At 38.4% G+C, this 62,082-nt stretch overlaps 4 protein-coding genes and 1 pseudogene across 7 annotated transcripts; 2 read left to right on the top strand and 3 right to left on the bottom strand.

Moving 5' to 3' along the window:
* Positions 1–3,916: 3,916 nt before the first annotated feature.
* LOC115963654 (vacuolar sorting protein 3-like) lies at positions 3,917–4,718 on the top strand. The gene is made up of 2 exons (XM_031082746.1): positions 3,917–4,297; positions 4,482–4,718. Exons 1-2 carry the CDS (start codon positions 4,163–4,165, stop codon positions 4,716–4,718), a joined length of 372 nt encoding a protein of 123 aa, XP_030938606.1. The 5' UTR covers positions 3,917–4,162.
* A 2,378-nt stretch (positions 4,719–7,096) lies between these two features.
* Positions 7,097–10,967, top strand: LOC115963652 (proteasome activator subunit 4-like). Of its 4 annotated transcripts, none has more exons than XM_031082743.1 (10): positions 7,104–7,572; positions 7,767–7,991; positions 8,088–8,215; positions 8,299–8,416; positions 8,513–8,731; positions 8,818–8,974; positions 9,103–9,176; positions 9,273–9,387; positions 9,604–9,864; positions 10,499–10,967. In XM_031082743.1, the coding sequence occupies exons 1-6, from the start codon at positions 7,435–7,437 to the stop codon at positions 8,956–8,958; spliced, it is 969 nt and encodes a 322-aa protein (XP_030938603.1). In that variant the 5' UTR covers positions 7,104–7,434; the 3' UTR covers positions 8,959–8,974; positions 9,103–9,176; positions 9,273–9,387; positions 9,604–9,864; positions 10,499–10,967. The 4 variants fall into 4 exon arrangements, with proteins under 4 accessions (XP_030938604.1, XP_030938603.1, XP_030938602.1 ...); XM_031082742.1 differs by having other exon boundaries at positions 9,273–9,397; XM_031082745.1 differs by having other exon boundaries at positions 7,481–7,572; positions 7,763–7,991; positions 9,273–9,397.
* Positions 10,968–22,236: 11,269 nt separating this feature from the next.
* On the bottom strand, positions 22,237–24,584 carry LOC115964825 (annotated as a pseudogene).
* Positions 24,585–33,921: 9,337 nt separating this feature from the next.
* LOC115964824 lies at positions 33,922–35,008 on the bottom strand. Its single transcript, XM_031084068.1, has 3 exons — positions 34,697–35,008; positions 34,443–34,620; positions 33,922–34,355 (listed from the first exon to the last, which is right to left on the bottom strand). Exons 1-3 carry the CDS (start codon positions 35,006–35,008, stop codon positions 33,922–33,924), a joined length of 924 nt encoding a protein of 307 aa, XP_030939928.1.
* A 19,717-nt stretch (positions 35,009–54,725) lies between these two features.
* On the bottom strand, positions 54,726–58,392 carry LOC115964823 (cysteine-rich receptor-like protein kinase 29). Its single transcript, XM_031084067.1, has 7 exons — positions 57,588–58,392; positions 57,263–57,382; positions 56,657–56,784; positions 56,107–56,317; positions 55,744–55,981; positions 55,495–55,645; positions 54,726–54,995 (listed from the first exon to the last, which is right to left on the bottom strand). Exons 1-7 carry the CDS (start codon positions 58,372–58,374, stop codon positions 54,726–54,728), a joined length of 1,905 nt encoding a protein of 634 aa, XP_030939927.1. The 5' UTR covers positions 58,375–58,392.
* Between the last annotated feature and the right edge of the window lie 3,690 nt (positions 58,393–62,082).

Genomic DNA, 62,082 nt, shown 5'->3' with positions numbered 1-62,082 from the left:
AAAGAAAAGAATTTCATTGACATAAGTTCCCACATATATGACACCATTGTGGATGAGACAAGAACAATCTCTAGGCCAAAATTGATCTTTCCCAGTTTGCTAATGAGGATTTTTAGAAGGAAGGGTGTTCCAATCCCTCAAGACATCAGTCCCATGTCCACACCCTCTGCAATTAACAAGCTTACCTGCAAAAGGATAAGTGTTAGGCTTCCAGGAGAAGAAGATGAAGGTGATGAAGGAGAGGGTGTCCCAATGGAGACTGAAGCAGAGGTAGCAGGGCATGTATCAACCTCAACACCCAGGAGGAGTGGCAAAAGGTCTAGAGCATCAACTTCTTTAGATACACCTCCAGATGCTTTCCAAATCATTCTGGAACGACTTGATGGGATCAGAGAAGTCCAGACTGAGCACTCTGAGAGGATGAAAGCCATGCAGGACCAGATTGATGTTTTGTCTGCAAAACTTGACAGCTTCACCACCCAGCATGAACAGTGACCCTTTGGCCATTCCGGTCAAAAAGGGGGAGATGTTTCTTTCTGTTGTTAATGACATTGATGATGAGAAGCAGAAAAGCAGCTCTTAAGGGGGAGTAATGTGTTGAGGGGGAGTTGCTCTTAAGGGGGAGTAATGTGTTGAGGGGAAGTTGTCAAAGTTGTCAAAATCAGAGACTTGGTTTATATATGCTTATGTTTTGGGTATTTATTGTTTTTATATGGGTTTGATACACTGTGTTTTTGGTGTATAGTTGTTTCTAACTCTTAACCTATACTCTTGGTTTAAACTTTAATATATTTTGATGATGTTATTCAGGATGTGTTGTGTTTTGTACCCAAGTGCTTTTGTAAGCTTTTAGGGTTAATGTTTTATGCATAGTTTGTAGGTTTTATGATATGTACCTTGCTTAATGCAGCCTTTATGCTATGTTGAAATCAGTACTTTAATCTAAATGTCTTGCATTTTGATTTATGTACTGTCACTCTTGTGCCCTTGTAGGATTGTTCCTAGATGCATATACCTTGTGTATTATGCATTGGTTGAGTGTTGAGCATACAAGTATCTTACCTTGTGCTTGTTAACTTGTATGTCCTTGTGTTCATTCCAAGTGTGAATGAGCACTGTGATCACTACCTTGTGGTGTTCACTTGGTTGATCAAGCCATGGTTTGTTTCTTAACCCCATCTTTGCTTGATCACATATTGCCTGTTTCATATGCATTTTATGATTTTCTGCTTACAATGATTATGGTGTATTGTTGTGTTTCAGGAGTATTATGTTCATATGATTCAAGTGCTTCACAGCTTCTAGAGTTAGGTGTGAGTGAGTTTTGTTCAACTGTTCCCAACTCACATGTTAAGTTTAGAGTATGTTTTAGGGTTTTGTCACAGAATAGCCAAAGGGGGAGATTGTAAGGTTGAATTTATTCAACCATCTAATTGGCTTTTTTCCGTGCCAAATTTGCTTGTAATTCAGCATTTAGTAACCCTGTATTTAGGTGGGTTTGATGTAAGGGTAGTGAGTGAGATAGAGTGAAGATTGATCAAGAGTGTGCAAGAAAACAGAGACTCGCGGCTGGGCCTCGCGGGTGACTCGCGGCTGCAAACCGCCAGACGTAGCACACGTGCCAAACATGCTGGAAGGTGAACAGTCATGCAAGCTGGAGCACTACAGGACAAAACAGGACAACTGGCCATACAGTTATCTCGCGACTGGATCTCGCGACTTAGTCAAGCCGCGAGCCACCCCTGTTTTGTAAAACCTGACATTTTACATTCCTCTCCCACTCCAGTATAAATACCCCTTTTACCCACGATTGTAAGAGAGCTTCCAGAGAGAATTTTGAGAGAGAAATCTTAAAGAAAAACAAGATTGATTCACCCACAATCTATACATTAGAGTCTCTTCAAATTCCTCAACTCTCTTCCTCTCCATTGTCAAATCCTTGAGAGGCATTATATCAAACCTTATTCTCACCATTATCATTACTGTGAGAGAGCTGTTTGGATTTCTGGGAAGCAGTTAGGAAGGAACCAATCTTCATTGGTTGATGCTACGGTCTAGTAGCGGAATTCGGGAAGTTAGAAAAGAAAAAGGTTCGGCATAACCTCGTTGGAGCAAGAAGTTTGGAGGGCTTTGGTGCACTGGATAGATTAGGCTTGGAGGGTCTATTGCTGTTCATGTATCCCAACTGTATTTTCTAGTGGATTGTTTACCGCTTGGAGGGCGGCGGAGAGGTTTTACGTCGAGGGTTTCGGTTTCCTCTTCGATAACACATCGCGTGTTGTGTTTGTGTTTGCATCTTCCTTCCTCTCTATCTTTGCCTTTTTATTATCTGCTGTGGATTGTGTTTTGTTTTGGCTTAGATAGTTGTTAACCAATTCCATATTATAACTTATATTAAGTTTTCGCACACTTGTTGTTTGACATATTACTTGAATTGGTTAAGTTGTAATTTGGGGGTCTAAACGTTCAAGGGTGTTTATACACGTTTTTGAACTTTCACTTATAGAGAACTTTGTTGATTTCAAAATCTAATTTCAAAATCGAAGGTCATATTTCTTATTTCAGCCTTTAGAGTTATGGTATACATTCTTCTTCCCATTCTTATCATTTTTTATTTTCTGCTCATTTGAATTTTTAATTAGCATTTTTGTCTACATCTTTAATAGAAAAGATAATTTAAATTTAGTTAAATGTAATACTTAGTCTCCCTATAATTTGCAATTCTTGCTAGTAGAACCAGTTACTGTTCAAACTATTATTTTATTATTCATTCGCATTGTTGATTTTGTATTGCATTACTAATATACTTGGTTTTTCTATGTGCAGATTGAAGGATACCTCCGTTTGTTGAGCCGTTACTCGGTGGGCACGGAGGACCACCAGGACATTACTGATGTGCTGACTGCAGTGCAGACGATTGGCCGTGTACGACCTTCGGACCCTGAGGTCTTGAATGAGGAGGCAGCTAGTCCTGCGGCAGCAGCTACTCAGAGGCCAAGCACTACTGAGAGCCCAAGCATGAGCATAGCTCCTACCAAACGTCTGCCTATTTGTACCCCTCGACTTGTCCCTACCCCTGATCCCCCTCCACCCACCCCACATCCATCCCTTAGCCCCACCATCCCTTCACCCACCCTACATCCATCTCGTAGTCCCACCATCCCTCCACCGACTCCATATCCTTGTCCTGGGTCTGACATTCGTCCACCCACCCCACGGTCATTTCCAGAGGTGTCACCCATTCCATCCTTTGACTTGGGTATTCATCTAACCCCACCTGACATGCAGCAGGACCCACCCTCCGACAGTACGTCTATTGGCCCTTCATCAGCCATTGACCCACCCCATGTTCAGGTTGAGCAGGCTAGTGGGTTACCTACTCAACCAGAAGGTCGGCTGAAACGCATATCAAAGGCACCTCCTTGTGGGACAAGGGGGCACAAACATGGACACAACGCTGGGCCCGAGGCATCTGACGAAGGACATGCAAGACCTCCTCCTTATTATACGAGACAGCATAAGGTCCAAAAAAGGTAATTGAAATGATACATTTTCAAAGTTTATTTTACAATATATGAGCAGCTAAAAAGCATTCTTTGTTCCGATGGAAATTACTTAATCAGTATGGTTTGTTCACTTGTTACTTTCATGAAGATGATGATGCTATGAAAAGGCTGGAAGCACTAAAATTCAAGTTCAGCACAATAAAAGTAGCAACAAATAACTTTTCTAATGCCAATAAGCTTGGAGAAGGCGGATTTTAGGTCGATTTTGAAGTGGCTGGTAATGATTCTAACTTATTAATTTGTGATGTATTTAATTGCGGCCAATTAGAGGGGCTAAGCCTCATGAAGTTGGGGAGTTTGTAAATGTGTTGTATGATTATGTTGTTTATCAGGGCCGTATCTATTTTTGAACTTTGCTCTGTATGTAGGGTCCAAGGAAACTGATGAAAAGGCTGATGAGGTTCTAAAGTAGGATATTTTGGATTGTTGGACGCCAGAAAATCACTATCGATGGACTGAATTTAAGTGTTAAACATTTCTAGATTTAGACCATCGATAGTGATTTTCTGGAGTCCAACAATCCAAGATATCCAACTTTAGAACCTCATCAGCCTTTTCATCAATTTCCTTGGACCCTACCTCTGAGGTCCACGAAAATGGAGGTGTATCATAAGAAGTCGGGTAGGTGTATTCAATCGATAAGTTTTGGTGGGGAAGGAGTTGGAGCTAGCGTTGTTGCTGATGAGGAAGTTGGGAGTGGGAAACTTGTTGCTGTTGCAACACCTAACAAGGTATGTAAAACGAGCTTGATGGGGCTTCACCCATTTTTACAATTAATGGTCTATTTTGTTATGTAAAGGGTACATGTTGTATTGTATTTAGATGTTCACATTATGCCTTAACCAATAGCTTTTTTTAGTTCTGTTCTCAAGGGGTCTTGATAAATTCTCCTGTTTTGTGTTAAATGGTTGCTAGGTTATTTGCTATCGTAAATTACCTTCTGAAGAACAAATCAAAGACGTTTTGAGAAAGAAGAACTTTAAAGAAGCCATTGCCTTGGTGGAGGAACTTGAGTGTGATGGTGAATTGTCAAAGGATATGCTCTCCTTTGTTCATGCTCAAGTGGGGTTTCTATTGCTGTTTGACCTGCATTTTGAGGAAGCAGTAAATCAGTTTTTGCTGTCAGAGACAATGCAGCCTTCTGAAAGATAAAGGTTGCATTTTCATCTCTTTATTTTCTTGGCTGTAGCAAGATGAGTGTCGACCCTCTGATTTGTGTCACTTCTTGGATTAATTTTATTTTTAAATTTTTTAGCAGTAGTTGAGTATATAGCCTGTATGCTTAAATTGTCATCCTAGATTGTTTTACACTTCAATTATTAATACAGATATCATCATGTTAAAAAGAAAAAAAAAAAGGAAAACGAGTTCGTTAAATTTTGCTAGCTGTAGGCCTATGTAAATTTTTTCCTTTCCTTTTTGTTTTTGTTGTAACTGGTCTAATATATTATTTCATTACTTATCACAGATGAAGTTATTCCAGCAATTGATCCAAGAAAGGTAGAAATTTTTCAAAGGTATGTTCATCACATACACTGCAGCCCAGCTTTGCTGCAGTATAATTGTATGAAGTTATTTATATCAAAGGGTGCTCAACCTCTCATCTTCCACCTGCTTGGGATCTCTCTCATTTTGATTCGTTCACTTTTTTAGCTTTGTAAAACAATGATAGATAGACCACAAAGCTCCCACTTGGAACTAAAGCTAATAGATCATATTTATACTTGTAAAATAAGAATTATGTTGGTAAAAAGTTAATTACTTTTGTTCCTCTTTTTTTGTGTGTTTATACTTGTGAATTTTTTTTCACCTCTTTTAATTTCGCTGGTACCTCCAGTGGTTGATTGAAGATCAGGACTGTGATGATACTCAATTCCATACATTATATGCTCTATGACTTGCCAAATCAGCAATTGAAGCCTTTGAAACTGAAAATACTTATCAAAACAGTGACATTGGAGGGGTAGATGAGACAGTAATTTCTGATAATAGAATAAACTCGATCTTTGAAAGTCCTCTTCGAGAAAGACTGCAGATATTTTTGTCGTCTTCAGACTTGTATGATCCAGAGGAAGTTCTTTACTTGATCGAAGGATCAGAGTTATGGTTGGAAAAGGTCCATTGGAACTCTTATAATTACTTTGTTGTTGGTTCTGCCTATTGACTTGGCTGAATCTTCTGATTATGTACTATTCAGATCGTTTACTGCCTAATGATTTGCATCATTTCTTTCAAACTGTTGTTACGTCAGGCATGAATGGCATTGATACTTTTTTAGTGCCAAATGGTAAATGGTCTTCGCTTATTGCTAAATATTATTCCTGACTTTGACAGGCAATTCTTTACAGAAAACTGGGTCAAGAGGCATTAGTGCTCCAAATTTTGGCATTGTAAGTTTCAAATTTTAACTATAGACTTTTTACTTTTCCATTTCAATTTTGTTTTAGATTTGTTTTAAAAGGCACTTCTTGTATATGAAAATTTGCGTGTAAGACACCTGAGGGCACAATACTTGTGTCCTGCTCTCAGAAGATTTCAATAAAAGAATTTATCCTGTTCTGTCTTATATGGAGCCAATGGCAGGAGATAAGTTTTAGGGTACTAAGCATTATGTAATTAAGCTGAAGCTATTACTTTTGAGATAACTCATTAATTGGATTATAGCAGTTAGTGGCTTCTCTTGTACTACATTCTTAGTCTTGTTGGATTTTTTTAATTGCAAATGTTTTTTAAATTGCATAATTCATCATTTGAAGGATCTGGGTTTGTGAGACTGTTTCTTCCTACAAATTTAGACAACCAGGACTTTTTTACAAAGTACGCTGCCATTTTTTAGTTGAGAATCCATAGCCAACCCCAAAAATTTGGGATTAAGGCTTGTGTTGTTGTTAGTAGCACATATTTTTGAGAACTCCTATTCTTTGTGGTTTTCTTTATGCTTGTTTGGGCAAATTAACTTCCTATTGTTGTCATGGCAGTGACTGGATTAAATCGTGTATAGACCTGTGGGACTCGATGCCAAATTGCCAATTTTGGAATAGTCAATGGGCTGCTCTAGTAGCTCGTGTTGTAAAGAACTGCAACTCCATAGAATGGGAGTGTTTCTTACCCACACTTTTTGCCAGATACTTGAATATGTTTGAGGTGAGTGTATGAATTGTTTAAATAGTGTTGAATATGTATTGATACTGGTTACATACAGTGGTCCCTAGCATGTGGATATGAGTCTTGTAGTTGAACATGATTTTCTTCTAACTAATGCTTATCATAAAGAAAGTAGAAGTACATTTTGACAGAAATTGTAGATCCTTGATTGACTATGCATCAATAATGTCAAGCAATTAAATGATGTTTTTATTTGCTCCTACAAGATGGCCTAAAATAATTATAAGGCTCCATTTGTTTTATTGTAAAATGTTTTTTGATGTAAAATTTTTTCAGCTAGTGAAAGCATTTTCTTTTTTAGCGTTTGGCTGCATTTTTGAAAATGCTTTAGAAATTATTTTTCGGTGTTTGTTGCTAGATAAAATGTGGAAAATTTCCTCCATCACAAAATCTGTATATCCACAACCAAAACCTGTTACAGGACAAAACACCCAAATAGATCAAAACTCTACATATCCACAATATCCATTACTGATTGGCAGTAGGAAAATCCCAAACACCCATTACAGATTGGTGGAAAAATCCCAAAATCACAACACCCATAACAGATCATCTGCAGTGGTAGATCAGCAGAGTGCTGATGGCCACCACTTGCCCGCCAGCATTGACTGCCAAGCCTTTGCGCCTCAACAAACCCCAACATTTGACCACCAAGTGGATCAGAAAAAAATGAACCCTCTGCACCGACGATCACTGTGCCACCATGCCACTTCACCACTGTGCCACCATGCTAACGATCCCATGCCCCACAGTTGCTGCAGCAACTTCTGTTTTGTCTTATGTGGAGCCCTCTTTGGTTCTTCCTTTTGTGGCATCTCGATTCCATATGGCCTTAGAGACGGTAAGTAAGTTTGTATCATTTATTTCATTACATCACAGAATTGTTGAAACTTATAATGATTGTCTACAGTTTTCCTGATGGAAAACACCTGTGCATTTGTGAAACAATGTCCTATTAATAGTATTGTTCACCCCTTTAAGTTTTGCTTGTTTCATCACATTAACTTCTCTTTCACCAATGTTGTGTCTAGTCAGATGACTGCCACCCACCAGCTGAAAATTGCTGTAATGTCAGTAGCATTTGTTGGGCGTTCGCTATTTCTCACCTCCCAATCAACTTCAGTAGAATCAGTTGAAAGTGGTGATGAGTTCACTGATCTTTTGATGGTTTCATTGTCCAATGTATTACTTGGAATGGATGCCAATGATCCTCCTAAAACCTTGGCAACCATGCAACTAATTGGCTCCATTTTTTCCAATGTAAGCACACAAGCCCGTAATATTCTTAGAATACTCAATTATTATTGCCCTTATAACCATGAATAAATGCTTTTACTAATCCATTTATACTTGCAGCTGGCTTATTTGGATGATAACATAGACGAGTCTTCATTCCTGCCTATGATTCGTTTTTCTGAATGGCTTGATGAATTCTTATGTCGCCTATTTTCCTTGCTTCTGCACTTGGAACCCAGCAGTGTTACGTTAGTATTAACATTCAGTTCTTCCATATCTTCTGTTCTACATTTCTATTATGTATTGGAATAATTGGTTACTGTTGCTGCAGGAATGAAGGCCTACATTCGTCTGCAACATCAGGAACTTTTCTCGTTGAGGATGGTCCTTACTACTATTGCATGCTTGAAATTTTGCTTGGGAGACTTTCAAAATCCCTGTATACTCAGGTTTAGTTCTGGTTAATGGTATTCAGTTCAGTTCTTTTTGAATTTTAGAATCTCAATCAAAGATGTTCTTATTACTTTCCCTCATGCTCCTAACAGGCTTTAAAAAAAGTTTGTAAGTTTGTGAAGACAAATATCCTTCCGGGGGCAATTGCTGAGGTTGGACTGCTTTGTTGTGCATGTGTGCATTCAAACCCAGAAGAGGCAGTTACTCACCTTATTGAGCCCATTTTGTCCTCTGTTATCTCCTCTTTAGAAGGAGTGCCAGTTACAGGATTTGGAGGAAGAGGAACTTCTAAGTCCTCTGTTTCAATAAAGATGCTTCTCCCATGTATGGTGTGTGTTATATGTTTTCACGTTGAACCTAAGTTCTTTTTTTGAAATTTGAATTGGTTTCTTTCCAGGCAAAACCCACTCTTTCTCCTGCTCTTGAAACATCAATTGATTATCAATTGAAAACACTATCAGTTGCCATCAGTTATGGGGGTCCTGCTCTTCTCCGTTACAAGGATCAGTGGAAAGGAAGCTATTGTTTCTGCTTTTGATTCTCCATCTTGGAAGGTCTTGTATTTATCCTGTTGTTGATTAAAGTACCTGCTCTTGAGGCTTGCATCTGTGATTCTTTCTTTTATTTATTTTTTTATTATTATAAAATCTCACCCTTCAAGAAATTTTCGGTCATTTGACAGGTCAATGGTGCTGGTGATCTTCTCCATTCCCTCCTTGGTAGCATGATTCTTTACTATCCTATTGATCAGTACAAGTATGTTTTCCTCTTTCCATTAGTGGTTGTATTTAAATGCTTATTAATTTAATTTCTTTATTTGAAAATGTAATCCTCAAAATTCTGGTTTCTTAGGTGCATCTTCCGTCACCCTGTGGCTTCTGAACTAGAGGAATGGATCAGCACAAAAGATTATTCCAATAATGAACTGCCAATAGGCCCTAAATGGCATATTCCTAGTGACGAAGAAGTTTGTTAATGTGATTTTTTTTTTTTTTTTTTTTATTATAAAAATAATATCACAAGAGAGCACACCCACGCACACACGCCAACTTATCTAATGAGTATCAATTAGTGAATTTCATAGTTGATTTTGTATCTGTGCATATGAATTTGCAGCACTAAAAAAGAATCATCTTATACTCTGTCCCAACTCATCAATTTTTTTTTTCTTTCTTTTATTAAGAAATGGGGACACATATGCGGGAGAATATTTTGCGGACAAGATGCATGGGTTTGGGCTCTATTCTTTTGCAAATGGACATTGATATGAAGGAGCCTGCATGAGGGTAGAAGGCAAGGGCTTGGAATGTACACATTCAGAAATGGTGAAACACAAGCTGGTCACTGGCAAAATGGAATTCTTCACATTCCAAGCACACAGAACACCACCCATCCTGTATCTCCTGTTGCTGTTTATCATTCAAAAGTACTCAATGCAGTGCAGGTATTCCTTACTTCCAACCTTAATAATGTAAACCTCCAGTGCAAGTGTTTGATGTAAATATCTTAGCTGCTGATGGTTATAATTTGATGTCTATTTATGTCATGGTTTTGCAATCATACCATGGATGATCCTATCTTCTTGTACCCCTGGCTGTTTTATCTTATGGCAGGAAAAATAACGTTGTGTTGGCTACGATCCTTGTGATTTATGGTTCATTTTCCATTTACTGTTGATATGAATCACCAGTCATACATGTCCTGTTTTCCATGCACATTATTAGCCCTTAGTTATTGGGTCCGACTCTTTTGTTCAAGATGATTTAAAGAAATATTCTCTGCCTGAATTTGTTCACTTCAACCATGATACTTTACAATTATTACAATTCTCTACTTATCCTCATGCTTTTTTAACATTTTATTCTTCAAAGATTGGTTTTATGTTATTTAGCATAGTAAAAACTAGTTACTGGTGTAATATTACTGTTTTATAACTAAAAATGAAACGTGAGAATGGCATTTTTGCAGCACTGCAGTTGCGGGAAACAAAATAACAAACTACAGAAAGTTAATTAGCAATTTAAATAACTAGTAATAGTCTTTTTTCTGATTAGTTCTGTGATTCTATTTACAATCAGGAAGCTCGGCGAGCAGCAGACAAAGCCTATGATGTAGCCAAGGTGGATGAAAGGGTCAACAGGGCAGTTGCAGCAGCCAATAGGGCAGCTAATGCAGCTAGAGTAGCGGGAGTTAAGGCTGTCCAAAAACAAATGCACCATAATAGTAACAACAATGTTCCAATTCCAATTGTGTGACACTCCCAACTGCCGCTCTGGCTCTTTTAATGTGCAAGACGGCAGCATCAGGACAGTGGCTTATGTTTGTTTTCTTCAACAAGTAGCTTTGTGTTTTTATGCGGTCTCCTTGGCCCCTTGCCTTGAGGGGATGATTTGATTTGTAGAGCCTCTTGAAAGCTGTGAGTAGTAGGGAAGATTACTGAAGAGTGTGCAACGGTCATCTATACAGCTTGAAGATTGTGTATACATAGAGAGGAGATGGGGAGGGTGGATGGTGATGGCATCCATATTTTTCATTTTTGCTTTTCCATCTTAAGTACATTTTTGTAAAGATCAGGTAGATGTAATATAAAGTGCTGGTGCCTAGGTAAAACCTCAAACCAGCCACTATTGATGTTAGTTTGCTGGTATTTAATGGAGGTAACAAATTGTCTAGTCACTGAAAAAAAAAAAAAAAAATTACCCCAAAAAAAAAATTTATAATAGAATATTTAATTTTTTTGTAGTTAAATTGTTGTTCATGTTGGTGGCTAGGTAACCTTATTCTAGCCAATGTGTTAATGATTTTTCGTATCCTTGATATATGATTCATGGTGGTACATTGATGTTGGTCATTAAAACTTTGAAATGATGCGTCATATAGGTGCCTCTGCCAAGTTCAAACTTCATGCTTCTCACACTTACTAAGAATGTGGCAAGACTAGCTTCTCGTGTCCATATGGAAACTGAACCTACCAAAGCAAAATAATGTTATCGAGATTCCAGAGCATTTGGTGGAAGCTACGTATTGATTTCATGCCATTGAAGAATAGGTGGTGCGTGAAAGACTCAAAAGCACATACTATAATTAGTAGTTGGGGACGTTTTTATTGCTATTTTAAAGAGCAAAATAATGTAAACCAAAGAACAATTATCGGTAGATGTTGTAAATGTGATGGGGCTGTGTGAATGCATGCAAAATTAGACACTGGCGTTTTTGTGGTATGAATGAAAGTAGACATAATGGAACATCTTCGACCATAGGTATTGAGATGTGTGAATCTTACTCAATGGGTAAATGCAATATTGTTATGACATTTGTGTAACAATATTTGTGTAAGAGGAATGTTGTATTAAATCATGTATTTTTAGATAGAAACATTTTTGTGGTATGCATAAAAATAGATGTAATACATTTTCGACCATAGGTGTAGAAAGATTTCACCAATTTACAACATCTACCAATAATTGTTCTTTGGTTTAAAATATTTTGCTCTATTCATAAATAAACGATTTCAGCAATTTACGAAAATGCTGCTCAAATGGAAATCAAGTCTCAAAGACTCGATTTCCATTGGGATTTTTCAAAACTATTTACGGCCAAAAAAAAATTTCCCAGTGGAAATTGAGTTTCTGAAACTCGATTTCCATTCAGGTGGCGTATTCGTAAATAAATTGCTAGCCCAATTTACGAAAATGCCACTCAAATGGAAATCGAGTCTCACAGACTTGATTTTTAATGGGATTTTTGGTGCCAAACCGAGAGTTCAAAACTATTTACGGCCAATGCCATTGCAAAAATTTCCCAGTGGAAATTGAGTTTCTGAAACTTGATTTCCATTTGAGTGGCATTTTTGTAAATTGGTGTTGTAGTTTAGGGTGCGTTTGAATCAGGTGAAATACAAATTCAGAAAACGTTTTCCGGAAAATGGGCGCGTTTGGCTGTCAAGGAAAACGGTATTTTCCGGAAATGCAATTACAGTTGACCAAAATTTTCCCCTTTGACCCGGAAATGAATTACTGCCTTCATTTTCACTTCAATTCATTTCCGGGTCTTGCAAACCGCAGAGAGAGGGAGAGAAAAAGCTCAAAACACAACACGAGAGAGGAAGAGAGAACGAACAAAAAAACCATACGAAGAACACAACAGCCACCCAGAGCGACGATCCACCGAACGATCCAGAGGAAGAACTTCGGCGAACGAGCGAGAAACCCCGATCGATCCAGCCACCCATCGATCTGATTCGGCGAACGATCCACAGAAAGAACTTCTTCGTCCAAGAGCGACAAACCCCGATCGATCCGACGAACGAGCGAAACGAAGGACTCTGGCGAACGAGCGAGAAACTTCGATCGTGAAAGCCACCCATCGCTCCGATCCGGCGAACGAGCGAAACAAAGGACCTGAGCGAACGATCCGCCACCCATCGCTCTGCCAGACGACCACCGCGCCAAACGCCGCAGACCCACGGTGAGTGACAGCTCAAACTCTCACCTCCGACCCACACGTCCGATCCACACACTCCCTCACCTCCGATCCAATCACCTCACCGGTTCAGCCCATCTTCCCGATCCGATGTCTGGAATATATATATATATATATATGTATATATTTATTTAATTGCTTATTTATATAAACATTTATATAATTATTTACATGTTTTTATTTATTAATTTTTGAATTATACATTGTTTATAACTGTGTATTTGTGGCAAATGTATATCAAAATGTTGGGACTTTTCTGATTGCAGGTCATTCATTAATTTTTTTCAATTATCCATTGTTGAATAAACTGTGTAATTCTGAATTATAATAAACAATTTCCGTAAAATATTTGGACGAATCAAACACCGGAATTGATTTTCCGTAAAACGATTTCCGAAACAGCCAAACACCCAAATACATTTTCCTTTTCCGGAAATTAGCATTTCCGGAAAATATGTATTTTCCAGAAAACGATTTCCAGCAACCAAACACAGCCTTATTTACGAATATGCCACCCAAATGGAAATCAAGTTTCAGAAACTCGATTTCCACTGGGAAAATCTTTTTTTTTTTTTTTTTTTTTTTTTTTTTTTTTTTTTTTTTTTTTTTTTTTTTTTTTTTTTTTTTTTTTTTTTTTTTTTTTTTTTTTTTCAGCTACTCCTGCAACAGTAAACCAGAATTAGTTTTCCCTTCCCCTGCAACAGTACAATAGATCCAGAACACATCACATGGTCAGCGGTAAACAAGTAGATACATGCATAATCACCAGTCAAGGAGAGAGTATATTAGATGCAAACAATCGGATTCAAACAGTTACTATTCATGGGCATTATAGTTACCCTCTTAGCACACAAAAACATTCAATACATTATCATCACTTCAATCAAGGCCGCTGTGGTTGAAGTTGCCAAAGTAGTAGCTACATTGCCAATGCCATATCATTGCATTACAGGCAAAAGCTGCACAACGCAACTAATGTAACGAGTACAATGGATAGCAAATGTTCAATTACAATAACATTTAGCAATAAACAAAATAACAACTAAGTCAATACAACATAGTCTACATAGTCGTCTAGCACTTGTCCATACTGATACAACATACTCTACATAGTCACCTACAACTTGTCCATACTGATACAACATAGTCTACATAGTCGCTTAGCACTTGTCCATACCGAAGATAACCACAAGTCCCACTTACAATGCCATTCCAAAATCCAGTCTCCGCTCACCTGACAAACATTAAAATACGGTTGTTAGTTTCCAAATGTGAAGAACAAAAACCAAATGACATTCTGAGCATATTATATAAAAATAGTGACAACACTTGCCTAGTTTGCAGCACTACCACTTGTCGAAGCCCTACGGGAATTGGGATAGCATCTGCGGTTATGCCCCTCTTGATGACACACTCTACATCGCTGCCTTGGTTGAATCTCCCTCAAGTCTGGATCTTCCCTCCGGCTTCCCCATTCTCGTCGTACCCCATCCATTTCATTCCTTAATCTTGACTTCACAGGACGACCTTTGCCCTGCAACAGCTGTGGGTCAGGCACCCACCGTGGTCCGCAAACGTCCCTCCACAATGACTTTGATTTTGGCACCACAAAATGATGTGAATATGTATGAATGGCGTTGTTCAAACTGTAACATGGGTCAATATAGCTGGTCGCATCGAGATGCAGACCTTTAAGAACTTTAATTGCATGTGAACAAGGGATCTTCAAGTTTGCCACTTTCCGCAACCATATGTTTGCTCAATTACGTGCACTTCATGACTGTGGTTTCCCCCTCCACCTCTATGGTCGTTGTACGGGGTAACCACTTGATATACATCAATTTCATGATTAAAATTCCTCAGAGTGTGTCCTGGGGTTTTCTACTCATTTTTGTTATAGATTTTCATTGCATAATCACTCCACACCTTACCTTGAGAGAGATCAAAAGTAATTTTTTTATGTCGATCGTAGAAATATGCAACAAGTTTGGACCAAGTGAACTCAACCATTGCAGCAATGGGCAAACCGCGGGCACCTTTAAGTACCCCATTAAAACACTCAGAGATATTGGTTGTCATTACCCCGTAACGTCTTCTACCATCCTGTGACTGGGTCCATTTCTCAACATCCTTACTCATTAGATATGTGTATGGCATATAGCGTAGGATGTGGCGATCAGTAGGGTCTACACCCCTCAGTAAATTAATCTCGGCCTCCTTAATGGTTTGCATTATGGACTCAAATTTTGCTTCATGAGTCGCATATCCAGCTTTCAAGGCCAATGCCTTTAGAGTTGGGTCCTCAAATTTTGTGTTGAAGTTGCTAGCAACATGTCGAAGGTAATATCGGTGATATACCTGTTCTCTTCCGTCCTCACCTCTAGGCCACTCTCGAATGACGCATTTGATACCTTTATGTCAGTCAGAAATAATGCAAATGCCATCGTTAGGTATGACATGCTCTATGGAAGTCCTGAGACACTCTAAAAACCAACCCCAACTAGGCCATGACTTCTTGTCTACAACAGCAAAGGCGAGAGGCAAAATCTTTTGGTTAGCATCAGTTGCCATTACAATCATCAACACCCCTTTGTATTTACCATACAAATGAGTCCCATCAATACTGATCACTGGCCTACAATATTTGAATGTAGCAATGCATGGAGCGAATGCCCAATATACATAGTGCAGTAATGCAGTACCTTCGTATGGCCTAGGTATGGTGTGATAGTTGTACTGGGTACCTAAGTCTTGATTGAAGTATGCCAACAACAACTTTTGCAACCTTTGGTAAGACTCCTCCCAATCCCCAAATATCTTAGCAATTGTCTTTTGTTTTGCGTCCTATACTTTATAGTAAGAAAGCTCATGATTATACTTAGTACGTATGATCTCCTAGAGCTCATCAATATGAGCAGTGTGATTTTGTCGCAAGTTTTCCACAATTTCTGATGCAACAAAATTAGAATCCATCATTTTACCGTTTCTTTGCAGGCCAAAGGGTATACAAGTGTGTGGACCCACATAAGACGTGACCACCCACAGACCATTTAGTTTAGCCTTCATGAATGCCCCAACGTACCACTTGCAATTGTCGTCAGCGCATGCGGCGCACAATTTATTTTTGCTCGACCTCCGGGTTATAAAATTTCTATTATCATTTGTTGCGTATATTATCAATGCACGCTTCACCGCCAATTTATTTGTAAAAGTCAACCCTTTAGAAAAATGCATCCCATTTTGCCAAGTACAAATAAATGGTACTAATAGAGGTGAAGGATCAACCATATTTTCCCAAGTATTTGCGTAGAATGAGTCGGCAGGAGGTCTGTAGCCAGTGGTCGTATTTGTATCACGCTGGATGCCAATATCATCGTTTGCATCACCTTCATCATGGTACTCCATATTTTCCTCTTCAAAATGGGGAATGACTTCATGGTCATCCACATTGTTCTCAAAGTCGCCTCGCTCAATCCTCTCTTCGTACTCATCCACACCATCAATATTTTCACCATCATTCGCAGCATGATCTTCATCTTCATCTTCCTCCTCTAAATGTGTCTCTTGACAATGGAGGGTTTCACCAGTATTGATAACATGATCTTGAGATGCGAGCATATAACCTCCCATTGCAGTGCATCCATCATCAAGGGCTGTCTTCATCATGGTACTCCATATTTTCCTCTTCAAAATGGGGAATGACTTCATGGTCATCCACATTGTTCTCAAAGTTACCTCACTCAATCCTCTCTTTGTACTCATCCACACCATCAATATTTTCACTATCATTCACAGCATGATCTTCGTCTTCGTCTTCGTCTTCCTCCTCTAAATGTGTCTCTTGACAATGGAGGGTTTCACCAGTATTGACAACATGATCTTGAGATGGAAGCATATAACCTCCCATTGTATACCCTCCCATTGCAGTGCATCCATCATCAAGGGCTGTCTTCATCATGGTACTCCATATTTTCCTCTTAAAAATGGGGAATGACTTCATGGTCATCCACATTGTTCTCAAAGTCGCCTCGCTCAATCCTCTCTTCGTACTCATCCACACCATCAATATTTTCACCATCATTCGCAGCATGATCTTCGTCTTCGTCTTCCTCCTCTAAATGTGTCTCTTGACAATGGAGGGTTCAGCAGTATTTACAACATGATCTTGAGATGGGAGCATATAACCTCCCATTGTATACCCTTCCATTGCAGTGCATCCATCATCAAGGGCTGTAAATTGTAAAGACGTAGTTGTTTGTTGCACCATCTCAGTATCAACTTCCGTAAGCGGCTCTGAACTTATGTACAACTCAGCAGCATTTACTTGGGGCATTTTCTGGATCCTATTAAACATCATCTTCACATGTTTGTCTTCTTTGATCGCCATATACCCGTAATTTATCTGTTCATGTAGGACTTCTTGTGGGTAACGATAAATAATCTTGATGTCATACCAAGCAGAGTTCAAATTCAATTCGTCCATTATTTTCAACTTCAAATCATTCAACGTCTTCAACTTATGACGTATTATCATGGGGTAGCATTGGATACTCGGCCCTGTAAATGGAAATCCCTCAATCCCCCCAGGATTGTCAAGGGGTCCACCGTAGTATACATTTATATCAATATTCTTTAGATGTTGTGAACCTATTAGAGAGTCAAGTATAATATGTTAGCGACATATTTTATCTCTTTCATTTAACATCAATTACAAAACCTTTTCTATTTACTCAAAGTACAAAAATTACAACTTCTCACCCCACAATTGCATATACTCACCCCACATCACATACAAACACACTCAATCATTATCATTTCGTACTCAAACAAATGAAAAAACTAAAGACAAAACTCACCCCCATTACAAAATTTCAACTCAACTCTAACTAATATAAATAAAAATATCAAGCCAAACAACAAGAAAAATAGTCATGATAAAAGCCTAACAATACAAATATATATCTACAATATTTTTTACTTATTATAAAATCCTAGCAAATATATACATTAACTTGCAAAAATAGTCATGATAAAAGCCTAACAATACAAATATATATCTACAATATTTTTTACTTTGTATAAAATCCTAGCAAATATATACACTAACTTGCAAAAATAGTCATGATAAAAGCCTAACAATACAAATATATACCTAAATATATTTTTTACTTTTTATAAAATCCTAGCAAATATATACACGGGCAAATATAAAATCCTAGCAAATATAACTTGTTACAAACCCCACATTTTCATATTCACATACAAACACACTCAATCATTATCATTTGTTTCCAAAATAAAAAAAAATAAAAAATCATTAATTATACTCAAACAAAAAAAAAAAACTAAACACACAACTCACCCCATTACAAACCTTCAAATCATTCTATCAAAAGTATTAAAAAAAAATATCAAACCAAACAAAAAAATTAGTCATGATATACATACCCATAAAAAAACCTAACAATATATATATATATATATATAAATATATTATATGTAACTAACAACTAGAGAGATTGAGAAACCTTACTTGACATGAGGATGTGAAAATATGGAGGGTGAGTTTTATTTGAAGTTTGTAATGGGGTGAGTTTTGTATGAGAGTGAAAGAGAGAGATAGATAGTGAGAGTTGCTGCTGAATGTGTAATGAAAATGACTAAGAGAGGAAGGCCACAGCTAGCTGAATGTGTATGACACTAGAGAAACCTACAATGAGTGAGAGAGCATGTGCAAACTGCAAAGGTTCTGCTGACTCTCGAGAAACCCAGACCAGACAAAACCAGCTGCAACTGTGGGACCTAGATATGACTAGACATGATAAAAAGACCAGAGTTACTACATTTCAAAATTGAGTTTCTGAGACACGGTTTCACTTTTAGCAAACCGAGTCTCTGAGACTCGAGATCCATGTGGCCAAATCCCACGTGGCATGTCCACGTGGGATTTGTGCACATCAGAATACAAAAGCCGAGCCTCAAAAACTCGATTTTGAGGCCCAAAATCAAGTCTTTGAGGCTCGAGATGCTAGTAATTTATAATGTTTCCAAACTGGGTCTACTAACTATATACTTACAATTTTATGGTCATTTGGCCATTTTGGCCGAAATAATAAAAAATTGTAGGACCTTGCTACAGTGAGGTGTTAGAAATAAAATCCAAGTTGTTAAAAATTTTAAAATTTGACACATTTGATAAAGGTGGATTTTTATGATTTGAATTGTTAAAAATGTTAAAAAATAACATTTAGTATTTTTAACACGAAAGTTCTAATGGTTATTGTCAAATAAAATTGTACTTCACTTTTGCCACAGTAACACAATTCACGCTGTTAACTTTTGAGCAGCTTGTATCAATGGCTTGGACCGAAGTCATTATCTACTACAGGGGACCACTAGAAATTTTACGATGATATAAACATAGATAAATTGGTTTTGTTTGCTTTATCCACCATTGATTTGGTCATAATCAGTCCATCTTTCTACTTGTCTGTGTTGCCCTACATTTTCAACCACCCGTTTTTTACAAGTAGAGAAGATATCATAGATATAAGCATAGTTTTTGTGTATCTTACAATACATATCATATCATGTACAAAAAATTTTGTATCATAAAAGCGTATTGAAAGTGCTCATAAATCAAATGATACACAGATATGCGGTTTAAAATAGTGTTTTTTTTTTTTTTTTAATTTTATAATTTGTGTTCTAATTTGAGTCCAACAAAATGAACAAATTGTTAGACTTGTTTTTAACACAAAATTATCAGTCTACTTGATTGAGTCCAAAAAAATAACATATCAATGAGGGTTTTTTTTCCCACTTCTTTTCTCTTTCAAATTGTACTATAGGGAGTCCTAAAGCTCATCCAAATGAGAGATAAAAACAAGAGTTTCTGCCCCAGACTGCCATGATAACCCCAATGACTGAAAAATAAACTAGGAAAAAGAAAGGACAAATCAAAAACAGGTTGATGATTTTTTTAGAAGCAGTTATTGCTCATGATCTAAACGTTTCTATTTCAGTTTGAATAAAAGTTAACTCATAAGCAACAATCAAATAAAAAATAAATCTAGACTTTGATTGCTAATTCTTTGTGATGATTCAAATTTAACTTTTAGGATAACAATAAACTAATTATGTGACTTTTTGGGTTCTCCCTTGACTTCCTGACTCTTTGGTAGATGCAGACGGAGAATATCATTAGTACCACGAGAGCAATATTATTAGTAACTAGTAAGTTACCCATGCGATATACGAATAATGTTGTAATATTTTATGTAAGATGGTTTTGGAGAATGTTGTATATGTATTATAGCATAATTGTTATAAATTTTATTAGTAATGAGTTCGTCATAAAAGCAACAATTCTAAATTGCACACACATATCCATTATAATTATTTAGTTGAAGTAATGAGAAAAAAAAAAAAAAAAAAACCAACTTTGGAGGAATATTATAGAATAAAAGTTGATATAAAATGTGTCTTTTTCTTTTTCCTTAGTTCTAAAACAAAATACACATCTCAAACATCCACAGTCAATTACATCATTTACAAAACCCACAATCCACAACGTCCGACCTTAATATCAAAATCCTAATTGTCATTGTCACTCAATATAAAATGCAAGCCCCCTTCCTTGATTGTAGCCAACTCCTATGGGTTAGAATTAAATGAGACACAATGTTAGAGTTAGGTAAGTGTCGTTGAAAGATTGAAGGTAAATGACATCATTTTTGGTCTATATGTATTTGATATGAGATGACATAATATGTTGTGTGTAGGTATATGTAGGGTCACGTTTTTCAGCCTAGGCCCAAGATGCATGGGACCTTAGACCAGTGAGCCCGGTACAATGAATTTGTAGAGGGCAGGCCAAAGAGCTAGGCTTTAGTGTATGGACAATGATTAACACAGTGTTCTTCACGATCAAGCTGAGATGGACTGAGTTCACCAGAGAGGATTTGTCATCGGCACGGTCCGGGGAGCTTTTTCTGGTGCCTCTAGTGTGTTGGGGGGTCTCAGCCCCGCCTTTCTGTCTCCTTCCCTTCCCTTTTTATAGTAGTTTCCTTTATCCTCAAAATGATTTTGTAGAGGGTGGGCCAAAGAGTTAGGCTTTAATGTATGGACAACGGTTAACACAATGTTCTTCACGATCAAGTTAAGATGGACTGAGTTCACCAGAGAGGATTTGTCATCGGCACGGTCTGAGGAGCTATTTCTAGTGCCTTTGGTGTGTTGGGGGGTCTCAGCCCCGCCCTTCTGTCTCCTTCCCTTCCCTTTTTATAGTAGTTTCCTTTATCCTCAATGGGATTCCTTGGGTAGGTACTTATCCCATCAGCCCTTCCTTCCAGTTGTTGGGAGTGGTTATCAAGGCAGAAAAGCATGGCTATGTCAGGCACAAGGCATCGAATGCAATCATGGCAGCTTTTTCCTCTGACATTTCCATTTTGCGCTATCCTTTTCTGCTCTAGTCTTTTTATTGTTCCGTGGGATGATCTGGAGTGTCATTACCAGTGGCGGGCTGCCCCTTTTGTCCTCGGCTACATCAATGCCGAGGAGGGTTCTTCCCATGGCCGAGGAGGGGTTTTTCCTAGGACTGGGCCCTTGGCCTAATGTGGACGTTGACATGGACTTTTTTGGTCTTTTACCCCCCACAGTATATATATAAAGGGGTAGAAGTGCAAGAAGTGAAAATGATGATTTAAAATGCAAATAGTTTTTTGTGTATGTGTGAGGGATAAAAAATCTTGAAATATTGAACTAAATGATACAAATAATATTTATTATTTAATTAGAAAAGTCTTAGAACATTGAACCAAATAAAACAAAAAGTTAATATTTAATTTGTTTTTATCTATAATGTAACATTTGAGAATATTATTTCAATTCTCTTCGCATAGAATACGCCACTTGGCAGAATCTTATACTTTCCTATATGAAGTCTTTGCTTATAAATAAATAAATAAATATATATATATATATATATATTTATTTATATAAGCAAAGATTTCATGTGGGAAAGCATAAAGTATATTGATGGGTTAAAAAAACCCCATGTTGAGACCTATGTTTTTGCATTAGAAGCTTCCATTGGATGGGAAACACATGAGGAAAAGTAAATCAAGCATAGACGCATAGTGTTTGAGGACTTTGGCAATCAAACACCATAATACAATAAACAAATCCCAAAATTTTTTTTTTGGGTCACTAAATAATACAGGTTTTGAAAAGAATGCTAAGTTGTTAATGTATTAATAGCTCATATATTGTGTATTCTTCAATTTAAAAAAAAAAGGAAAATAGTAGTATTAAATTTCAAATTCATTAAACACTAGCTAGGAGATAGCTCAGTGATTGACACCTCATTTATAGAAGCTTGGACAGAGCTACTTTTAGATTGATTTGACTCCGTCACCCTTGAATCATTCTTCCATTGCAAGCGAATGTTTGATTCAGTACCACTGTTCATAAAAAATGCTAGTTCTAATGGTATTGGTAGAGTAATAAAGTAGCTATTAAGCAAGAGAATAACGGATGCTATAGTTGGTCTATCAGCTACATTTTCTTGAATACATAGGTGTTTGGTACATGCATTTAAAAACTGAAAATTATTGTTTGAAAACACGTGTGGAAATACGTGTGGGTGAAAATACGTATAATTTTGTTTAAAAACTGAAAATTGTTGTATGAAAACATGTACCAAACACCCTCAGTAATCCAATGTGAATACATCTCATTATTTCATTTGTCGAACCTGCCTTCAATGTGGGATCTACAAGATTTGAAATTATACCATATTTCCAATTTTTCCATGCCTGCAAGATAATATAAAATGACAAATTAAGTATTCGAGAAAACATTATTTTATTTTGTTTTAAAAAGAAATATATTTGGGGTGTATTTTATTCTACTAATCCTTCAATTTTGCTAGATTCCTATGTATTTGGTATAAAGCCAACTAGCTATACAAGCATCAATAATTTGTCACTTTATGGACATTATTAGTGCCATACTAATAGGTACTGCCCAACGGGTAGCATGCTTGATACTCCACATCATAAACATAGAGAAAAAAAGGTATTCTTTCAAATTTCTCCACTCCCATTGAACCACATGGTGGGATTTGAACATGCAGTCCTACTGTTCCATACTTACGGGGTATATGTTCCATTAGACCCAAAAATAAAAATACTTACATAGCTTAGAAGGTCCTCAATATTCTCTCCATTTTGGAAGGAGCTGTTCTTTCGTCCACTAATTATCTCTAACACTAGCACACCGAAACTAAAAACATCAGACTTTACTGAGAATTGTCCATGCATTGCATATTCTAGAGACATATATCCATTGCACATTCACAATTATTTTCAACAATATTTATTAGCAATTTCATATTGTTTCTTTTGGTACAATGTAAACATCAAGTATACCTATGTAAGATAGATACTAGATTGTCAAAAAAAAAAGGTACAATACTTACTAGGTCCCCACAATTCTACTTGTATTGCCTACGCTTTGATCAAGTTCAAACAATTTTGCCATGCCAAAATCTGAAATTTTTGGATTCATTTCAGAATCTAATAGGATATTGCTTGCTTTGAGATCCCAATAAATAATACGAAGTCGAGAATCTTCATGAAGGTAGAGAAGACCTCGAGCAATGCCTCCAATTATTTTGTAGCGTCTTGCTCAATCCAGTTGTGCACACTTGATTGGATCTACACAAAGTCAATCAAATATATTATATTGGACTAAAATGTGAAGGAAATCTATCCACAAAAGACATGTAATCAAAATAATTTACAATGAATATAATTTGAAATAAAGGAAGAAATTAAATCATACCAAAAATGAAGTGGTCAAGACTTCCATTGGGCACAAACTCATGAATTAAAATCCTTTCAATTCCTTCCAAGCAAAATCCTAAGAGTCTAACTAAATTTCGGTGTTGAAACTTGGCCACTAACAAAACTTCATTCTTAAATTCAAGATCTCCTTGTCCTGAATTTTTCGAACGCCTTTTCACAGCAATAACTTGTCCATAAAAGAGTTTACCCTAAAAGCATATTAGAATAAAACATATTTAACCCTTTGGACTTAAACATGTGCATCCTGACTACAAACTTTTACAATTTGGGGTTGGAATGGGAGGGAAATTGCTTGAATCAATAGTCATTTGTTGCATCACAATAATTTTAGGTTTACCTTGTAAACAACACCAAATCCACCCCGCCCAAGCTTCTTTGCATAAGAAAAGTCATCTGTTGCTACTTTAGTAGTGCCAAAGCCTAACTGCAAAGATTCCACCCTTCTAATCTCATCCACAGATTCGCCTGAACAAGACGTTAGTGCATTATTTAAAAAGCAACACAATTTATAATATGTGCATGCAACAGCAATGACCTTTCAAAAACTAATAATTTATTAAAATCTTCTAGATAGGAAAGTCATGTCTATTAGTATATAACAACTTCTTGTTTGTTTTAGTGCAAGTAAATTTATTGACGGAACACACTGACTATTTTTAATTTGTAGTAGTTAAGTATCATTTTATGAAAAACAAAATAATAAAAAATAATCCCCAAATTATGTCGTGGTGGGAAATTTGTCCTCATAATATAGATGGAATTTTTTACTCCCACAGATATCATGCATACCTGAGAACTTTAGGAAGCACATCTATGTAACCTAGCTCATAATTTCTGACTTTGTTTGTTATTATCTTAGCAATAATTCATATTTTTGGATAACAAAAAGAAATGAACGAATTATTTTACTTACTTTGTTGTTTCTCCCTTGGTTTCCTGACTCTTAAGTAGATGCAGAAGGAGATTATTATTAGTACCACAAAAGAAATAATGGGTACAACTATGATGACTATTTGAGATATGTTACTCTCCTTTCCTGAAATATCACCAAGATGAAAATCTCATACAAGCATCTACAAGATGAAAACTAATGTCACCAGCAGATTCTATAAACATCTAAACAGTCCCTTTACTAGGGAAAATCTCATACAAGCATCTACTCCCGCTAATAAAAAAAAAAGCCTCTGCAAAAAATATATTATCGAGAAACAAATTCAACGCAGAGAAAAAATATTCCAAACATTCCATTAATCCAGTTTGCAGCATAAACTATTTATGTAGGCATAAAATTCAAAATAGGTATTAACTTCTGCACAAAGAAAAAGCCAATGAATCTTAAATCAACTATAGATCTTTAACCATCTAATCAAGATTGACCACATGTATTCTCCTTCACCGTTCTATCCTATATAATTGGGTTAATCGACCATAATGTCGATTTTCATTAACCAACAACGAAAATCAACAATACAGTTGATAAACCCAACCATATAATGAAATTGACATGGAAGAGTGTATAAAATTTTTTATCAGCACTATGATTATCTCGAGTCGAAACTGAACATAGAAGCTGCATACCTTCACCGGCTTCTCTTTCTCTACAAATCCACTCAACATGAACCACATAATAAAACAACAAAAACACAGAAATTTATACATGCACATGGCGTACAAGATATAAAAGGAGAAAAATAAATAAATAAATAAATACCGAGCAAAGAATCAGAATCATCGTCTTCGTTGACAATCGATGGCTTCGCTTCTCCTACTTCTACACAGTAAAGTAATCAACATTTACTCTAAGGCATTTCAAAAATATTTATGGAAAAAAGAGTGAGGAGAGAGAGAGAGAGACACACACACACAAAATATTCAATAATTAGGGTAAATTTTGAATAATTTCTTAGAGAGGGAGAGATATGAAGGAGTGAGTACCGAAAGAGTGCTTGGAGGAGCGGAGAGGTCTCGGAGAAGACTGTAATGGCGATCGTTGAGGCTCTGTGTTGTCTGCCCCTTCTGTCCGCCATTTTTGAAAGCAGAGAAGAGAGGGAAGGAATATAAATAGCAAACTATACGTCTTTTGAAAATGGACTTGACTAGCGTTGCTTTTATACTCAAGCTAAAAACTAATAAGCTTGCTAAGAATTCTTGTACCTTTAAAAAATTTGTACCTTGAAAATATTTTTTGATGCTAAGAATACTTGTACCTTTATTAAACTAGTACCTTGATAAAGTTTGAAAAAGTGAAAAAAGCAGGAGAAAAAGAAGTTTTTAAAAAACGATACATTAAAGTTAAAAGCTAATAAGTTTTTCTAGTTTCTATACTTTACCAAAAAAAAACTAAAAGCTAAATGATTTACAGTAATTTTTTTTAATACTTCACGGAAAAACAAAAAAAGATAGTATGTACTCAAAAGAATCTGCTACATTTTTCAATTACAAAAACATCTAGAGGTATGGTGATATTTATATTAAAAAAATATTTCACCCATAAATGCATAAATCTCATCATACTTCTAAATATTTTTGTAATTAGAAAATGTAGCAATTTCAAATAGTGATGAATGAAAATTATTAAACTTTACAAAATAAAAAATAAAAAAGTAAAAGAGTCGCTAAACAAGTGCTATCTTTTTTGTTTTTGGGTAAAGTGTAGAAAATTAATAAATCATTTAAAATGATTTATGTATCCAAATTTTTATTCGCACCTCTTTCCTTTATTAGTTATTAATTTTTTTTTTAAAACTAATTCTGATTTTTTTATAAGAGTTATCAACTTACTTCTAACCCTAAAAGTTTTAAAAAGAAAAACCTAAATTTTCGAGATTTAGCAACAAACTTTAAAATAAATAAATAAATAAAAAGTGTACGAAACATTTTTGATGTAATAGTAAATTAGTAACAATCAACAAATAGAAAGTTGATGTGGTAGTAAATTAGTAATTATCAAAAAATAGTAAATTGAATCCCATGTAGAATTACACAAATGATAAATATAGTTTTTTTTTACAAAATAAATCTTTAACAACAATTTCTTAGATAACAATCATTTCATGTGAGGCTTGAATTAGGGACAGATTCAGGTGGGGGCCCAAGCCCCCTTGGGTCCAAATTTTATTTTTTTATTATATATATATATATATATATATATTTGTAGTTGGGCCCTCTTCCAAAACCTTAGGTTTCCCTTCTCTCTAATCAATCTAGCTAATCTAACCCAAATAGAAACTATTCAACCCAAAAAATTAACAAAAACAATAAAAACATTCACAATGGTGATTGTATTTTAGCAAAAAAAAAAAAAAAACTATTTTACCACCAAATAACAAAAAAATCACGTGTTATAAGAGAAACTAAAGCTAAATTTTTTGCAACAACAGTAAACTAGTATAAATAACAGTTAACTGTAACAAGTTGTTAAAAATAAAATACAATATTTTATTAAAATTATATTTCTTCCTTCAATTAAAAAAATCAAATTCTCTCTATTTCTTTATTATTTTAATGAGTTTTTTATATTATTTTAAATGAAGTAATAAAAAAAAAAAAGAACATTTGATATCGGGTGTATTGTAAAATATGGTGATAAAATAAATAAAGTAGTTTTTTGAGGTGTTAAAAGCAAAAAATTTTAGTATCACCACTGTGAATGCTTTAACTTCAACCAAAAAAAAAAAAAAAAAAAAAATCCTAGCGAGCCTAGTATTAAAAAATATTTTTGTCTTTGTTGGCAGATGATTGCTTCTTAATGTATTTAGAAATAATGATTTTTTGTATTTGTAATTTTTTAATACTATGTGGATGTCTATTTGAAGTTTTTTTTTTTTTTTTTTCCCTTTATATTCTAGCCTCCGCTAGCTTAAAATCCTGAGTTCGTCCCTAGCTTGATGAGAGTTTGTGTTTGAAGGGGGAAAAAAAGGAAAAGATGGAAACACTTTGATGAGAGTTTGTGTTTGAATTCCTTTTTTTTTAAAAGGAAAAAAAAAAAGAGTTTGTGTTTGGATGAAATGTTTGAAATATCGACACACACACAAAAAAGAGAAAAGAAAGAGGGAGGAAAAGATAAACAGGGTGCAAAGGATTCTTTTTTTTTTTTTTTTTCTTTTTTTTTTTTTAAAGGTGCAAAGGATTCTAGGGATATGAAAGAATCATAACAAAAATTATATAAGATTGAATGGATGAAGTCCTTAAAATTATTTAAAAGAATCGCAGCAAGGTTAAACACGTGGATATATATGAAATTGAAAACTAAGTTTACCTGAGAAAGCACAAATAATAATAATAATACCAACTAAATTCACAGAGAGAGAAAACCCATATATATGAAATTGAAAATTAAGTTTACTTAAGAAACACATAGGTGAAATTAAAAACATGTTGGTGCAAAGGATTGTTTGGAAACACGTTGGTGAGAATTTGTCTTTGAGGCACAATGATATCCAAGTCAACCACAGGTAATGAACAATCTTCAAACACCATTGAATTCCTATAAAAATCTCATTCACTCGTAGGTAAGTACTCCTCAAACTTTGAATCCTTGGTAGCCATGACAAGTAAGAACTCAAACAAAAGTCAATGATGAAAAAAAGAGAAGAAAAGTAAAAGAAAAACTTGCAATTTAGATTAGAGAAGCAAAAGATAGCATTTGAAAAGCCATTGGAATTGTGTAGAAGAAATAATAGGATATAGAGTTCAATATACATTTTGAAAAAGAATGAGAGATAGACGTTATTAGGTTGTAAATTGAAGAAACATATGTGAGTTGTGGGTTGCTAAAGTAGAGGAATTTTATTTTATGTATTTATCTCTGTTAGTCGAAAACTTGTAAGTGAATAGGATGGAGGTATTTTATAATCACGAAGGTGAGGAACTTAAATAGGGGAAGCCCTTTATATAGTAGTATAGATAAAAATCCTATTCACTCACAGATAAGTACACCTCAAACTCTAAATCCCTGGAAGCCATGGCAAGAAAGAAATCAAACAAAAGTCAATGATAAAAAATAAAATAAAAAAAGAGAAGAAAAATAAAACAAAAACTAGCAATTTAGATCAAGGGAGTTAATTCCGTACTGTACCGGCCGGTACGGCCAGAATATACCGTACCGGCCAGCAATCCGATATGTTCGATCCCCCTGTTTCGTACCGGAAAAAATACTGGCCGTACCGGCCTCATACAGGCCGTACTTACCTAGATCAGTTGGTCCGAGAAGGAAAGTTACGTCACCTTTTACACCCCTCAAGCGGTCATCCGGGCTAGGCAATGCAAGAGCCTCGAAAAGATGTATCCTTAAGACCCCCCACAGGAACGATCCATGTCATCCTCGCCGCTCCAGGAAGAACCGAGTCATTTCCTTCCAGGGTGCTGTCTGTGGCTCGGCTCTCTACCGAGGACGGGGGAAGAGAATTTAAAAGGTCTAAAAAGAGAAGCTCGCTAATATTAGGATTCTCAGACGAGGATAAGAGGGGAACTATCCAACCTCACGACGATGCTTTAGTGGTTACGCTGAGAATCAGAGGCTTTGATGTGAGAAGGGTGCTGGTAGACCCGGATAGCGCAGTAGAGGTAATGTACCCTGATCTATACAAGGGGTTGAACCTGAGGCCGGAGGATTTGACGGCTCATGACTCTCCCCTTATCAGCTTCGAAGGGAAGACTGTCACGCCAAAAGGGCAGATCAGACTACCCATACAGACTGGGTCAGAGGTGGTGGAGGTGAACTTTATCGTGGTCGACGCCTACTCGCCCTACACAGCGATAGTAGCCAGGCCATGGATCCATGCCCTAGAAGCTATATCCTCCACACTTCACCAAAAGGTAAAATACTCGTCCAGAGGCCAAGTGGAAGAGATTCGTGGAGATCAGGCCATGGCCAGGCAGTGTATGGTAGCCGCCATCTCACGTCGGTCCAATGCCGAGTCCTCGGCCTCTAAGAACTTATAGCAACCAGCCACCTCGGCAGAGCAAGTCAATGAGCCAGCCGATGAGATAAGGTGTGAAAGTTTAGAAAAGTTTGTCGTTGACAATAACCCGGAGATATTTTTCCAGGTTGGCTTCGAGTTGCCTCCTCAAGAAAAAGAGGAACTGGTCGGGTTTTTGAGAAGAAATGTCAATGTGTTTGCATGGGACGCTTACGATGCCCCGGGGGTTGACCCTAGCCTTATTTGTTACCATTTGAATGTTAACCCATCTTCCATTCCAAAGAAGCAACCACCCCGACGTCCCTCAAAGGAACATGCTAGTGTTGTTAGAGACGAAGTGATGAAGCTGAAAAAGGGAGGAGCCATTAAAGAAGTTTTTTACCCTGAATGGCTGGCAAATACGGTGGTGGTGAGAAAGAAAACGGGGAAGTGGTGAGTCTGTGTGGACTTCACAGACTTGAATAAGGTATGCCCGAAAGACCCATTCCCATTACCTCGAATTGACCGACTAGTGGATGCAACTGTAGGCCACCCTTGAATGAGCTTCCTGGACGCCTTCCGGGGCTATCATCAGATACCCCTTGCATCAGAGGATCAGGAGAAGATGGCGTTCATGACACCCGTCGGGAACTATCACTACAAGGTAATGCCCTACGGACTAAAGAAAGCAGGGTCAACTTACCAAAGAGTGATGACCAGAATGTTCGAACCACAGCTAGGCAAAATTATTGAAGTCTACATAAACGATATGGTAGTAAAAAGCAAAATAGTGTCCGAGCACATACAGGACCTGGAGATCATCTTTGACATCTTAAGGGAGCACAAGCTGCGGCTCAATACTTCCAAATGTTCATTCGGGGTTGGGTTTGGGAGATTCCTAGGCTATATGGTAACTTACAGAGGGATAGAGGTAAGCCCAGATCAAATCAAAGCGATTAATAGCCTACAGGCTCCTCGGAATCCAAAAGAAGTACAGAAACTTACTGGCATGATCACAGCATTAAACCGGTTCATATCACGATCTGCGGACCGATGTCGACCTTTCTACCTCTTGATAAATAAATGGAAAGGGTTTGAGTGGTCGGAGGATTGTGTCCGGGCCTTCCACCAACTTAAGGAATACTTGTCGCGACCACCCATCATGTCTAGCCTTGAGGCAGACGAGGTACTGTTTGCATACATAGTTGTAGCCCCTCATGGCGCGGCCAACCAAAGAGGATCTGGAATTGGGCTAGTTTTAATATCGCCTGAAGGCATTGCCATTGAGAAATCGCTAAGATTCGAGTTCTTGGCTACCAATAACGAGGCCGAGTACGAAGCCTTACTTCAAGGGATGATGATGGTTCAAAAATTGGGTGGAAGGGCAATGGAAGCGTTCTAGAACTCTAAATTGGTCGTTGGCCAAGTGATGGGTGAGTTAGAAGCTAGAGATGCTAGAATGCAGGAATATCTCGGCCGGGTCAAACGCTTGCAGTCAGACTTTGAATCCTTTAACCTGACGCATGTTTCGAGAAGCGAGAACACACATGTGGATTCCCTAGCCACTCTAGCCACATCCTCTGCACATGACCTGCCCAGGACAATCCTTGTTGAGGATTTATGCCAGACAAGTTCCATTAGAGGAAAGAAAGCTCAGGTCCATTAGGTTAGAAAGAGTCCTAGTTGGATGGATCCTATAGTGAACTTCCTCAAGGACGATACATTACCAGAAGGAAAACTGGAGGCCGAGAAGATACGGAGGAATGCTCCTCGGTTCTGGTTATCAGAAGACCACAAACTATACCTGCGGTCCTATTCTGGGCCATACCTGTTATGTATACACCCAGTAGAATCTGAATCCTTGCTTGAAGAGTTATATGAGGGGATTTGTGGAAGTCACACCGGAGGGAGATCGCTGGCGTACAGGGCACTTACCCAAGGATACTGGTGGTTGAACATGCAAAGAGAGGCCCAAGAATATGCAAAGAAGTGTGATCAGTGCCAGAGATTCGCCCCAAATATCCACCAACCCGGAGGAGTCCTTAACCCCTTCTCCAGCCCCTGGCCGTTTGCTCAGTGGGGCCTTGATATTGTCAGTCCTTTCCCCAAAGCAGTAGGGAATAAGCGATATATAATAGTCGAAACTGATTATTTCACCAAGTGGGTGGAGGCTGAACCTTTGGCCAACATCAGGGACGTGGATGCCAAAAAATTCATTTGGAAGAACATTATTACACGCTTCGGAACTCCACACACACTCATCTCGGACAATGGTCTCCAATTTGATAGTAAGAACTTCAGGGAGTACTACTGCGAGTTTGGGATCATTAACCGGTATTCCACTCTTGCCTACCCTCAAGGAAATGGAAAAGCCGAGGCCGTGAACAAAGTCATAGTAAGTGGACTAAAAAGAGGTTGGATGAGGCAAAGGGGAGATGGGTGGAAGAGCTCCCACATGTTTTATGGACCTATCGGACGACGCCGCGACGATCAATGGGTGAAACTCCCTTTTCAATGACTTATGGGGCCGAGGCCGTACTCCCAATCGAGAACAGCTTCCCCACCTTGAAGTCTAACACCTTCACCCCAGACAATAATGACGAGTTATTGGGGAGAAGTCTAGATTTAGCCGAGGAAAAATGGGAAAAAGCGATGATCCATATGCCCAGCTATCACCAGAAGCTAAAGCAGGGATATGACGTAAATGTAAAGTTGCAACCTTTGAGTCCAGGCGACCTCGTGATGAGAAAGATTCTCGGCAGTGCTAAAAACCCCTCCAGGGGCAAGCTGGGACCAACTTGGGAAGGACCATATCGCATCACATCCGTGGTCGGAATATGTGCTTATTACCTAGAAGACATAGATGAAAAAACTGTACCTCGCCCATGGAATGTAAATAATTTAAGAAGATATTATTATTAATGAAAGTAGTTCTGCCTATGTTTTGTTCCATGATCATCGCACACCTATTAGTCCAGTGGCATCTATCCAAATTTTAAACAGAACCTAAGTCCTGCATGGCTCCACGGACCACAGACTTAGGGGAAATTAATAACTTATGGCATCTATCCAAGTTTTAAACAGAACCAAAGTCCTGCATGGTTCCTCGAACCACAGACTTAGGGGAAATTAACAACTTAAGGCGTCTCTACAAGTTTTAAACAAAACCTAAGTCTTGCATGGCTCTTCGGATCATAGACTTAGGGGAAATTAACAACTTAAGGCGTCTCTACAAGTTTTAAACAGAACCTAAGTCCTGCATGGCTCCTCGGACCATAGACTTAGGGGAAATTAATAACTTATGGCATCTATCCAAGTTTTAAACGGAACCTAAGTCTTGCATGGCTCCTCGAACCACGGACTTAGGGGAAATTAACAACTTAAGGCGTCTCTACAAGTTTTAAACAGAACCTAAGTCCTTCATGGCTCCTCGGACCACAGACTTAGGGGAAATTAATAACTTATGGCATCTATCCATGTTTTAAACGGAACCTAAGTCTTGCGTGGCTCCTCGAACCACAGACTTAGGGGAAATTAACAACTTAAGGCGTCTGTATAAGTTTTAAACAGAACCTAAGTCCTGCATGGCTCCTCGGATCACAGACTTAGAGGAAATTAACAACTTATGACATCTATCCAAGTTTTAAACAGAACCTAAGTCCTGCATGGCTCTTTGGACCACAGAGTTAGGGGAAATTAACAACTTAAGGCGTCTCTACAAGTTTGAAACAGAACCTAAGTCCTGCATGGCTCCTCAGACCACAGACTTAGGGAAAATTAACAACTTAAGGCGTCTCTACAAGTTTTAAATAGAACCTAAGTCCTACATGGCTCCTCGGACCACAGACTTAGGGGAAATTAACAACTTAAGGCGTCTCTACAAGTTTTAAACAGACCCTAAGTCTTGCATGGCTCCTCGGACCACAAACTTAGGGGAAATTAATAACTTAGAACTTTTGTGCAATTTCAAGGTACGTGCAAAGTTTAGCATTATTACAACTATCATTCAAATTCGTTGCATGGCATTCCTCTTTCTTATTCGTTCATATTCGTTTATATTGTTGCGAATGTTAAATAGAGGAACGGTGTTAGTAAACATCAGAAGAGAATAAAAAAAGAAAAAAGAAAAAAGAAGAGACCGTTCTATATTAATAAGCCGAGGTCAATACAAAGAGAGGTCTTTACAAAAGAAAAAAAATAAGACAACTCTCATTAAAAAAAAAAATACAATAATTAAAAACCTAAAATCTAAGCATCAGTAGGAGGATTCTCTTTCTGCTCTGGTTGGGGAGGAGGAACCTCGGAGATAGACTCTTTGGCAGGATCCTTGGCTTTATCAAGCAGAGGGATGGCATCAGGAATAGCCACGGCCTGCTCAGAAACTTTAGGAGCGCCATCAGGATTCTCTCGGATCTCCGGCGGAAAGAAGACATTCCCGGGCAACCTCAGTGCCGAGTCTGCAGGAATTCCTGCAGCATCAAGGGCATGAGCCCATGAGATGCTGCAATAATCCCTACACATCTCCGGAATTTCCTCGGAGAGCTTGGCTTCAGTCTCTCCAACCCTGAGTTGATAAGCAGCCTTCTTCTCAGCCTCGGCTACTTCCCTAGCTAGCTGAACCTCTTCTTTATCCCGCTGGACCTCTTCCTCAGCTTTTTGTAATGTGGCCCTGAGATCCACCACTGTTTGTTTTTTAGTGGCCAGTCTGGTCTCGGTCACGTACAATTGTTGGCGCTGGTCCTCCGCTTGGGTTTAAGCGTTCTTCAAGCCGGCCTCAGCACTCCGGCGCTTTTTCTCCGCCTCTTTGAACTTCTCCGCAAGTTCAAAGTTCTCTTGCTTGAGGGACCCCATGGTTTTCTCCACCTCTGTCTGAGATTGAGCCTCAGCTTCAGCTAAGCTGCGGTTGCTGCGGCAGAACTCCTCAGCCACAAACACCTGCTGAGTGATCTGCCAACAAAACAAAAATTGACTTAGAATGCAACAATGTCTAATGATTTAACGAAAGGGTAAAAGAGTGACTTACCATTGCAAGGTCCCTCTTAAGGGATAGAAAGAGCTCGGGCTGAGAGAACCTCTTGTAGGCCTCCATATCCCGAGGGAGGAGTACTGGCTGCTCCAAAGCCTCAGCTATGTATCCTGCTCGGCCCCTGTTGTATTCTCGGACCGATGCAGTGTAAGGGATAGCAACCCCATCCAGCTCCAACTTTGGGCCCCAAGTGCGCGGTTGAGCACCCACTTCAGCCCGGTTCTCCTCGTCTCGGCTCTCCATGGAGGAAGCCCTTTTATTCTTTTGCCCCCTGGTGGTTTTTTGCTGCTTGCCCTGGCGGGGCACCATCTCGCCCTCCTTAGGGATTTCAGCCGGCCTTTTCTTTTTTAGGTTCGGGTTAACCTTGAGGCCAAGGTTAGAAGGAACCTAAGGAGCAACTGGAGGAAGGTCCTGGGCCTGCGACTGAGCAGGCACCTTCGAAGATTGACCTTTTCCTCGGGAGGACATCAATTCTCTTAAGGTTTTTCCTTTGCCAGCCATATTGTCTACCTCCTCGTCTGAAGAGTCGTCCGAGCAGGCTATAATAATCGAAGCGCCGTCCACGGAGTTCGATCCTACTCTCCTTTAGGGTCTGAAAGCTCAATCAAGAGGGCTTTATAAACCTCCACTTCAAAATAGAACTTTTCTATCTCCTCCTCAAGAGAAAGACGAGATGATTCAGTCTCTCCTTCAACTGGCGCAGCAACTTCAAGGTTGTCTGGCGGAGATAATTGCGCGGCTGGTGGAGGATTCCGAACACCAGGTAACACGACTGGCTTGAGATCTTCTCGGGCCTAAAACTTGGGCTTGGATACGTCAATCGTAGCCAACCTTGGACTACTAGCTCTTATGGCATGGCCAATGGCTTGGAAGGAACGGGTTAGTGGTTGGTAGCCCAAAACCAAATGACAAGCGCATAGTTGCCCGTCCTCGGCAACGTAGATTTCTGACCTTAGAAGATAGTTCAATGTCTGAACGTTCACATGGCTCAGCTTGGGGGCAACCAGAGTTCTATCTGCAATACAGCCGAGAAGGAGATTAGAGTCAAAGTATAAAATTTATGTCTTAAGCAAAAAAAAAAGAGTGAATCCGAACAGCTAAGCCCCCTTCCTAAAGGATTGGCCCTAAAGGCGCCGCACCTGGAATTCTTGCCCGAGTTGGACAATGAAAACCATCGCTCCATTTTTCTGAGGCAATGAGGAAGTCATTTTTCATAGTCTTATTGGATATGGGGAGGCAGGAGATTAGCCTAACCACCTCGGATCGAGGTTTAAGGTAATACCCTCCCTTCTCGACGTAGTAGCACTCGTACATGTGAACCACATCATGCCAGGTCAGGCCTAGACCCATCCGCTCGTTCAAGACATCTATGCAGCCTAATACCCTGAACATGTTTGGAGCGCACTGATGTGGTGTCAACCTATGGTGGAACAAGTAGTCTCGGGTAATCCTACGCATGGGAAGTGTCATTCTTCCTTGTATAAAGGCAATCATAGGAATGAACACTTCACCCATGTCTCTATCTATCAATACTCCTTCTGGGGGACAGTACCGCAAAACCACCCCCTGCGGGATGTGGTACTTTGCCCTAAAGGCCTCTATGGCAGCCGGAGTGTCTACTAGGTCTTTGAATCTACCCATCTAAGTTGAACTGGAGGGACGGAAATAAAAACCGAGGAGAAAAGTGAAATCCGAGGAGAAATTCGAAGCAACGAAACGAACGGAACTTACGAGTATCTTCACAAACGAGCAGTGAGATGCTTGAAAATCTCTTCTAGGAAGGACGCTTCGTGAAAACGGTTGTGGAAATTTGAAGAACGGAAGTGCTCGTAGATTTCTGGGCGCTGGAGTTCTCTGGAGTTCTCTGGACTTCTGATATGCAGATAAAAAAGAAAAGATGGGCTTCTCCAGCGCTTTATATAGCAAGAGAGAGAAAGAGAAAACCACTCTTGCTCAAGAATTCGAGGAAAAATGCTAGCCGTCAGATCCACGCCTCGCCATTGGATGAAGGAGACATAAAGCTACCTGGAGTAAATGGTCGCGCCTCGTAAATTGTAGCGTGTTAAAAGTAACTGTCCGCACGCGTGAACCCAGATCTCATTAATTCCATCCTTTGTAAATGTCAAAACCCCGTTTTTTCTCTTCGGAAGGAGATAAAAAAACGGAGTTTTTAAGGGCTATTGTGGGGATCGGCCCAGAATAATAGGTTGACTGGGCCCCGAGCCCGTCCGAGGACCAATCCGTCCAAGGAGACATCGTGGTCCAGAATCCTTATTTAGACCCACTGGGTCAAAGAGAACATGTCTGAGGAGTAATTCCTCCTTGAACATTCCAAAATCCAGGTCAAAGGTGCGTTCCAGCTACTGTAGTTCTCCCTCCAAGCACGTAAAAAGAAAGGAAACCCAAAATATCTCAGCAAAGGCTGTCACCACCACATTAAATGCACCACAACTACTCTCCTGGCTGCATTAATAAAGAGAAGACCCCTGAACAGTGCTACCATGGTCATTGCAACTCACAAAGAATTGATAAGGGTGTCTGATGGGACAGGTGCTCAAGTAGGGGTTTGGATGATCAACAAGTATAAAGCCCAGATGATAGGAGAGAGTCTATATAATATGTAGAAGTCCCCCAAGAGAAGGAGACGAGAAAAACGGAGAGAAAAAGAGGAGAGAACATTGTAGAGAAATTTCATTTGCATGAATTTGTGCCCATTCATCAAGTTTGAGACCTTATCATCTGAGAAAGATCTCTTTTCACTGCTACCTCCTTTTGTTCTTGTTTCTGTATCTCCTGAGCCAATGCAACAAACCGTTTAAGCCAACTGGAACCAAGTTCTTTAGCCCATACTCTACAAAAAATTCATTGTGTGGGACTTTTTGGGCCAAGACTTGACCAACAAGGATTGGGTCAACTAAAATCGTGTCCCTACACACACACACACACATATATATATATATATATATATATATATAATAGCGGTAAACCCGAAACGGTACACCGGCATTGACCAGTATTCGAAATATATCGTACCGCTGGCCAAATTGGTACAGCCTCCGGTACGGTATTGACTCCCTTGATTTAGATTACAGATGTTGAAGATAGAACCTGAAAAGCCGTGGGAATTGTGTAAATTATTTTGCTGAATTGTTAAAGATAAAAGAATAGGATAAAGAGCTGAAACTGAATCTGCCCAATTTGAAAAAGAATGAGAGATAGACGTTATTAGGTTGTAAATTGGCAAAATGTACGCAGGTTTATGGCTGCTAAAGTATAGGGGTTTTGAATTTTGTATCTTGGGCGGATGTGTACCTGGAGTGTAGTGGTGGGCTTTATTGCTAATTTTCTACTACTATTGTGTTTGGATGCAGATGAAGGAAGAGAAACTAAAAAAAAAAAAAAAAAAAAAAACTCTTATCATTCATGTAGGGTCAATTTTTGGGGCTTAGGCCCAACAGGTAGGTGATTCTGGCCCAAAGAGCCCTTGAAAATGAATTTGTAGAGAGCGGGTTATAGAACTAGGCCTTAACGAAGTGAGTGTTAGTTAATTTTGGGCCATGCAGCGATTTGAACGTAAGAATACCTCCTTTATATCCATTGGATGTTTGGTCCGAGGAGACGTGTGGGTGCACTTCTGTTCCTGATTAAAGGCTATATTCTTTCTCTCTCTATCTCTCCTTCTTTCTTTCTCCTTTTTTTCGATCCCCTCTTCATGGGGATGCCCTTCTCTTATGTAGCCTCCTTAAAGTAATCAGAACCTTACACTTGTTGATCATCTGAACTATCACTTGAGTGCCCGTCCCATCGGACATCTACCCTACCTTTCTGTGAGTTGTAGTGGCCAAGGTAACACTGTTCGCTTGTCCTCTCCACATTAATGCAGTCAGAAAAGTAGCTTCCCTCCATTTAATGCGGCAATTGTGGTTTCCCCCTAGACATCCTGTACTCTCTTCCTTCTCTCGGCTTTGTGAGGCTCATCCTTACTACCAATATTCATTGGAGTGATTCCTTATTATGGATAGGGTGCACGTTTGGTCCATATTTGGCACGTCCGAGGAGGCATTCCTCCTCGGACCTCTTTTAAAATAAGTTTGGACTCATCAAAGTTGGGTTGGAAGTCCTTTTGGCGCCCTATTTTCTCCTCGGTCGTGGCTGGACTCTGTATGGGGCCCAAGGCCCATTGTTTGATTTGGGAATTTTACCCCTACAATTTATATTTGGAAATAGGGATGGAAAGAGAAAGTAAAATAGGAAATTATTTGTTTGTTTACACCCCTTGAAAAACCAATTAGTTTAACCTAATGAATTAGTCAAGTAGTTACTTAAATCAATTATTCAGATCTAGGTTAAACTCATGCAATCATATATATTATCTAGTGTGGAAAAGTAAAGAAGACAATAATATGATAATTTAGGAAAACTAATAAAACCAACCGTTTCAAGGTAAAAAACCTGGAAATGATTTAACCTAAATATCTTTAAGGTAAAAAAATTCACTATGATAGAATGGAAGCTTACAATAGATTTAAACCTTAAAAACTAAAACTACCTCAAGTAGAACTTACTAACACGACCACGTGCAACTCCGGCTCCACAAGCTTTTCTATCTTGGATTTGTAGACCACAAACTCCCACGTTTGTGACTTTGAGATCCCACTCAAAGGTTTTAGATCACCATCAATTGTTGATCTTGTAGCAATAACTTTAGATCTATTAGTTCTAATGATATGAGAATGATTTCCAGTAATGACTTTGAAAGGAGAAGGCATAGTATCTTTTAGATCTCACAAGAGAAACTCCAAAGTCTTCACAAAATGTGCCTTAGCATTTCCTTTAAATACTATATGAAATAGATCTGAAACTCTAGAGTTGTTGGGCTTTAATTAAATTCTGCAGAATCCGTCTTTCGATCGGTTGAGCTTGTTCTCTCAATTGATCAAACCTGGCATGTTTTGAATTCTTGAACCTACAGCTTTCTAATTCTTGTATTCTGGCTTGCAACACCTTGAACATTGTCTAATAAATCCTATAGACGCTAAGATTTATATCTAAACAAGTTTGTGTTCATGGTTTGCCAATTGTTCTAAACTTTTAGAACCTAACAAAAATTATTTTCTTTATTATGTTTGGTTTGATAAGAGAAATGAAATGAAAAGAATAATGTATTTTTTTTACTTAAATGCCCCCATGAAATTGAGAGAGTGATAAAAAATAAACAAATAAATAATGGGCAAAAGTGTAATTTTGAACAAATGAAAAGATAATTATGCTAGACCCAATTTTGTGTTGGACTGTTTCTCTCTATTTTTGGCCCAGGTAATTGGCTTTCCCCCCTTTTCTTTTCTATCACATAAATCAAATAAAGGAAATTGTTGTTCAATAGTTTCCTTCCCTCATAAAAACCTCCAATAGATTTTAAATCTTAGGAAAAAAATGCCCAAGATCGGTTCTCACTCCTCAGATAGATTGTTAAACAAACAAAAAAAAAATTAATAAAAATTGACTTTCTAGAAATGTCTAATTGTCTCTCTAATTTTTTTTCCTGAATAAATCATCCCTATTTATTTTCATCATGTCTATAAAATATAAATACATATATAAACAATTTTATACAATTTTATTAAATATATTTTATGAATGAAATTTATTAAAATATTAAAATTTTAATAAAAAGGTTAAATATATCAAACTAAAATAAATTGCTAATTTCTTGTTCTTATGACATTTATTTAGTCTTTAATGGGTTTTGTAGGGACACGATTTTAGTTGACCCGATCCTTGTTGGTCAAGTCTTGGCCCAAAAAGTCCCACACAATGAATTTTTTGTAGAGTATGGGCTAAAGAACTTGGTTCCAGTTGGCTTAAACGGTTTGTTGCATTGGCTCAGGAGATACAGAAACAAGAACAAAAGGAGGTAGCAGTGAAAAGAGATCCTTCTCAGATGATAAGGTCTCAAACTTGATGAATGGGCACAAATTCATGCAAATAAAATTTCTCTACAATGTTCTCTCCTCTTTTTCTCTCCGTTTTTCTCGTCCCCTTCTCTTGGGGGACTTCTATATATTATATAGACTCTCTCCTATCATCTGGGCTTTACATTTGTTGATCATCCAAACCCCTACTTGAGCACCTGTCCCATCAGACACCCTTATCAGTTCTTTGTGAGTTGCAGTGACCATGTTAGCACTGTTCAGGGGTCTTCACTTCATTAATGCAGCCAGGAGAGTAGTTGTGGTGCATTTAATGTGGTGGTGGCAGCCTTTGCTAAGATATTTTGGGTTTCCTTTCTTTTTATGTGCTTGGAGGGAGAACTACAGTAGCTGGAACGCACCTTTGACCTGGATTTTGGAATGTCCGAGGAGGAATTACTCCTCAGACATATTCTCTTTGACCCAGTGGGTCTGAATAAGGATTCTGGGCTACGATGTCTCCTTGGACGGATTGGTCCTCGGACGGGCCCGGGGCCCAATCAACCTATTATTCTGGGCCGATCCCTACAATAGCCTCTCAAAACTCCAGTTTTTGATCTCCTTCCGAGGAGAAAAACGGGGTTTTGACATTTACAAAGGATGGAATTAATGAGATCTGGGTTCGCGCGTGCGGACAGTTACTTTTAACGCGCTACAATTTACGAGGCGCGACCATTTACTACAGGTAGATTTATGTCTCCTTCATCCAATGGCGAGGCGTGGATCTGACGGCCAGCATTTTTCCTCGAATTCTTAAGCGGGAGTGGTTTTCTCTTTCTCTCTCTTGCTATATAAAGCACTGGAGAAGCTCATATTTTCTTTTTTATCTGCATATTAGAAGTCCAGAGAAGTCCAGAGAACTCCAGCGCCCAGAAATCTACAAGCACTTCCGTTCTTCAAATTTCCACAACTGCTTTCACGAAGCGTCCTTCCTAGAAGAGATTTTCAAGCATCTTACTGGTCGTTTGTGAAGATACTCGTAAGTTCTGTTCGTTTCGTTGCTTCGAATTTCTCCTCGGATTTCACTTTTCTCCTCGGTTTTTATTTCCGTCCCTCTAGTTCAACTTAGATGGGTAGATTCAAAGACCTAGTAGAGACTCCGGCTGCTATGGAGGCCTTTAGGGCAAAGTACCACATCCCGCAGGGGGTGGTTCTGCGGTACTGTCCCCCAGAAGGAGTATTGATAGATAGAGACGTAGGTGAAGTGGTCATTCCTATGATTGCCTTTATACAAGGAAGAATGACACTTCCCATGCATAGGATTACCCGGGACTACTTGTTCCACCATAGGTTGACACCACATCAGTGCGCTCCAAATATGTTTAGGGAATTAGGCTGCATAGATGTCTTGAACGAGCGGATGGGTCTAGGCCTGACCTGGCATGATGTGGTTCACATGTACGAGTGTCACTACGTCGAGAAGGGAGGGTATTACTTTAAATTTCGATCCAAGGTGGTTAGGCTAATCTCCTGCCTCCCCATATCCAATAAGACTATGAAGGATGACTTCCTCATTACCTCAGGAGAATGGAGCGATGGTTTTCATTGTCCAACTCGGGCAGGAATTCCAAGTGCGGCGCCTTTAGGGCCAATCCTTTAGGGAGGGGGCTTAGCTCTTCGGATTCACTCTTTTTTTTTTTTGCTTAAGTCATAAATTTTATACTTTGATTCTAATCTCCTTCTCGGCTGTATTGCAAATAGAGCTCTGGTTGCCCCCAAGCTGAGCCACGTGAACGTTCAGGCCTTGAACTATCTTCTAAGGTCAGAAATCTACGTTGCCAAGGACGGGTAGCTACGCGCTTGTCATTTGGTTTTGGGCTACCAACCACTAACCCGTTCCTTCCAAGCCGTTGGCCACGCCATAAGAGCTGGTAGTCCAAGGTTGGCTAGGATTGACGTATCCAAGCCCAAGTTTCTGGCCCGAGAAGATCTCAAGCTAGTCGTGTTACCTGGTGTTCGAAATCCTCCACCAGCCGCGCAATTACCTCCTCCAGACAACCTTGAAGTTACTGCGCCAGTTGAAGGAGAGACCGAATCATCTCGTCTTTCTCTTAAGGAGGAGATAGACGAGTTCTATTTTGAAGATGAGGTTCATAAAGCCCCCTTGATTGAGCTTTCAGACCCTGAAGGAGAGCAAGATCGAAACTCCATGGTCGCCGATCCGATTATTATAGCCTGCTCGGACGACTCTTCAGACGAGGAGGTAGACAATATGGCTGGCAAAGGAAACACCTTACGAGAATTGATGTCCTCCCGAGGAAAAGTCAATCTTCGAAGGTGCCTGCTCAGTCGCAGGCCCAGGACCTTCCTCCAGTTGCTCCTCAGGTTCCTTCTGACCTTGGCCTCAAGGTTAACCCGGACCTAAAAAAGAAAAGGCTGGCTGAAATCCCTGAGGAGGGCGAGGTGGTGCCCCGCCAGGGCAAGCAGCAAAAAACCACCCGGGGGCAAAAGAATAAAAGGGCCTCCTCCGTGGAGAGCCGAGAAGAGGAAAACTGGGCTGAAGTGCGTGCTCAACTGTACACTTGGGGCCCAAAGCTAGAGCTGGATGGGGTTGCTATCCCTTACACTACATCGGTCCGAGAATACAACAGGGGTCGAGCAGGGTACATTGCTGAGGCTTTGGAGCAGCCAGTACTCCTCCCTCGGGATATGGAGGCCTATAGGAGGTTTTCTCAGCCCGAGCTCTTTCTATCCCTTAAGAGGGACCTTGCAATGGTAAGTCACTCTTTTACCCTTTTGTGAAATCATTAGACATTGTTGCATTCTAAGACAATTTTTGTTTTGTTAGCAGATCACTCAGCACGTGTTTGTGGCTGAGGAGTTCTGCCGCAGCAACCGCAGCTTAGCTAAAGCTGAGGCTTAATCTCGAACAGAGGTGGAGAAAATCGTGGGGTCCCTCAAGCAAGAGAACTTTGAACTTGCGGAGAAGTTCAAAGAGGCAGAGAAAAAGCGCCGGAGTGCTGAGGCCAACTTGAAGAACGTTGAAACCCAAGCGGAGGAGCAGCGCCAACAATTGTACGTGACCGAGACTAGCTTGGCCACTGAAAAAAAAACAGTGCTGGATCTCAGGGCCACGTTACAAAAAGCTGAGGAGGAGGTCTGGCGGGCTAAAGAAGAGGTTCAGCTAGCTCGAGAAGCAGCCGAGGCTGAGAAGAAGGCTGCTTTTCAGCTCGAGGTTGGAGAGACTAAAGCCAGGCTCTCCGAGGAAATTCCGGAGGTGTGTAGGGATTATTGCAGCATCTCATGGGCTCATGCCCTTGATGCTGCAGGAATTCCTGCAGACTCCGCGCTGAGGTTGCCCGAGAATGTCTTCTTTTTGCCGGAGATCCGAGAGAATCCTGATGGCGCTCCTGAAGCTTCTGAGCAGGCCATGGCTATTCCTGATGCCATCCCTCTGCTTGATAAAGCCAAGGATCCTGCCAAAGAGTCTATCTCCAAGGTTCCTCCTCCCCAGCCAGAGCAAAAAGAGAATCCTCCTACTGAGGCTTAGATTTTAGGTTTTTAATTATTGTATATATTTTTTTAATGAGAGTTGTCTTATTTTTGTTCTTTTGTAAAGACCTCTCTTTGTATTGACCTCGGCTTATTAATATAGAACGTTCTCTTCTTTTTTCTTTTTTCTTTTTATTTTCTTCTGATGTTTACTAACACCGTTCCTCTATTTAACGTTCGCAACAACATAAACGAATATGAACGAATAAGAAAGAGGAATGTCATGCAGCGAATTTGAATGATAGTTGTAATAATGCTAAACTTCGCACGTACCTTGAAATTGCACAAGAGTTCTAAGTTATTAATTTCCCCTAAATCTGTGGTCCGAGGAGCCATACAGGACTTAGGTTCTGTTTAAAACTTGTAGAGACGCCTTAAGTTGTTAATTTTCCCTAAGTCTGTGGTCCGAGGAGCCATGCAGGACTTAGGTTTTGTTTAAAACTTGTAAAGACGCCTTAAGTTGTTAATTTCCCCTAAGTCTGTGGTCCGAGGAGCCATGCAGGACTTAGGTTCTGTTTAAAACTTGGATAGATGCCATAAGTTGTTAATTTCCCTTAAGTCTGTGGTCCGAGGAGCCATGCAGGACTTAAGTTCTGTTTAAAACTTAGATAGATGCCATAAGGAGGAGCCATGCAGGACTTAGGTTCCGTTTAAAACTTGTAGAGACGCCTTAAGTTGTTAATTTCCCCTAAGTTTGTGGTCCGAGGAGTCATGCAGGACTTAGGTTCTGTTTAAAACTTGTAGAGACGCCTTAAGTTGTTAATTTCCCCTAAGTCTGTGGTCCAAGGAGCCATGCAGGACTTAGGTTCTGTTTAAAACTTGGAAAGATGCCATAAGTTGTTAATTTCCCCTAAGTCTGTGGTCCGAGGAGCCATGCAGGACTTAGGTTCTGTTTAAAACTTGGATAGATGCCATAAGTTGTTAATTTCCTCTAAGTCTGTGGTTTGAGGAGCCATGCAGGACTTAGGTTTTGTTTAAAACTTGTAGAGACGCCTTAAGTTGTTAATTTCCCTTAAGTCCGTAGTCCGAGGAGCCATGCAGGACTTAGGTTCTGTTTAAAACTTGGATAGATGCCATAAGTTATTAATTTTCCCTAAGTCTGTGGTCCGAGGAGCCATGCAGGACTTATGTTCTGTTTAAAACTTGGATAGATGCCATAAGTTATTAATTTCCCCTAAGTCTGTGGTCCGAATAGCCATGCAGGACTTATGTTCTGTTTAAAACTTGGATAGATGCCACTGGACTAATGGGTGTGCGATGATCGTGGAACAAAATGTAGGCAGAGCTACTTTCATTAAGAATAATATCTTCTTAGATTATTTACATTCCATGGGCGAGATATAGTTTTTTCATCTAAGTCTTCTAGGTAATAACCACCTATTCTAGCCACAGATGTGATGCGGTATGGTCCTTCCCAGGTTGGTCTTAGCTTGCCCTAGGAGGGGTTTTTAGCACTGCCGGGAATCTTTCTCATCATGAGGTCGCTTGGACTCAAAGGTCGCAACTTTACATTTACGTCATATCCCTGCTTTAGCTTCTGGTGATAGCTGGCCATATGGATCATCGCTTTTTCCCTTTTTTCCTTGGCTAAATCTAGACTTCTCCCCAATAACTCGTCATTATTGTCTGGGGTGAAGGCATTAGACTTCAAGGTGGGGAAGCTGTTCTCGATTGGGAGTACGGCCTCGGCCCCATAAATCATTGAAAAGGGAGTTTCACCCGTTGATCGCCGCGGCGTCGTCCGATAGGTCTATAAAACATATGGGAGCTCTTCCACCCATCTTCCCTTTGCCTCATCCAATCTCTTTTTCAGTCCACTTACTATGACTTTGTTCATGGCCTCGGCTTGTCCATTTCCCTAAGGGTAGGCAGGAGTGGAATACCGGTTAATGATCCCAAACTCGTAGCAGTACTCCCTGAAGTTCTTACTATCAAATTGGAGACCGTTGTCCGAGATGAGTGTGTGTGGAGTTCCGAAGCGTGTAATAATGTTCTTCCAAATGAATTTCTTGGCATCCACGTCCTTGATGTTGGCCAAAGGTTCAGCCTCCACCTACTTGGTGAAATAATCAGTTCCGACTATTATGTATCGCTTATTCCCTGCTGCTTTGGGGAAATGACCGACAATATCGAGGCCCCACTGAGCAAATGGCCAGGGGCTGGAGAGGGGGTTAAGGACTCCTCCGGGTTGGTGGATATTTGGGGCGAATCTCTGGCACTGATCACACTTCTTTGCATATTCTTGGGCCTCTCTTTGCATGTTCGGCCACCAGTATCCTTGGGTAAGTGCCCTATGCGCCAGCGATCTCCCTTTGATGTGACTTCCACAAATCCCCTCATGTAACTCTTCAAGCAAGGACTCGGATTCTTCTGGGTGTATACATAACAGGTATGGCCCAGAATAGGAGCGCCGGTATATTTTGTGGTCTTCTGATAACCGAAACCAAGGAGCATTCCTCCGTATCTTCTCGGCCTCCAGTTTTCCTTCTGGTAATGTATCGTCCTTGAGGAAGTTCACTATAGGATCCATCCAACTAGGACTCTTTCTAACCTGATGGACCTGAGCTTTCTTTCCTCTAATGGAACTTGTTTGGCATAAATCCTCAACAAGGATTGCCCTGGGCAGGTCATGTGCAGAGGATGTGGCTAGAGTGGCTAGGGAATCCGCATGTGTGTTCTCGCTTCTCGGAACATGCGTCAGGTTAAAGGATTCAAAGTCTGACTGCAGGCGTTTAACCCGGCCGAAATATTCTTGCATTCTAGCATCTTTAGCTTCTAACTCACCCATCACTTGGCCAACGACCAATTTGGAGTTCGAGAACGCTTCCATTGCCCTTCCACCCAATTTCTGAACCATCATCATCCCTTGAAGTAAGGCTTCGTACTCGGCCTCGTTGTTCGTAGCCGAGAACCCGAATCTTAGCAATTTCTCAATGGCAATGCCTTCAGGCGATATTAAAACTAGCCCAATTCCAGATCCTCTTTGGTTGGCCGCGCCATCCACGTAGACTTTCCAGCGCAAGGTCTCCCGTGCTGAGATTGTGCCAACCGATTTTCCATCCATGTCTTTCTTCTCGGTTATTGTTTCTATAGAGGGTTCAGCGAATTCTACGACTAAATCCGCGAGGACTTGACCCTTGATAGAAGACCTAGGCATGTATTTAATGTCAAAAGCACCCAACAACGCATTCCACATGGCGATCCTTCCTGTGTAATCAGTGCTTCGGAGCACCGACCGAAGGGGAAGCTGTGCTAAAACAATAACCGTATGTGCCTGAAAGTAATGAAGGAGCTTCCCTGTGGCGTGCACTACCGCCAGAATTGCTTTCTCCAATGGTAAGTATCGCACTTCGGCCTCATGTAATGATTTACTCACGTAGTACACTGGTCTTTGTACCCCATTGTCATCCCGTATCAGTACCAGACTTACGGCATGAGGGGCTACGGCTATGTATGCAAATAGTACCTCGTCTGCCTCAGGGTTAGACATGATGGGTGGTTGCGACAAGTATTCCTTAAGTTGCTGGAAGGCCCGAACACAATCCTCCGACCACTCAAACCCTTTCCATTTATTTATCAAGAGGTAGAAAGGTCGACATCGGTCCGCAGATCGTGATATGAACCGGTTTAATGCTGCGATCATGCCAGTAAGTTTTTGTACTTCTTTTGGATTCCAAGGAGCCTGTAGGCTATTAATCGCTTTGATTTGATCTGGGCTTACCTCTATCCCTCTGTGGGTTACCATATAGCCTAGGAATCTCCCAGACCCGACCCCGAATGAACATTTGGAAGCATTGAGCCGTAGCTTGTGCTCCCTTAAGATGTCAAAGATGATCTCCAGGTCCTGTACGTGCTCGGACACTATTTTGCTTTTTACGACCATATCGTCTATGTAGACTTCTATAATTTTGCCCAGCTGTGATTCGAACATTCTGGTCATCATTCTTTGGTAAGTTGACCCTGCGTTCTTCAGTCCGGAGGGTATTACCTTATAGTGATAGTTCCCAACGGGTGTTATGAATGCCGTCTTCTCCTGATCCTCTGATGCAAGGGGTATCTGATGATAGTCCTGGAAGGCGTCCAAGAAGCTCATTCGAGGGTGGCCTACAGTTGCATCCACCAGTCGGTCAATTCGAGGTAATGGGAATGGGTCTTTCGGGCATGCCTTATTCAAGTCTATGAAGTCCACACAGACTCGCCACTTCCTCGTTTTCTTTCTCACCACCACCGTATTTGCCAGCCATTCAGGGTAAAAAACTTCTTTAATGGTTCTTGCCTTTTTCAGCTTCATCACTTCGTCTCTAACAGCACTGGCATGTTCCTTTGAGGGACGTCGAGGTGGTTGCTTCTTTGGAATGGAAGATGGGTTAACATTCAAGTGGTGACAAATAAGGCTAGGGTCAACCCCCGGGGCATCGTAAGAGTCCCATGCAAACACATCGACATTTCTTCTCAGAAACCCGACCAGTTCCTCTTTTTCTTGAGGAGGCAACTCGAAACCAACCTGGAAAAATCTCTCCGAGTTATTGTCAATGACAAACTTTTCTAAACTTTCACACCTTATCTCCTCGACTGGCTCATTGACTTGCTCTGCCGAGGTGGCTGGTTGCTATAAGTTCTCAGAGGCCGAGGATTCGGCATTGGACCGACGTGAGATGGCGGCCACCATACACTGCCTGGCCATGGCCTAATCTCCACAAATCTCTTCCACTTGGCCTCTGGACGGGTATTTTACCTTTTGGTGAAGTGTGGAGGATATAGCTTCTAGGGTATGGATCCATGGCCTGGCTACTATTGCTGTGTAGGGCGAGTAGGCGTCGACCACGATAAAGTTCACCTCCACCACCTCTGACCCAGTCTGTATGGGTAGTCTGATCTGCCCTTTTGGCGTGACAGTCTTCCCTTCGAAGCTGATAAGGGGAGAGTCATAAGCCGTCAAATCCTTCGGCCTCAGGTTTAGCCCCTTGTATAGATCAGGGTACATTACCTCTACTGCGCTACCCGGGTCTACCAGCACCCTTCTCACATCAAAGCCTCCGATTCTCAACGTAACCACTAAGGCATCATCGTGAGGTTGGATAGTTCCCCTCTTATCCTCGTCCGAGAATCCTAGTATTAGCGAGCTTCTCTTTTTAGACCTTTTAAATTCTCTTCCCCCATCCTTGGCGGAGAGCTGAGCCACAGACAGCACCCTGGAAGGAAATGACCCGGTTCTTCCTGGAGCGGCAAGGATGACATGGATCGTTCCTGTGGGGGGTCTTAAGGATACATCTTTTCGAGGCTCTTGCATTGCCTGGCCCGGATGACCGCTCGAGGAGTGTAAAAGGTGACATAACTTTCCTTCTCGGACCAACTGATCTAGGTGATTCCATAGATTCCTGCAATCCTTAGTAGTATGTCCATGGTCCTGATGATAGTGGCAATACAGGTTCTGGTTACGTTTTGAAGGGTCTCCAGCCATTTTTACCAGCCATCTGAGGAAGGGTTCGTTCCTCACTTTCTCCAGCACTTGTTGTACTAACTCTCTGAACACGGCATTCACTGTTTGCATGTTACTTTGTCCAGCCTATCTCGAAAAATCTCTCCTCGGCTGGTTGTGGTTATATCGTTCCGACCTGAAATCATTCGCTTTGGGGGGAATGATCTTCTCCTTTCCCTTTCCTTGTAGCTGATCCTCTTCCACCCTTTTGTACTTGTCAATCCTATCCATCAACTGATGAACATTGGCAACTGGCTTACCAGTGAGAGATTTCCTTAAGCCATGCTCGGTGGGGAGACCGCTTTTGAATGTGCTGATAGCGACATCATCATGGTTATCATCCAGCTCGTTATACATCTCCCAATATTTATCCGAATACGCCTTCAAGGTCTCTCCCTCATGCATGGATAAGGACAACAACGAACTTAGGGGTCGAGGGACTCTGCTATTTGTAATAAAGCGAGAGCAGAAAGCCTGAGTGAGCTGCTTATATGAGCCTATAGAATTTGTCTTCAAGCTGTTGAACCATCTCATCGCCATTGGTCCCAAGCTGGATGGGAAGATTTTGCACATTAGGGCTTCATTTTGCGAGTAGATAGCCATTTTTTGTTTAAACTGACTAACGTGCTCCACCGGGTTTGCTCGGCCGTTGTAGATGGCGAACGTTGGTTGATTAAAGCGTCGAGGCAACTTAGCCCCTTCAATTCTGTACATGAAAGGTGATCTTGAAATCTGGTCTAGTGCCCTATTCATAGCATCGTTTCCCAAACCCTTGCTGGATGGGCTCTCATACTTTCGTACAGGGCGAGACTCCTTCTCGCAAGAAAATGTTTCACTTGGGGGTGTTCTTGATCTCTGTCGATAACTCACATCCTCCTCGTTAGAGGACGCATCTGAGCTGGAGGGAAATCGCTTTCGCTGCGCACGACGCAACTTCCTTTTCAGGTCATCTATCTCTCGCTGCATGGCCTGATGACTGTTCCGCCTTTGGGATACGTGACTACCTATCTGGGTATGACTTTGGCTCGTCTGGGTAGTATGTACGCTTCCCTCACGGTTTCTTCTGCTACCTAGGTTGGCAGGGTTATTTTGCCACTGGGACTTAATGGGTTCTGTCTGTTGAGGGTTAGCCTAGTGAGGATTCTCCTGGTGTGGACCTAGTTTTGCCATGCTCAACCGTTGTGCTTATTGATACTCTAGTTCTTCTTACAGATGGCGCCAATTGTAGGGAGACGATTTTAGTTGACCCGATCCTTGTTGGTCAAGTCTTGACCCAAAAAGTCCCACACAATGAATTTTTTGTAGAGTATGGGCTAAAGAATTTGGTTTCAATTGGCTTAAACGGTTTGTTGCATTGGCTCAGGAGATATAGAAACAAGAACAAAAGGAGGTAGCAGTGAAAAGAGATCCTTCTCAGATGATAAGGTCTCAAACTTGATGAATGGACACAAATTCATGCAAATAAAATTTCTCTACAATGTTCTCTCCTCTTTTTCTCTCCGTTTTTCTCGTCCCATTCTCTTGGGGGACTTCTACATATTATATAGACCCTCTCCTATCATCTGGGCTTTACACTTATTGATCATCCAAACCCCTACTTGAGCACCTATCCCATTAGACACCCTTATCAGTTCTTTGTGAGTTGTAGTGACCAAGATAGCACTGTTCAGGGGTCTTCTCTTCATTAATGCGGCCAGGAGAGTAGTTGTGGTGCATTTAATGTGGTGGTGGTAGCCTTTGCTGAGATATTTTGGGTTTCCTTTCTTTTTACGTGCTTGGAGGGAGGACTACAGTAGCTGGGACGCACCTTTGACCTGGATTTTGGAATGTCTGAGGAGGAATTACTTCTCGGACATGTTCTCTTTGACCCAATGGGCCTGAATAAGGATTCTAGATCACGATGTCTCCTCGGACGGATTGGTCATCGGACGGGCCCGGGGCCCAGTCAACCTATTATTCTAGGCCGGTCCCCATAGGTTTTTTCACATGCAAAAAAATACATATTTTCTAAATTTTTTTTTGTATTCTTTTTCTTACAAAAATAAAAATAAAACACTCAAAAATAAAATTTGAATTATACATAAATCTACTAGTCATATAATTCTACAAAATAAGAAAAGAAAACAAAATTTATACATGAAAATAAAAATAAAGTTATTTTATTACTTTCTCTCTCTTTTATTAATGATAAAATAAAGAATTACAAATATTAAAGAAATAATATTTAAATAAAGTGGTAAAATTATATAAGATGTGACGTATGATGTATTGTAAAATAGTGTGTTAAAACTTAAAAGAGATAAATTAACTTTTTGATACGTCAAAATAACATTTTTTAGCACAACTGTTGTTAATGCTCTTTTTTTTTTTTTTTGGTTGCTAAACTTCAATTTCATTAAACACTAACAAAAGAGCACAATGAGGAATCTTCCATACAAACCGACAAATTAAAGTGAGGGAGGAAGATTACTCTTATTGAAACAAAACTGCTGGCAGGAGTTCAACGCAAATCTAGCAGCTGAATGCGTAGCTGAGTTACTGTTTCTCCTAATCCAGTGAAACTTACAAGAAACAAAACTAGAAACTAAGCTACAGATGTTGTTAATAATAGTGCAAATGTTCCAATCTAGTAAATGGTCTTGAGATGACAAAGCATTGAAGCAAACTTGTGTGTCACCCTCAACAATGACAGTCTTCCAATGTTCCTGAATCGCAAGTTGTACAACCCAAAGAATAGAGGTAGCTTTTGCTTGAGATGGTGAGCATGAATGGAGACCAGAACTCCAAATATATAGGACTTCACCTCGATGATCTCTAGCGACCATTGCCAGGGCAGATTTGGAGCTATTTAGCGCATGATGTTAATGCTCTTATTCCTATCATAATTATCCCTTCTTTTTATTTTTTATATTTTTTTTTTATGCAAGTACATATCCATGTCCAATTTATTCAATGTTAAGGAGTAAAATCTTCTCCATTATCACAATCATGAGTGGCGATGCACGTGTTTATATTTGGTAGAGGTGTTTGACACGTTTGATTATGTACATCCAACATTACATTTTAAAATTTGTTATATTTTTATAGTTAATATTTATGCTGAAAATAATATTTGATTGAATTAAATATAATTGGATTATATTTAAATCAATAAAAATTTTCAAAAATATGTGAAAAATATAATATTGAATTAAAAATTGTTATTTGTCTAATTGAATGACAATGAAATAAAATAAAATATTGATTTTATGTATTTTATTTACGAAAATTTATGCTATATTATGATTTGTGTGATTTTTATATGAATAAATAGTGCATAATTACTCTAAATTGGATGCAGAAAAATAATTTTACCAATATCAAGAAAAATTGGGGAGTTTTTTTATTTTTATTTTATTGAATTAATTTCAAATTTAAAATATTTATTTCCATATTTATTTCTCAGTCAAATATCAAATTTACAAATTAATACATGATATTAAATTTTGCATTTAGCAAAATAAAAATTATTTCTTTGAGAAATACAATTTATTTTTTTGATTAGGCTAAAAAATATGGCGCATGTGGCCTAAGAATTATTCTTGACATGTAAAAATTCTTTTAACAAACCATATTTCCATGACATACTTAGAACTGAGAAGTACATAGAATTAATTTAGATAGTGGGAGTATGTTTGAGGTAGATTTTCACTCTTGTGATGTGTGCTAATTATTTTAAGTTTAATTTAGATCAAAAACCAAATAAATAAATAAAATAAAATAATTCTTTGAAATGTGTTTGTCAAAATCTAATGTCTTAAATGAAAGAGGTCTTGGACACTTTGATTCATTCACTAAGTGCAATATCCGTTAATTTGGATGAATAGTTAACAGATTTGTTTTCAGTTCAAATTTTACGGGTGTAAATTTAACAAATGAAACTTTACATGCTAAATAATGACAAGGTCAAACCACATGAATAAATTGTAATCTGTCATTTGATTTTTATATGGTAAACGAGTTTTTTTTTTTTTTTTTGGGAACCGTATGTTCAACTTGGAGACACCATTGAGCTTAACATGATTCAAGAATTTTTATAGAAGGTTGCTGAGATGGTATTGAAGCGCGACAATCAAGAGCAACAGAGATTGGGGCCATTGGGCTATAAGCCTTTTTTTTAAAATGTGATTGAGTGTTGGTAATGTGATTGAGTGATTTGGCACTATTTTGAGACCTAGGTTTTTGCATTAAGAGTTTTCTTGAGATGCAAAAAAAAAAGAGGAACGAGAATCAAGTTTAGCATTGAGGACTTTGCCAACCCGACACCATATAACAATTACCCCCCAAAAAAAAAAAAAAAAAAAAAATCCAAACCATAAACCGAAACATAGATCATAGAAAAAAAATTATATATATATATATATATATATATATATATTTTTATACAAGATAGAAATTCTACTATTTGACACCATATAACAATTACCCAAAAGAAAAAAAAAAAACATCCAAACCATAAACCGAAACATAGATCATAGAAATATCCTTTTTATTTATTTATTTTTATTTATTGTTTTTATATAAGATAGAAATTCTACTCTAACCTAATCTAAGTATATATGTGGGTGAAGTTTCCTCTTGGAGACTTGAACTCCAACCCTTTTTTCCCCTCCCACCCCACAAGCACTTATATTTGTAGAGTAATCATCGCACCAAAAGTGTATGATGGTAGAAATATCCATTTTTTACATATACAATATTAGTTCAAAGCAATTAATACTAAATAATAGCGGTGTCATGTTGAAGTCATGGATCAATCATAGTTGAATAATGATTTTAATCGAGATATTTTTTTTCGGTCAATAAATGGTTAATGTTTAGGAAAGATTGTTAAGGTGATAATGTATCATTAATAACTCTAAATAGTGTATGCTTTTATTAAAAAAAAAAGGGAAATTATTAGTATTACATTTCAAATTCATACCTTCTCCACACACACACACACACACACACACACACACACACACACACACACACACACAAAAATCATTAAACACTAGCAAGGACATAGCCTGGACAAAGCTGCTATTAGATTGATATGACTCCATCACCCTTGAATCATCCTCCCACATTGTGAGGAAATGTTTGATTCAGTATTGCTATGCATAAAAAATGCAGGTTCTAAAGGTATTGGTAGAGTAATAGAGAAGCTAGTAAGCATAAGAATAATGGAGGCCATAGTTGGTCTATTAGCTACATCTTCTTGAACACACAATAATCCTATGTGAATACATCTCATTATTTCAGTTGTCGAACCTGCCTTCAATGTGGGATCAACAAGATTTGAAGCTGTACCTTGTTTCCAATTTTTCCATGCCTGCAAGATAATTTAAACGAAAAAACACAATATTTAAGAGAACATTATTTTGTTTTGTGTTTTAAAGAGAAAGAAAGAAAGAAAGAAAAAGGCTATTCAATAGGAGATAGTTCTTCCCTTCCTTTAAACTCCCCATCCTTCATGTTGATCCCAACTAACTATACAAGCTACCTAGATATTATATTAATTTATGGATGTTATTAGTGTCATACTAGTAGGCACAAGGGACATGTACCCAAAAAAATAGATTACCATACTCCACATCAAAAAGCTAAGGGTGTTGGTTGAAATTTCCCTTCTTTCTCCTTTTGAGTCTATTTAATCAAATACCACCCCGCCCCCCCCCCCCCCCCCCCCCTGCGCCAACACACATACACAAAGAGAGAGAGAGAGAGAGTCTATCAAAATATGTAATACACAGATTTGATCTTGCAATCTTACCTACCACTCCATACTTATGAGATGTATATAACATTAGTAAAAAAATAGTCATACTTACGTAGCTTAGAAGGTCCTCAATATTCTCTCCATTCAGGAAGCAACTATTCTTTTGTCCACTTATTATCTCTAAAACTAGCACACTGAAACTAAAAACATCAGACTTCACTGAGAATTGTCCATACATTGCATACTCTGGAGACATATATCCACTGCATATTCACAATTATTTTCAACAATACTTGTTAGGACTTTCATGTTGTTTCTTTGGTACAAAGTAAACATCAAGTATACCTAAAAGGATACTTACTAGGTCCCAACAATTCTATTTGTATTGTCTTCACTTTGATCAAGTGCAAACAATTTTGCCATACCAAAATCTGAAAATTTTGAATTCATTTCAGAATCTAATAGGATATTGCTTGCTTTGAGATCACGATGAATAATATGAAGCCGAGAATCTTCATGAAGGTAAAGAAGCCCTCGAGCAATGCCTCCTATGATTTTGTAGCGTCTTATCCAATCTAGATGTGGACGCTTGATTGGATCTACATATTTAATAAAATATATTATATGGTACTAAAAATTTTAGGGAGCCTATGCACAGGATATGTAAACCAAAATAAAATTACAATGAATATAATTTGAAATGAATGTAGATGTAAACTCATACCAAAAATGAAGTGATCAAGGCTTGCAGTAGGCATAAATTCATAAATTAAAAGTCTTTCATTTCCTTCCAAGCAAAATCCTAAAAGTCTAACTAAATTCCGGTGTTGAAGCTTGGCCACTAACAACACTTCATTCTTAAATTCAAGATCTCCTTGTCCAGAATTTTTTGAAAGCCTTTTCACAGCAACATCTTGTCCATTACGAAGCTTACCCTGAAAAATGTATTAGATTAAAATATATTTAACCCTTATGCAGATATCCATTTTGGAATTAACATGCTGTGCATCGTGATGACAAACTTTTTCATATAACATGCTGTGCATCGTTGACTCCATATAGAAGAGGGAGAGTTTGAATCAACTGTCTCTACATGGTGAGACTGATTCCATTTTACGCTTCAAATTAAAATATTATAAATTTAATTGTGTATTGAAGCACTCTGATGCAATTAGATTCAGGGGGAAAAAATTTACTGGTTAAATTAATTTTCTTCATTCCAAGTAAAATGGAGTGGATAATAGCCTTTAAGGTTAATGATAAAGTCACATTACCTTGTAGACAACACCAAATCCACCTTGTCCAAGCATATTTGCATCAGAAAAGTCATCGGTTGCAACTTTAACAGTGTCAAAGTCAAACTGCAAGGACTCCAAACTTTCAATCTCATCTACAGCTTCGCCTGAACAAGATGTTATTAGTTCCTTATTAAGAGAGCAGCGCATTTTAAAATAAGTGCAAGCAACAACAACAGCTTCTCAAAAACCAATTATATATCAAAGTCTAGATGCCAAATAGATTAGTATATAAAAAAATTGTTTGTTATAATGGAAATCATTTCTTGAACGAACACGTTGAATGTTAATTGGTGAAAGATAAGTATCAATTTATAAGAAATATTCTCCAAATTATGTCATGGTTTAAATTATAATCCCTATGAAAAGTCTTCCTCTTAATTAGATAAATAACAAATAACAATAGAGTGGTGGTTGGAAGTTAGAATATTATAAATTTTTTTAGATAAGTTTTACAAACTAATATATCATGTATTACAAAAAAAAATAATTTAAATATTTATTTATTATATTATTATCGCATGATGTCATTTTATAAGAAAATCTACAGTAATTTCATAACAGTAAACCAATTAATTAACTTACTTTCTGGTTTCTTTCCTGGCTTCCTAACTCTTAGGTAGATGCAGGAGATTATTATCAGCATCACAAAAGCAATAATGGGCACAACTATGATGACTGTTTGAGATTTGTTACCATCATTTCCTGCAAAATCAGAAATTTGTTCGCACAAATTTATTCTGACGGAGGAATCATAAAATTTTTCAAGTGTTATAAAATTTGAATTAGTTTTGAAAATTGAGAAATTGTGCTGGGAAAGTAATAGGGACCCCCCTCCCCCTCCATATATTTCTTTTTTGAAAAGGTAAATTTCAAATTTGTTATGCATTAAGTTTAAAGACACCAGTACCTTTGTCACCAGAGGTATTGGTGGATTGTGGAGGAGAAGATGTTGATGATGCTAATGTTGGCGATAGAGACGGTGGTGGTGCAATATCAGCTACGGGGTCATAGAAGCGGTAGATCTCATACCGAAAATTACAGCTGGGTCTAACAACTCTCCCACCTTGCTTGCCGTCACAACAACTCGGAATATCACCGAAAGCCCCATTCAAGCAATCACTGCAATCTTGCTGAGACAAATCAGGCGTGCATTGCACAAGTGCATATAGTGTTTGAAAGTTTGGTGCTGTTGCATTTGCTTCTGCAAACTTACGAAGAGAACCACCTGCTACAGCTTGAACTCTTAGTCCATCCAACAAGGTCCTAAGGTCCTGATTGAACTTATCCAAATTGGCAGAAACGTTATTGTAGTTCCACATATAGAAAGAAGGACTATTTTCCATGATGCCAAATATGTTGCGTAATGAGTAGCGTAACATGCAATAGTCATACCATCCTATTGCTTCCTTCTGATTAGGACAAAGCTGTGTGAGAAGCTTTGTAGCGTTATCGAGGCAACTAAGGCACACATCTGGCTTAGCATCTCCTCTACAAAGTCCAATTGCATATACTTTGTCAGGGTTTTGGCCATAAGAAGAATTGTAGAAGCCATAGTCAATTTCAGTGTTGGAGGAGAGGGAGGAGAGTAGGTGATTGAGGTTTGCTTTGTAGGTACTGTTGCTTGTGTAGTTACCATTGTTTAAACAAAATTGGTATAGGAAGTTTGGCTGAGCAACGGCTTGAGCAATGAACATGCAAATGGAAGACAAGACGAGAAGTCTAGAACAAACTTTTGCCATGTTTTACATGAAATTATGGCAAGATTTAGGTCAAGAAAGTTATCATATAGGCTTTTATATGGAGAAGGATGAACTGGTGGAGTGACTATAAACATTGGATTAGAGCTAACTCTTGACGCACAGAAGAAAGTCCATGATGTTGAATTGAAACATTCAACCTATTGTTACTTAAATTCTTTTAGGCGAAGAAAAACTATTCAATTTTCTATGCAAATATGCTCCATGTCTGGTCAGTGTACGTGCAAGGGCATAAGAAACAAATATATATATATATATATATATATATATATATCCTGTGAGTTGTATGGATCTTTGGTCAACCATGGAAGCCAATGATTATGATCTAGACAAGAGAGAGACAAAGGTAGTTGGAATATACTGAAAATTTTCTTGTGATTACTTTTATTATCCATCAATTTAATTTTCAGTAGTTAATTAAATATTTGTAAGATTCTATATATGTTTTTTTTTTTTGGTATGAAATCCACTAATTATCCTAAGATGTAATTTGTAATTAATTTTAACAAAAAAAAAAAAAAAAATCCTCTCCCCTCTGCTTTAAGATAATATAAAGAGAAAGAAAGAAAATCACAAATTTTTCTTAAACGAGAACTTATTTTCATCCACTTTCTATATACCATTTCAATTTTATCGCATGTTTCCGAAAGACCTCTTTTCACCTCTTTTCTCTATATTTTATTTAAATTGTATTGCATTTTTCCGAAAGGCATTTATTTCAATAAAGTACTAATTTAGAATGAGGGATAAATGTTAAATACTAGTTATTAACTTATTACTTTTTTTTTTTTTTTTTGCTAAACATTAACTTATTACTCATTAGTAGAAATGTAGAATATTGGAGAGGCTTCTTGCCCCACTTGCCTAACACTCTTAATTAGGCTAATATTTTATGTACGTGGTCTGATACTTCGTTTTCTGTTTCAAAATAATATTATATTACTTCTTTTCATAAAATATTAGCCTAATTAAGAGTGTTCGGCAAGTGGGGCAAGAAGCCTCTCCAATATGCTACATTTCTACTAATGAGTAATAAGTTAATGTTTAGCAACAAAAAAAAAAAAAGTAATAAGTTTTTTTTTTTTTGATACTTCGTTTTCTGTTTGAAAATAACATTATATTACTTCTTTTCATTTATTTCTTCTTCTCTAATAACGTTTTATTTAATTCAATGAAGCAGCGTCTAGTGATTCGAATATTTAATCCTATTCTAATCTCCCTAATAAAATAAAATTGTTGACCATTTTTTGAAAGAAAAAAAAAAATTGATGGAAACAGAAGTGGATGTAGACAAACGATGGAAAATGAAAGGTTGTATCTTCGTCGTTACCAAATTATGATATATTTTTGCTGAATCTGTATGTAATATACATAAAGCTTCAGTTATAATAATTTTCACAATATATTTTTTCATAATAGTTGAGTTGGTATTTTTTTTCTTTTTCTTTTTTGGGGGTGTAATGTTGTGTCTTTAAACTTATTGTTTATTTTGATAATTTGATGGTTACAATGGGAGAGAATGGATCTAATATTGGAGGCCTCAAAATATCAAAAAATGTTAGTTGAGTTGCAAAACTCTTAACGTGACGCTAAACTTATTTATGTTATTTACACACATTAATATATGATTTATGCCAGGTTTGTGAAAGGGCTTTCAGTTGAGAACTACAACTAATTGGAGTCCTCGACTGTTAGGTATGGCACTGTTTTATATACAATAATCTTTACAAAAAACTAGAGTATATACCGTAATTTTCCTTCGATGAAACTTCCACCCAAAGTTGGAGAAACTTACTGGCAAGGGGCAACATTGAATCGGTATTCGGTAGTCAACTACATGTTCATTGGAATCGGTTCCTCAACAAAAAAAAAAAAAAAAAAAAAAAAAAAAAAAAATGTTCATTGGAATCGGTTCCGTGACCCCAATACATTTTTCCTTGTACCAGGTGACATCCAAAGACTTATACTGATCCAATGATCAGTATAATTGCAATATATTTATTTATATATATTTCTTTCAGTTTCTTGGCTGCCAAACACATCTAAAACTGCTTATAATTGCTAGCCACCATGATCTACTTAAAAAACTACACATCTAAAACCCAAATCAACGCACAAAGTACTTCCTAATTTTTGTGTTTCCAGGTTTGTTTCATGTATAGCTCGCTAGGATAAGAGCCTCTGAATTGGAAAAAATCAACAAGAAAAGAGCAAGAGAAAAAGGAGAACAGAGGAAAAAAAAACCGTAAAAGGTTGATATTATTGGTAATCCCATGGCTCTTTTTATAAAATTTCACCTAGGTTTTTTCCCAGAAGAACCTCTAAATTGAAAAATAGCAAGAAAAGAGCAAGTGAAAAAGGACAATAGGAGCAAAGCCCTCAAAAGTTTGAATTTTCTACTCAAAGAAATAGAACCCAATAAAATTTCCACACCTCATGGCTCCTCGTTAAATTTCAGATGTGTTTTTGTATAGAATTAGGGAAGAGCTTTAATTTAAAAAATAATGAATAAAAAGAGTCTGTTTGGAATTTACTTATTTTGCTAAAATTGAAAACTTTTTGCTGAAAGTACTGTAAATAATGGTAAAAGTTAGCTGAAATAATACAGTGGGACCCATGAATAGTATCAAAAGTGCAGTGGGCCCACAAATAGTAGCAAAAATAAGTTGAATAGTAAAATAAGCCGACTTTTTAAGCTGGAGCCAAACGCACATGAAATAGGCATTAGAACAAAGAGAACGGAAAGCCAAAACAGAACCATGAAAAGGCCATGATTTCTTCACCAATAACGATTGGATCTTTGCAAACTATTTTCTTTCATAAATAGAAGGTTGCTCTCAACTCTAATTCTGCAAGAAAAAATATTGAATTGGGAAAGAACCTTAACAAATCTGAAAAATCTTCAGATCTATCAAACCCAAAACCAACCCAAAGGACTCCTTAATAAGAGAGAGAGAGTGTGTTAGGGATTTTAGTGAGATGATACTAATTTCAAGTGTTTAAATTTTAATTTGGGTTTTATTTTTAATAATTTGATGTGGTGAATGGTGATACAATTAGCAGTTGATGTGTGGCATGATAAATATTAATTTTTTATTGTTCCATTTGACACAAAAGATTTTTCCATCCAATAATAACAGTAGGGACTTGAAAGTTCAAATAGTGTATAAAACACTATGAACGTTTAGACCCCCAATAACAAAATTACCACTTCAAACTTTATGACAAACAATAAGTGTGCGGAACATGAATAAGCTTAATATAGAATTGATAAACAATCTAAACCAAATAAAATCACATCCACACCAGAAATTAAATGGCAAAGATTAAGGGAAGAGAGATGCAAACACAAGGACAACACATGATGTGTTATTGAAGAGGAAACCAAAGCCCTCGGCGTAAAACCTCTCCGCCGCCCTCCAAGCAGTAAGTAATCCACTAGAAAATATAGTTGGGATACATGAACAGTAATAGACCCTTCAAGCCTAATCTACCCAGTATATCTAAACCCTCCAAGCTTCTTGCTCCAACGAAGTTGCGCCGAACCTATTTCTTTTCTAGCTTCTTGGATTCCGCTACTTGACCATAGCATCAACCAATGTGAAATTGGTTCCTTCCTAACTGCTTCCCAAAGCACCAAACAAC

Source organism: Quercus lobata, chromosome 10 (assembly GCF_001633185.2).
Source record: "Quercus lobata isolate SW786 chromosome 10, ValleyOak3.0 Primary Assembly, whole genome shotgun sequence".
Taxonomy (NCBI): domain Eukaryota; kingdom Viridiplantae; phylum Streptophyta; class Magnoliopsida; order Fagales; family Fagaceae; genus Quercus; species Quercus lobata.
Note: the sequence above shows the minus strand (reverse complement) of the source record. Positions and strands in the feature narration are given on the sequence as shown.

Excerpts from the sequence above, each read along its gene's own strand:
- LOC115963654 (XM_031082746.1), top strand. The coding sequence starts at position 4,163 with ATGGAGGTGTATCATAAGAAGTCGGGTAGGTGTATTCAATCGATAAGT. Across the intron at positions 4,298-4,481 it reads CTGTTGCAACACCTAACAAG|GTTATTTGCTATCGTAAATT; the intron begins GTATGTAAAACG and ends AATGGTTGCTAG.
- LOC115963652 (XM_031082743.1), top strand. The coding sequence starts at position 7,435 with ATGCCACTTCACCACTGTGCCACCATGCTAACGATCCCATGCCCCACA. Across the intron at positions 7,573-7,766 it reads TCCATATGGCCTTAGAGACG|ATGACTGCCACCCACCAGCT; the intron begins GTAAGTAAGTTT and ends GTGTCTAGTCAG. Across the intron at positions 8,732-8,817 it reads AGTCCTCTGTTTCAATAAAG|GCAAAACCCACTCTTTCTCC; the intron begins ATGCTTCTCCCA and ends GTTTCTTTCCAG.
- LOC115964824 (XM_031084068.1), bottom strand. The coding sequence starts at position 35,008 with ATGGTGCCCCGCCAGGGCAAGCAGCAAAAAACCACCAGGGGGCAAAAG. Across the intron at positions 34,621-34,696 it reads TTAAGAGGGACCTTGCAATG|ATCACTCAGCAGGTGTTTGT; the intron begins GTAAGTCACTCT and ends TTTTGTTGGCAG. Across the intron at positions 34,356-34,442 it reads GCGCCGGAGTGCTGAGGCCG|TGGTGGATCTCAGGGCCACA; the intron begins GCTTGAAGAACG and ends AAAAACAAACAG.
- LOC115964823 (XM_031084067.1), bottom strand. The coding sequence starts at position 58,374 with ATGTTCATTGCTCAAGCCGTTGCTCAGCCAAACTTCCTATACCAATTT. Across the intron at positions 55,646-55,743 it reads AATAGAATTGTTGGGACCTA|TGGATATATGTCTCCAGAGT; the intron begins GTAAGTATCCTT and ends GTGAATATGCAG. Across the intron at positions 54,996-55,494 it reads TTGAGGACCTTCTAAGCTAC|GCATGGAAAAATTGGAAACA; the intron begins GTAAGTATGACT and ends ATTATCTTGCAG.